Genomic DNA, 58,577 nt, shown 5'->3' on the forward strand with positions numbered 1-58,577 from the left:
CTTCTGCTCTTCCTAGAATGTAGAGGTGTGTCCTAAAACACATGCCATACTGTTGGCATACTATACTCAAATGAGACTTGGACATTAAAGTCGCACCCTGATGCAAAAAAAACAAATTATTCAGCAGTGACTACATAAGGAAGCAGTATAGTACAGGTATGTACACCTGTAATGTGTTTCTGCATTACCTGTTTGACCCACAAACTGGAACTATTCAAACAGGAAGAACTTCAGGCTTGCATGCTTCAAAAAATATATTTCAGTACTGCTACCATTGTGGACTCTTTGCAGCAAGTTCAGTCAAATAAGTGTTGCTCTTGAATGAGCCACCTTGCCAGTGTCTTACATGATTTTACACAAGTATGGCATTAATTGGAAGGAAACAAGATTCTGATTCTAACATGGGTGGGTGAACAAAAAGGCTTTTGTTGGCGGCCTTAGCATCACAGCAAAAAGAGAAGCCATTGTGCATTAGAAAGGGTCCTTATGGGTCAGGTCCTCGTCCTGTAATGGATCCATTGCCTCAGCTGAAAAGTGTACACATTCAGATCATAACTGTGCCACAGCTTACCAAGTGTATTTGTTGTTGGTGAAAAGCTTCCCCATCTGTACCACAATGAAGCATTTACTTTAAAGAAAGAAAGATTACACTTCAGGGTGAGTTTAGGTTTTGTTTGTTTTTTATTACGTGAAAATACATGCCTCCATCCCTGAAAAATAAAGACTTACTTTTGATGTAGGAGACAGAAAATCTTGAGAGCACAACGTTCTCACTTTTTTGTGCATCGGTTTTGTTTTAGGCACTTGGAATTACAATAAACATTCCCTTCTTCACAAAAATAAAATGTCTTTGGTCCTTTAAACAACTGAAAGAGGAAAACAGAGGCTGATTGAAACCACAGTCAGGCAAAAGGGAAAAGAAATGTATAACTTGTTGCCTCAAAAATGCAGCCTTTTTGTTAAAAAAAAAAAGTCCCATAGTCTTTTTAGGTTTAAAGCATTGTATACATGGTATATGGACAGAAAAAATGCTGCAAATCCAAGCCGTAATAACTGCTACATTTGAAGACCCACATCCACAGCAAAACACATCTGAGACTGCAATAGAATATGCATTAGAATTGGCTCATACAGCAGTAAATGATTAGTCCACCTCAGAGTCACTTGTTTTCCCTTCTGTTTTTAATTGAATTTGTTTTTCATAGTGGAGACTGAAACCACTGGGCTTTTCACTGTGCCTGCATATCACCTCTCAGGAAGGTGGGTGGGATGGACACAAAAGGTTCTCTCTTTTGGATGCAAGGTCTGTGGGTCAGTTACAGGGCAGCCAAGTCTGGTAGGAGTTACTGCAGGTATGGATCAGTGGCTGCACATGTGCTATGTAGTAGTTATTGAAATTAATATCCCGGACGTAAGGGGCAGGCTGGTAGTAGCATGTGACGTTGGTGACAGTGGGGATGGCGTTTTGCTCAGCCAGCACCCGCAGCGCAAGCATGGAAATGAGATTTAACGTCTGACGCCTCTCATGTCCCATCAGGCACACCGTACTCTCGTTGACCACATGGTACAGTGTTACTAGACAGTCATAGCGCTTGTGTTCCATGCCTGCAAAGTGGTTCTGGAGGTAGGCCTCCAGCTTCCTCTGCTGCTCACTGATGTCAGAAAAGTCAATGAAAAACCGTGAGCACATGTAGCGCTGGAGCGATTTCATCTCAGTCTCTGACCTGGGCTGGAAACCTCGAACCAGAAGGTGACAGTACTTTAAAAGGCCGCCTCCCCGGATCTCCTCAGGGCTGCGTGTGGCGATAATTTTTTCACAAAGATGGCTGAGAGCCTCCTCAAAGTCTCCATAAACACTTTCCCCCAAAACAGTGGGGTGGAAGCTCTCAGACATTGGTGTCTCTGAACAGCGGTCAAAGAGCAGCAGCGAGTCCAAGCCTATCTGAAAAGAGTCCACGCTGAACTCAAACTGCCGCCTCAGAGAGTCCACAAACTTAAGTTCCACGTTCTTGCCGGTGTTGTTGGAGAGGGAGATGAGGCTCCAGCGGTCAGTGTCATTGCAAACCTTCACCAATTTCTGCACGTAAGCCTCTTTCAGAGTAAGTGCTGTGATTCGTTCTTTACTGACCCCTTCAGGGAGGAAGTCAAGAAGACTATCCAGAACTACGTCCTTAACCAAATGAAAGGCCTGGTCATCAGACAGCGAAACTCCAAAGATCAGGTCCAAGTCCTTGTAGCCAAGTCCTGTGTCCTGGTGCAGAACATGACTGGCAGCAGAGCCGTTCAGCCTTACGTCTCTTACAGTAACTCCTCGCTCCTCAAGCCGTGCTCGTACAACCTAGAACGACAACAAACATTAATGTTCAACAATAAAATTAAGTAATCAATAAATACTCACATATACAAAATAAGACAGGAAATACTCCAAACAGCTTGCTAACAAGCCTGTGGACTAAACATTTTTTTTTTTAAATGCGTAAAGCTGGCCTTACTGACTTTACTAAGCTAATCAAATGTGACTAGAAATGGCACAACACAACTTATTTCTTTCCAGATACTGATACTAATATTGAAACCTTGATTACCAGTGAACAGCAATCGGATATTTTTCTTTAAAAACTGCAAAGCTTTAAAATGAGCTATTTTAATTGAAGTGCTTCACTTATGTTTAGTATCTAAGTGCCTGTTTACACCTTGTATTTGTGTCCAGATCACATCTGACTGGATTCTGTTTATAACTGCACTAAGGGTGCAGTTTAGTGACCAGATGGGCTCTAATTTTGCTTTCCCCAGATTAAAAGCATATCAACACATTTTGTTGCCATTTTACTTTTGTTTACTTTTTAAGAGTTGAAAAGCTTGACTGGGACTTTTTCCTTGGCCCAGAGTGCAAGAAGGTTTTTTGTTTGGAGAACTCTGGTCTCATGTATCCTCCATCTTTTGTTCAAACTCTCACCTGTTAATCAGCACTTGGTAGGCAGTTTTCCACAAATTTAACTGTATACAGATATTAAAACTCATTTACACTTGGGTAAAATGTAATCAAGATCTGTCTCTAACCTCCAAATGTGGTTTGAGTGATCCAATCGTAATCCAATCACACCACATTCTGGGTGGGTTTACACCTGACTTTTTATGCACTCAAATGAAATCAAAATATGATCGCTGAAAACACATGCATGCAAGGTGTAATCAGGCCCCTAAAACTAGGTTGACATGCTTAAACTACCCAAACATTTTTCAAGAGCACTTTACAAGACATATACAGTTAATAACAGCAATTTTGAAAACAGGCTTCTTTCAGGTTTGGATCTAATGCATCTTTTTCTTCCTCCAATATCATATCAACAATACAACATTGTCTGCTTCTGTCTGCCCGATACCAATCGATACCGGTATGCCATCTGACCCATTTTGCGACACTGACAAGTTAACTACTCCATCAAATTACCATGACCTCAATGTCCACATCAACATACTAGATCCATCTTTATGAGAGCTCCTGTGCTCATTCACATGGACACTACAACTGAGCAAGATTCTCCATGTTCCCAATACAGCCTACGCATGTAAAAGAGGTACATTACTGGTAAAACTTTCCCTGGATCAACAAGTTCACTTACAAACACTCCCACACACCGAGACCTTTAGCAAGCAAACATGACCCAGAATACCTTTAGCAAGCAGCCCGAGGTCATCAAAAAGAATGGCCACTGTTTGTTTCCATCAATAACACATGTGTTTAAGTGAAGAGCTCAACACAAAAAGAGCACACTTAACAGAATCTTTGAAAAGAAAAGGATGACTTGCTGTGAGATACTGAGTCAGAAGGTCATGGGTTAATATGAGCTAAATCTGTCTATGATCAAGAGGAATTAAGATCATCACAGGCAGCCTGTATTCCCTTCCTCATACTGAGAGGCACTCTGAGCCAGCAGGAAGAAAATTAGAGGGCAGCAGCACATTGCTGTGGTCCTACTGCCCTGACTGATGCTGGGCGGTTTGTGCTCCCTCCCAAATGCAGTGTTGGCTGTTTGACAGGCTGACTAAGTACAGAAAGGTTAAAGACATGGCAGAAAAATAGAGCAGGCAGGAAAAAGGTCAGAGAGAAAGAAATCCTAGATTTGATCTACAGAAGCACTGCATGAGTGTATCTTACTCAGCATATCTTATATTCTTATTACCAATGATACCAGACTATTTGTGCCCTGAAAGCTGTTTCAATGAAACACATTAATGATGTATAAGCCTTATGCCTCATCCATGGCCCTGTCACATTAGCATCAGCCAGACGGAAAAACGTCTCACAGTCAGATCATTGGTTTGCTATTTTTACATGTTAGGCCAAGCTGTGACTGTGGAAAAAATGCAAAGGGTGAACCCACAATAAATGGCATGTCTTAGCCTGAAGCACTATAATCATATTTCAAAGAGCAGGTATAGTAGGTTTTCTTTATTGTCAGCAACTGCTGCTGTTTGCGGCTGCATCAAAGATTAGACCTTTTTAAAAACACGCCTGCAGGTACTTCATTACATGATCATTTAAACACCTGAGCAATGTTAATATGAATCTGTTTTACTTTCATTTCACAGTGTGCAGTGTGCTCTTCTGTGAAACTAGCGTACATGATTTTGTACTAAGATTACGCACAGGGTATGGCAGAGCAGGGAAATGGTGTTTGCTGTATTATTATCAAAATAAAACCTAATTCAATATCTCAGCTCAGTAATGCATGGCTGTAACAAATTGAACATATCCTTAAGTAAGTAAGTATATAAATAAATACTCCCACTCACATTAAAAATATGTTTCCTAAATAGATCTTTGCTTGGACATTCCATTTTAGCTGAAAAACATAAGTATTTATACTTTGTGAAGGTTCTTTAACATTTAAAATATTCTTCCCACTTGCACATCTCATTTGCCTAAACTGTCTATTTAAATAACAATATATTAAAAGCTAATTTTAAGGAAGTAAAAGTGGTTCTTTTATGGCACAGATGATAACTGTGGGCAGGGGTACTGCAAAGTTTGGAGATTTCTCTACTAAACCTAGCAATTACCCGCTGAGTTGAGCCAGGTGAGTTTGAGCAGGAAAACACCAAACTGTATGAACTAAAGCCCTCCAGGACCAAAAGGCCTCATCCCTGTCCTTATGGCATCACTTCAAGGTGCCTTTTTTTTGGCACTTCTATTTTTAGAAGTGCAGTACATTGCAGAATGTATATGGCCGCTGCCAGAACAAAACCTTATATCGCCATTTTTGTTACTTTCAATTCTTTACCAAATTTGAAAAGACCAGGTGCCACTTACACTGTGTCAGACTTTCATGATGAACAAGCCAGTAGAAATGTTCCAAAATTACTTAGAATAAAGTATTACTGTGTTAACTCAGTGTTAAAGCTCAGAACGTCTTTCCTTCTTCTGTAAAGTTACTATTTTGGAAATTTTATTTCAACAGTGATGGTAATCTGGGCAAGTGTATGTTCTGAAGAACATTTTAAGCACATTTAAAGTTTATTTAAGTATATTTTAATCACAGTTAAGTTTACTCATGCATTCTTTGTGAAACGACAGCTCTGAAAAAAGTGTCTGTATTATCACTTCTTTTGCCACTGTTTCTTTAAAGCTAAAGGAAAAAAAGTATCAGCATTCATTTTAACCCTACCGGCTGAAAATGCACTAGAATTAACAGCAATGTTTCTACTAAATATTGTGTTATCTTCTCACTGTCTGTCTATACCTCCTTTAGGTACATGGGGTCAAAGGCCAGATAGTTACATTAACTTAGGAAACTGTTGAAGCTGTCCAAAGGGCATATTCACATGCTGAGTAATCCAACATCACAGAGTTTTACAGTCACTGAAATGTCGTAACTCAACACTAATTAAGGAGCAGGGCATATTTTTCCCACAAAAAAGTCTAATCTGATTAGACATTAACCGTACTGTTAATGGAATAATGATTTTTGACTGCTTGAAAGCAATGGTCCATCAGCTTTCATTTTATCATATGTGTAATTAAAGGTTGTATTTGTGAGTTACTTCTTTCGGTTCAAAGCACAGATCACTGTCTGAAACTCAGTCTGCGCTGGCAGATGGGGTGTTCTGAAACAGACTGACAGAAAATGAATCATAAGACTGTTTATTCCAGGGCCTGATTTACTCAGCACAATCAAAGCATGTTTCCTTTCTTGACTGCATCTCCCAAAGCTAGTTATAGACAACTGACACTGTTGTAGATCTCTAAAAGACCACGAGCGCACTAACCTGGTGTGTGTGTTTGGGGGGGGGGGGGTTGATTAGCAAGAAGAGCACATAGTATCATCACTGGGTATCAATATTGGCAAAATATGAACCATGCCATTCTTTGCTCCATGTAAAGTATTATTAAATGTACTCTGATGGAGTGAATGAGGGAAATGGCAAACTGGGGAACTGAAAGTCGGCGCTGATCTTTTAAAGATTAAACCAGTACAGGCCAGTAGGTAGAGAGAGAAGAAAAACATCTTTGAGTTTCGTGTTTCATTTTCTAGGCTGAGGAGGAGCTAAGATCTACAAGATACTTGTTTCTAAAAAACAAGTACACAGATGACTTGCATATAGAAATGACATGGGGGGCTACGCTGGATGCAGGGGAACTCGCCCGCTCGCCATGATAGTTACCAGGAGCCTTACGATGCTGAGCCAAAGGAACCTTCAGGGAATCATGCCCGAGATAATGGCCAAGAGGCCAAGACCAGTTTAGCAGTAGCAGGAACGTCTGAGTCATTAGCATAGCACTTAAAACTAGCTATGCATGGCGCATTCCAGGCTAAAAATCGTTTACCTAATCCTAGAAACGCGAAACAGTTTTTTCCTTCTATTTTTCTGCGCACTGGCTGTACTGTAGCCTAACTTAGACGGACTTTAATGATAATCTCTATTACTGGGGGCGGCTCAGAAGAGAGCAGGACCGAGTCTGCAGCTGAGGGGAATTACATTAGAAATGAAACAGCAGCGTTAGGTACACCATATAAACAGGGTTTCGAAAGACTAGCTTTGAGAATCAGCCATATTTAACGCAGTTTAAAAATAGTGACAATACATCAAAAGGCGAGAAACCGCCAGAAGCACCTGCATCCAGCCATATAATAAACAGCGGCGGAGCTCTAATGGAACTACGTCTCATATTCAGGCTAATGGCGCTCACATGTTACCTGCACGATTTGTCGAGGTTGCACAGAAAGCGTTGGGAAGTTTCCTCGTCCGTGAATGGGAACCGTCTCGCCAAGAATAGAGTCCAAACGCTGCACCTGCTCCCAGGATAACACACAAAACCTCCGACTCTGCTCCGAGGCATCACCCGGGGACATGGCGATGGGCGAAAGAGGCGGTGAGGAGAAATAAAATCAGCAGCGCTGCTCTGCTTCCTGCGCAGTGTCGCCGTCTTTATTCCCACCTCTCAACTGGATAACAGTTGCACTGTCAGTTCAGCTGCGGGTCAGAAGCTGAGCGTTCTTTCTTTAGTCTTTTTTTATTTTACTTTTTTAATCTCGCTGAGCTTCTTCTGACGCGCTAATATCGTACACACACAAACTGCAGCAGCCTGAGTAAAAGCCCTCTCCCCCTCATTCACAACTTTTCTAGAACGGTCACTTGGCTAGCAGCACTATTTATACCAACCTCATTTACATGTCGGCGCTGATTGGTCGGATTATCGTGAATTATTCATATGTTACCTCGTTTGGTCCGGTGTGAAAGGCGTGCTGGATACGCCCACGTGGAGGAGCTACCACTCAACACCGATTCTCAGCACCGAGGGCTCTGCGCTCGCCTTAAGACAGCTCGGAAAGTCTTACAGTGCGCCTGAAAAGCGAAGCAGCTCTCTTCTCTCCTTTTCTTTCCAATACAGATTTTGCTCTATAGCTGAAGTGCTGAGGAGGAAATTCACTCAATATGAAAGAAAACAAGGAAAAAATGTTTTACTGAGTCACAATTGCGAAGCAAATTTCTAGCTACTGCTTTCTGAATGCACGAGTCTGTTTGGCCTCTTAACACACTGCAAACGTAATTTAAAAGGAAAATATGAGTGATTAGTTTAGGCTATTTGAAAGGTGGCCAGTCTTTCTTTCGCCTTATGTAACTGTAGCACTCAGTCAACTGAGCAATCCTATGTGGGGGGAGGGTGGCTAAAAGTGGTTGATTTGAGGTATAGATAGCTTAGTGAAGTAGGATTTTACTACGTTGACTTATACATTAGTATAGATTCTATTTTTGTATTCTCACTGCTATATATATATATATATATATATATATATATATATATACATATATACTGTGTGTGTGTGTGTGTGTGTGTGTGTGTGTGTGTGTGTGTGTGTGTTTGTATGCGTACAAAAGTTTGGTCCAGAAATAAAATCAGTTTTTATTTGATTTGGTTAAGTTTAACAGTGTGATAAGAATTGACTAGCTTATCACTCAAGATACATTAGCTGTGGCTTTTTCCACTCATGATACATTATCATGTGTGTGTTTCCATTAGGAATTTCTCATGTGCTCATGTAATCAACCTTTACGTTGCAGAGCACTCTGCAAATCCTACATTGCTGCAGCATGTTTAAACAGTGTGATGGTTTTTGGATATGAGATGGAAAATAACAGAAATCAGAGGTTAGAAAAGAATAAGGCATTTTAGCGAAACACAGTGCCTACGTGGACATGTTTTTATTGAGGTTCAGACTCCAGAACAATTCTTACATCAAACGACTGCTATGTAAGTGTATTTTTATATTTCTCTTCGGAGACTGGGACTGTAAATCACTCCATCCTAACTATGACTACATAATTAAATGAGCTGCTGAGCTTTGTGGCAAGGACCGTATGTTTGGTAGAGGCAAGACCAGCCTTGGGCAGACTACAGCTGAGAATCTGCTGTTTGGAATGACATCCCAAATAAAAAAAACAAAATGAGAGAAAATGATGGCCCTAGGCAAACTGCTGTGAAGTTAACAGAATCCAGCAGAACACAGCTGTGCATGTCTAAAACACTGAAATTCTCAGGAAATAGAAAAAGCTGCTCTTCTGCAACAGTGCTGCCATACTTTATCCAGGCATGGACTGGATCATAATAAAATGTGTACAGTTTGTTTGAAATGTCAATGGACAGAGGAATTCACTCTACATATTGTTAGATAAAATGAAATATTATATGTGACATTCTATTTACACATTTGGCAGACAAACATTTTATATTACAAAGGTAGTCAAATATAGCCTACCTCAGAGGACTTGCCCAAGGACTCTTATTGGGGTAGTGTGCTGTGCTTGCCTGGGTGGAGAATCAAAACCCAGTCTGCTTACGTGGAGGATACAACCAACCATATTTGTGCAGAGGTGAGTAGAGAAGCCTAAACCCATGCACAAGTAAAGTGAAGTACAATGACAAAAAACTGTACCTGATTACATGTACAATCTCAGAAAAATGGCATTAAATGGGCACTGGGGTGGTACCCTCAAGGCTACATGTTTAGTACCTTTAGGTAGAGAAAATAAGTGTCATACCATTAGTATATGCACCTTTTCTACAGAAACAAAAACTTATATAATGTACACAACTGGGCCTTTAAATCATTGTTTGTACCTTGATTAATGAAAAATGTACCTGCACAGTACCTTTTTTTCTGACAGTGTAACTGAGTAAATTTAACTGTAGTTACTACCTATATCTATAAGTGAGAGAGAGAGAGCGAGCAGGAGAGAGAGAGATTAAACAGATAATTTAAGAATTGACTACTATTTATTGCACTTGTTTGATGTGAATTTGGGGGATCCCTTTCACATTCCATGGTGTTAACCAGTTTCAGCTGCAACAGCACCCTTTGGTTAAGCAGTGTGGAAAACGTGGCCCCCACTAAGGGGATGAACAGGTGGCAATATGCAGCACCTTCGTCACCGGCCTATAAAAAACCTGGCATGAGGCAAGCAGATTGTGTCGGAGATGACCCTGGCCTGGTCTGAATTAGAACACATTTGAAAGGGAGTAAAACAAATGGCACTCAGCACTCATAACCTCATCATAAACACAGGTGCTGCTCAGTAAAGATATGACACTGACTGAAGTGAGTGATTACTAAGTGATCAAATGCTACTACAAAATACACTTTTCAGTTTAAAAATGCTTATGAGAGCACTTCATAACATCTCTAAATCATAAGAAGTTTCAGGGTGTATGTTATTGATTATTTGTTTGTTAATAATCCATTGATAGAGCAGGTGTTGAACCTGTGTGTACTAGAGGAGCAGGAGCTATGAGTCTTTTGGGTGGGGATAGATTTTCCTTTATTTGATCACACCTTAAGTATTCAAAGCCCATACAGCTCAAACAGACCAAGCACTCAGCATAGTTGCCTGAATTTGTCTTTAGTCTACATGGCTTCCTGAATTAAAAATGACAACCTATGCATGATTGTATGCATGATTGTAGTCCTGCTTACGTTTCACAGATTCAATTAGTAAGAGCCTTGAAGGCTGAATCAGTCTTTTATTGTGTTTGGAAGTGTTTTCTGAGTCTAATAAACCTAACAGTGGGTATTCTGCCAAAGTGTCTTGTCATATTTAATGATCTGTAAGGCAGACATTTCAATGTGAGTATGCAGTGAGGTGCATGTATGTATGAATGTATGTATATATGTATGTATGAATTTATTTATTCATTTATTTATTGTTATACTCTCATCAGTTAGGAAGAGTTGTGGGCCACTGGTAAGAATCCACATCTGTCTTGACGGAATGACAACAGAGCAGGAGAATGTCACAAGATTGACATCACGGTGCAAAGTAAAGCTGTAAATAGCCATGACTAAACAGAACTGGATGTAATGTCACTGAGTACTCTGCTTTACACTCATCCTCGAGTGGTGTTTAATTAGAGTTTGAGGTTATTGTGTCATGCATCTTGAATTGCGAGAGATAAAGGCCTAGCTTTTCATGGGCTTCAACGCATAATTCAGTCTCTAGTCAATAATAGAGAATAAGCTGAGGACCCATTGCATGTCAAATCCCCCTTTTCACAAAGAAGAAGTTCCTTATTCCCCTCTTAAATTTGCTCTACCATCACATGTGTGAGGTTGCTATGACTCAGGAACTCACTGCTTCCATGGGATTTCAAAGAGGGAAAACAGCAACTCCACAGATCTCACACACACAAGCTTACAGGAGAAGCTCTTTTGTTTGTTACTTTATATGTCTTTGACATGAAATGATATGAAACCCACAACATTCATTATCTACCAGTATATGTTGTCTTTACAATGTTCTGTTTATAGCATAGGCATTAAGAATCTTATACAATTGTTCTAAAAAGTGCAGAATGAATTCATACAGAGGCATTGATATTTGAGGCGCCCTCCATATAAATAAAGAAAAAATCAGTATAGTATCAGCAAGTTTCAGAAGCAATGGACTTTTCATACTTTCCATGGTAACCCCACTGCTTGTGTGATGTTAGTAGGCCAATATTTCCTTATTGTAGGTCATACATCAGGCTGTTCTAGTTGATAAGATGCAGGAGCACATATTTGCAGTCTGACTGCAGCAGCTCAACCACTGGAACAAAGTTACGCAAGTAGAGACCTACCTGTGACGCAAAAGCAGGTCCTAATTGACTACTCACTGAGAAGTCTTTAGGGCTGCATGCAAACAATGGAAAGTGAACAGCCCTCTTGACAGTGAAGTACTACAGTAATGTCAGTAGCGAAACTTCTCTCTAAATTCACACGGCTAATTGTAACACAGCCCAAATACAACTGTTCACATGTGTGCCTTTTGAAACAAGAGGACGACAGGCATTTTTTTTGTGACAGTGTACTATCTGAATGTATTTTAAGGACAAAATATTGTCACTGTCCTATCTACACCTTTGTGTATGTGTCTGATTTCACCTATACTCAAGTACAAGCATTTTTACTTGGGTGAAACTATCATTCAAACAGAAGAAAAAGTACCTTTCCAAAACAACTTGAGTGAAAAATCTTGATACACTAATGTACATTTCCCTTTCTTTCAATGCCAAGAAGTACTTCTAAGTATTTCTAGACATTACAGAACAGAGAAAAACAAAAAAGTGATTTCAGCTCACACACAACCTAAAACACACCTGAAGACATTCGCACAAAGGAGAGGCCCAATTCTCAAATAAACCACAGGTCTAGTCCTCCTCTGTCTCTTTCTATTTCTCTCTCAGTCACTAAGCTACTTTGTTTTGCAGTGTTTGTTTTCTGCCTGCGTCATAGAAAGGTGTGTCCAGCTGAGCATATTTTACTCAATTATGTCAGTTTTACAGATGATTACAAGTAGTTTGTATACATAGATGCATGACATGTATGAATAATTATAGGTTATGTCACATCTAGCAAAGCTAGGGGTTGAAACAGGTGTAAAGAAAGACTCAAGTTTGGTCTTTTAACCAACCAAGTCATGGGGAGATGAAAACTGAAACAAAGATGCAGGCAGCAAACACAAAAATAGATGTCACAATTCAAAGCTTATTTTAACTTAAAGGCAGGTTAAAAGGAAGAACAACAGGATGACAGTATGACGTACTCAGGTATAATTCTTGAGCTTCAAGCAAGAAAATGTAAATTTAAGTAATACTAGAAACTTTAAATGCTGAATATTTAATGTTTCATATGGGTGCATATTAGGCTAAACAACTAATTTTTCTGAATAATTTTACGATAAATTTGAGGCTTGAACATGCCAAACTAGTATTTCCCAAGCTCTGTGTTATTAGGTGAAGCTGTTTATAAATTGTCAAGACAGCGATGAATAATGTAACATTTAACTCAAACCGCAGCTCTTGTGAAATGAAAATTCTATCGTAAATTATTTTCAAATAAAAACAATTAATCGTTCAGCCCTAACTGCATCTAAAAACAACTGCAGTTTTAAGAGTTCAGTTACTACTAGGTATTTAATGTGTTAGTGGTGATGTATACATTTGGAATTTTAGTATTCATGCCTTAACGCAGTATGAATATTATTTGAAACAACTGAGGCAACAGCTTTTAACCCTGAGGTGTGTGCATTCAAAGTAACTGGTTCATCTGATATTCTTTACAAAAGCATTTTACAGCACAGTTTGTGAGCCGGAGAGAGAAGTAGAGAGTGAACTAAATGAGGCCAACCCTTCAAATGGAACCTTAAAAGAGACCTTCTGAACTGTTACTTAACAACAGTCCAATATTATATATTCCCTCCACATCTGTCTGCCTCATTGGGAAGGTCACTAAATGCTAGGAACATGAAACCTTTCCCCCTCGTCATCAGAGGAAGCCTTATGCTTGGCAAAACCTCTGCCAATAGTCGGCACTCAAATTCTAAACACAGAAACTTATTATTTAAAAAATGAATACAAGTGTAGCGTTTTTAAACTTTTGAGGCCTAAAACTGGGTTACACAAGCGCATTAATTCAGGAATGTGTTGGGAAACGTAGTCTGCATTGCAAGCACTTCTAATTCTGGAAGCCAAGTACTTCTCTGCCAGAGACAAAAATATATTCTTGTCTACCATGAAGTTCAGTGAGCATTGCTTCCAGACTTTTCCAAGGAAAGGCAGTGGCGTTGTAAGGTAATAAAATCCTGCTCATCAGCATAGTAGCTGTCATTAAGACATTATGAGACATTCTTGCTACATATTGGCTTAAGGCTAATAACTTGCTTGCATGCAAAACTATTTAAGTGTAGCCAAACCCTTCTTCATCCCACTGAGGCGATTTATACAGCTGTCAGTTAGGTACGTGGAAATAAAGCCCAGTTACAGCTTCTACAGAAATTCTAGGTTCAACACCCACAGTTCCTCCTGCCTGTACATTCACAGGAACAGTGGACAACTGCTTGGAATACTGTGGGAGGCTAAAAGGAACACATTGGAAAGCCATTCTTGGATCCGTTGGGAGTCGCTAAACCCCTGAATTGCAGGCAAATACACAGAGTTTCCATTCAATGTCAACACTCAATTTTTCTCTGGAGACAGTGAAGCATATAGTATGTTGTAAAAATGACAAATGAGTTGCTTCCAAATGCATTTTTGCGTTCTTAGTACTTGCTACCATTCCAGTTTTGAGTCTGGTTAATTTTTTATGAGCTACAGAAAAGTACAAACACCATTCTTCTTTGCTAATCTGTACATTTGCTCATGAGAATGTTTATGGCCACATGCTTATCAGCACTCTTTTTATTGTTATTGCTCGAAAAAAAGGTGCCATGACCGACTGACTGCCCCACGCTCTATATCTATTATATAACAGTTTTCAAGCAAGTTTTCACGCTGTGTTCAGACTGAGCAAAAAGGTTTTTTTGCTTAAAGTACTTGACATAAAAGCCCTGTTATAAAGACCTTGTTGTCTGTGCATGCTATATGTAAGTGTGCTGCAAGCCAAAACTAAAGAAAGAGGCTATAAGGCAAGTCACATAATGGTAACACAAAGGTGGATGTGTGTGGTGAATTGTCCTCTGAGATAGTTACAATGATTTGAACATGATCTCCATTAATATTTTACAAATTTCTTAGATGTCTAAATTTTTATGTCTAAGTTTCTTAAGATGTCAAAGTTTTTCCCCACAATACAATGAATAAGACCCAAAAGACACTTTCCAGGTAGCACTTTTAGAATAGTGATGGAGGAGGAGGAGATCATTAAGTACTGTTACTGAAAGTGGAGTTGTTCTTTTCATGCAAATTCACGAAAGTTATGGTAAAAAGCACATGAGATATTTCCATCAAACTCCAAAAGTACTCACACATTCCACAGAGAATTTAACACCTCCCTAAACTAGCGACAGGAGGAAGGAAAAAAAAACAAAAATTCCAACCAAACACGAGAGTCTGTTAGCTTTTCAGATAGGGTGTTTACATATTAAAACATGTAAGAATACAGAAAGATTACAGCACTGTGATAAACTCTGGCCTCTAAGTGAGTTTTCCATTCCATGCATTTATATCTCCAGAGTGCTCTTTACACTGCTGAACAAAGTCATGTTTTAAAAACTGTCTTCAAAAAGTTTTATAACTTAATCACAAGGTTCTATTGTAACAACTGCAATAAAAAAAGGGCTACGCACACTCTAATTACCTAGTATAGCAGTATGAGTTATATATATGTATGATAGCCACACTTAATCTTTTTAAACCTTAATCTCTAACTTGTGAATGCTAATTGTATTCCTTGGATTAGAATACTTTTTACGTTTATACTACTATGTTTATATAAAGCTGACAGGTATCATTTTACTAAGCCGACATGTTTCTGTTCATGAAATCATACAGTAAAAAGAACATCTCAAATCTAACAATCAGACATGCAATAAAACAAGATTAAGAAACTGAATAGAGAGCAAACAGTTCTGCTGTACTACAAAACCTTTTAGAAAGGGCTCAAATTAGGCCTGACTGCAGACTTCATCACTAGAGCAATTATTTGTGTTAATACCAGACTGAAACTTTCACCTTTGGACAGCATGTTGCAGAATGTGTGGGTGATCTTCACTTCACTGACCTGATCAGAAATTAACTTGCTGAGTGGCCTCAGCAAAATGACATATGTATGTATATGTATATGTATATATATATATATATATATATATATATATATATATATATATATATATATATATTCAAAAATGCACTGTTTATAAATGGTATTTCTTAATATCATAGCATTTAAGCTATGTTGTGTGAATGTAAAAAAATCACTGAATCTTTACTGGTGCTGTGCATAGGTCACTAGTGTGGCTAAACAACATGGCTATCACGTTTAGTGTTTTTATAGGCAATATTTGTACTGCCCATGGCAGTAGTATTGTACCTACATAATACAAAATCAGTCTGTCTGATTAGGATTGAGGACTTGTTAGATATCTCTACCCATTTATCTGTGAATTTTACTGAGCCATACAGTGGCTACTACTACATGTCATTCCTTTGTAATGTATATGGAGGCCTATGTAGGAAGAGAACGCAAGTCAGTAGATAACTATTACCTTCAGCTTTGTCTAATCCCATATCTGCCAGGCTTCAGATCCAATTACAATTGAACGGCGATTTAGGTGAGGCAAGTCTAATACATGTAAAGCCCTCTGCACTGTAGCTTAACTTTGTTCCACATCCTGCCTCATTCATTGGCTGTGGTCATCTGATTGAAAGAGGACCAACTCTTCTAATCATACACATTGTAATATTTTTAAAAGATTACATGCATGCTAGTGTTATAACTGAAAATCATAGCTTTGGTGTGTTGTCATTATTTGCAGATATAGCTAATCCATGTACATATGTCTGTGAAATACTGAATATCAGCTTTTGTAATATTAACCAGGTGTCCACCTTAAGGGACTATACTGGCAAAAGAATATGTCCACATATATGCACTGCTCTTGAAAGGTGATACAGGAACATAGCAAAATGTTATGTTGCCCTGCTTACATTTACATTTGCAGCATTTAGCAGACGCTCTTGTCCAAAGCAACTTATAAGAAGTGCTTTGTCTATCTAGAGAAAGTATCTTTGCTAGTTTCCCAGCCAATGCACAGTGCATCCTTTGGGGGCAGTCGTGGGCTGGAGGTTAGGGATCTGGCCCTGTAACCGGAAGGTTGCCGGTTCGATCCCCAGGGCCGACAGTCCATGACTGAGGTGTCCTTGAGCAAGACACCTAACCCCCAACTGCTCCCCGGGCGCCGTGGATAGGGCTGCCCACCGCTCTGGGCAAGTGTGCTCACTGCCCCCTAGTGTGCGTGCGTGCGTGCGTGCGTGCGTGCGTGCGTGCGTGCGTGCGTGCGTGTTCGTGTTCGTGTTCACTAGTGTGTTTGTGGTGTCTCACTTCACGGATGGGTTAAATGCGGAGGTGGAATTTCCCCGGTTGTGGGATCAAAAAAGTATCACTTAATCACTTACCAATAGCTTAGAGGAAAAAGACAGTCTTGAACTCAGATACTGCTAGAAACAAAAAGTCACTGTAGATACCCAGAGAAAAGGAACAGAGTTGAACACAGAACTCTGTGCCATTCAATGGAATAAAATACAATACACTACAATACAATACAATAAACTACAATACACCATGCAATACAATAAAATATAATATATAAGTGCAGCTTATAATTCAATGCTCATTTAAGTGTTGTGTAAAGAGATGTGTCTTCAGTCTGCGTTTGAAGACAGCCAGAGACTCTGCTGTACAGACAGCCAGTGGAAGTTCATTCCACCACCTGGGTGCCAGCACAGAGAACATTCTCGACGCTTGTCTTCCATGGCGGGTCAAGCCAAGCTGTACTCGAAGCTCGAAGGGCTCGTGGTACAGTTCGAGATTTCACCATTGCCATCAAGTAGGTAGGGGCTGATCCATTTTTGGCTTTGTAGGCAAGCATTAGGGTTTTAAATCTGATGTGTGCAGCTACAGGAAGCCAGTGAAGGGAACGCAGCAGTGGGGTGACAAGGCTAAACTTGGGCAGACTGAAGATGAGCCGTGCTGCCGCATTCTGGATGAGTTGCAGAGGCTTGATGGCCTGCATGTGAAGACCAGCCAAGAGTGAGTTGAAGTAGTCAAGCCTTGAGATGACAAGAGACTGCACTAGCACCTGGGCGGCCTCTCGGGTGAGGAAGGGTCTACTTCATGTTTACATTTGTAATAAGGTCAGCCAGTGCCAGCCAGCCTTGACCCTTAGACCTCAGTGGATTTGTCTTCCACTTTGTAAACTCTGTGTAGACCTACCATACGCATTATATGCTGAAAAAAGTATTCAGACACCCCTGATGCTGAAGCGATTTTAAGCTGGATAAACCACTTTACCCATTGCTGACACAGGTGTTCAGATGCATACAGAGAGTTTGTGCAACCCATAAACTCTCCAAGGAAAAGCATTGCCAATAGAATGGGATGTTCTGGGGTATGAAGTCACCATGTTCAATGCGTCAACTAGAAGAGTATAAAGCTCCCTACTGGAGCAGTGGACCTGAATTCTCTGGAATGATTGTGCTCCATAAACCATCATTGTGAAGAGCTGGAGCAGCATTTGTGATCCAGAACTAAACATTTCAACATCAGTACCTGACCTCACAAAAGCAACATTATGTGACTGATCACTTTTATCCTATGATGAAACGTTTCTATCCTGAAGTGGTCTCTTCCAAGATTACAGTGCCTCCATCACTGAAAACTGTGAAAATGATGTTTTTTCACATTTTCACATTATTTTCACAGTTTTCAGTGATGGAGGCACTGTAATCTTGGAAGAGACCACTTCAGGATAGAAACGTTTCATCATAGGATAAAAGTGATCAGTCACAAGGACTTTGTATGTATTTACAGTGACCTTTCCCCCTAAGGGGACAAGTGGATCCAAACGGTGCCAGCAACCCAACCCCCCTCCTCTTGAATATACATTTCTTACCAGCCCTATTTACTAAAGAAGTCACTTTAGCTCATACATTCTGTGCCCCAAATAATAAACCTCCTCTCAAAGTCACTTAGATCTTTTTCTTTTGCCATCTTGATCCAAATTGCACATCAGCTGGGCCTGCTTGGCATTTTCATACATGCCACAGAGCATGACAAGATGTTAATCGTACTGTATTATACCGTACATCAGTCTAAAGGAATCTATACTAATTTTTTCAGGTTTTTTCTTTGTCACTCATCTGCATATGAAGCATCAACAGCATAGCTGTTAACAGTGAGTCATGCTTGTTCTGCAGTCTCCTCATACTGCTCACAGAAGTAACAGGAAAAAGGCTCATGTAATTTGAGGAAATTAGAAAAAAAACAAATTCTTCAAATAAAGGTGCTAGAGAAGGATCTGCCATTCTGCAAAAATGATTTTTAAAGTTTAAAAGAACTTTCACACAATGTAAAGTTTAAATATCAATTAAGTAGTTTCCTAGAGTCACGCCTCCAAACCAAAAACCATTTGGGAACTTTTATTTTTTTTAGAATGCACCCCTGGGGAAGATGGTTAAAGGTCAGCTATTACGTGTGATTTATACTACAGGAAGAAAGATGAAAATAAAAACTCTAGAGTAATGGCATTTCAACAAGCTCAGATGTATTCGCAAGAGTTACAGAGAATACATGACCTATGGCCAAGTCAGAATAACACTTATGCCTCTCGTGACAAAAGCAGACTGAAATGGTGTCAATAATAACCCAGGCATTCAAAGATTTCCTCTGCCTTACTTTTTGCCAAAATTGAAATTTTTGGATCTACTGTCTCTGCCTACACTATCAGTGTGGACAAAATCACATAAGGTCCTCCTCTGGGGTATCTGCTAACATACCTATTAGCTGGACATAAATAGATTTTTGATACAGACTCCAATACTGATACCTAGATTTCAATTCTTGAATGATATCTTCTTATAAATACACTATGCGGCAATTAGTATATGGACACCTGACCAGAACACCAACGTGAGCTTGTAGGACATCCCATTCCAAAACCATCAGCATTAACATAGATTTGCTCACCACTTTTCAGCTGTAACAGCCTTCACTCTTCTGGGAAGGCTCTCCACACGGTTTTGGAGAGTGTCTGCACGAATTTGTCCCCATACAGTCAGAAGACTTGTGTCAGTGTATTTGTGAGGTCATACAATGATGCTGGACAGCAAGGCCTAGCTTGCAATCGATGTTTCAATTTACCCAAAAGGAGTTTAGTGGAGTTGAGATCAGAGCTCATTTCTTTATGGGCATTGCTTTGTGCACAGTGGCAGTCATGCTGGAACAGGAAAGGGTCTTCCCCAAACTGTTGCCACAAAGTCGGAAGCTTATAATTATTTAAAATATCTTTGTATGTTTTAGTATTAACATTAGTCTCCACTGGAGCCAAAAAACAGCCCCAGACCATTATCCTTCTTCCACCAAACTTTACTGTTGGCTCTATGTGATAATAACAGAGAATGTGTGACCTATGGCCAAGTTAGAATAACACAACCAGCGCTTTTGTGTTCATGCATTTGCACTATGCTCTCCAGGTAAGGTCCGTTCTACATTCATCAGCAGAACCCAGATTTGTCCATCAGACTGACAGATAATGAAAAGAGATTCATTACTCCAGAGAACATACTTCCAGAGTCCAGTGGCAGTGTGTGCTACACCACTCTAGCTACAGCACTCTTGCTTGGAACTGTGCATAAACAGTCTTAGAATCTTACATGAAGCTCCTGATGCACAGTCACTCCTATGGATTTTACCTTTCACTCAAAAATGTTAACGTTTGTTCTTCAGTTAGTTCTATTAATTACCACATGAGCTTCCCTCCCAATATCAGATTTTTGATGTCAAATCCAACCGCAGACATTATCATCCTGCCAACACCCTCCTTAGGAAGGCTTGAAAAGCTTAGCATTTTCTGACACCAGTATGTGAAATGTACAACTGACTGTCATGCTTGACTGAATGCAAAAGATAAGGGAGTGTGGCTTCTTCAGTCCTTGATAAACTTTTTGCCACCTTAGCTCTGTGTTTTAGATCTGTGTTGCGGGTGTCTGGATGCATTTCCTTTAAACAGATAGCTGCGATATTTCTGAAGTCCGTAGTCTTTTAAATATACAAACATGGTATTCTTTAAAGGTGTGCTCAAGCCAAAATCAAAAACATAACCATTAATAATTCTGTTGTAAACAACACCCTTTACAGTTGTGACGCAGCAGTCTTTGGAGCAATGTTTCCTGGTTTGTGTACTGGGAATACCCCTCTCTGATGACATGTATCTTGAAGAAAGAAATTTTGAAGACTACAATTGCTTTGGGGCAGATACTTATTCATATAGCTGATTGACTAGCTAATGCCATTGGGCACATGCAGAAAGAAGCCAGACTGTGAAAGTTATGAAGCCAAATTATTTAAGCAATAAATCACTCATGAGATGAAAATGACAGGCAGAGTGCAAGAAGTTTGTCATTCATGTTGAATAAAGATGGAATTTTTTTTTGCATTTGGTCTTGGTGGATATCCAATAAACTTGCCGTTCATCTTGCTCATAGCCTTCTGGTTTAAAAGGTTGATTGCACACTTCAGAATAAGCATGTAAGCATAAGAATCTAATGCACTAACATACATCAACATACTTATTTTAATTGTTCAGCTAACTTGAAATGGGATGAGAGATATTTTTATTATTGTTATGGCTATTCAGAATTGTGAATCTGTTACTTTCCATTATTGTGTGAAAATTTTGCATATAATTTTCTGCTAAGCATGGGAGTCTGTTATACATTATCTCACATTGTTTTTTGGAAACAACTAGGACGCAATTCCTAGTTGCCTCCTACTGGGTATGTACTGTATGAGACAGATTGCACCTCTCCAGTAACATTAATAATAGATCATTTATCCAAAAACTTTCACCCATGTAAATTGTGAGGACTTATTTTTGTTTAAACCTGCTTGGAAATGTTGGGGAAAAAATAAGTTATGGCTAAAGACAGAACTGGGCTGTCACCCTCACCGTTAACTTAATCAAAAAAAAAAAAAAAATAACACAACAACTGGCATAGCAGCTACTCATAAAATGAAGGATACTAGTATATTTACCAGTAAACCTGGCATAAACCTAGCATTATTACACATCATTACAGCATTAAACTTATTACATTATATACACCAGCATTATTTCCTCAGAATATCTGAGGAACGGTGACCCGTGTTTGTTTTGAGTTTCTTGTGCTTACTGGAAATTGTGCTAGCTCCACACATTTTCCCTTATTTGGTTGAAGTACAGTTAGAAAAGATAGCCATTACAAGGTAACTTCCTAGAGAGCATTTTTTTTGATGAGTATAAGCCAAAAAAGCATGAATCAGGAGCGGATGAGATACAATGATCGTTTGACCACATCCCACCACACCAAGAGGATGTGGTCAACATTTCATCCTTCTTTTATGACACTGCAATGTCAGGGACATTTTGCCACTAATTAGCATAGTAGTTTAGATTATACCTAGTTCATTTTCCATGTCACTAGCCAAATCAATGTCTTTTTGGGCTGTTAATTAAAGTGGATATATCTGAAAATTAAGTGCTGGCTTTTTTAATATATAAAAGCAGACTATGCCATAGCACTTTAATTATTAGTAATTTTAGGAATATCTTCATCCACAGTGGCATATCCGTAAGCAGCCCTGGGTACTGCAGCAATTCTGATGGTTTAAACACTTTGGGGATATCTTTAAATTGCCAGCATGAAGCACGGACACTGAAAAGGCTGTGCCTTGCACTGGGTGGATCAAACATATCGCTGTTGTCGGAACAAAACCTTTTATCTCCATTGTTGTCTTTTTTCAGGTTTTGACATGACTTGAAAGTACCTGTGGTCCTATATATTGTGTGTAAATTTCATGATGAATGGAGCAACAGAAATGATCTAAAATTACTTGGAAAAAGTGTCTTGTTCCATTCACCTACATTAACACTAGAGTAAGTTTTTACCTTCTCCTTTAAAAAGGTTTTGATCCGACAACAGCAATATTCTTCCTTCTATTCAAGTAATACTAACTCCATAATACTAACAAGACAGATTTCTCCACTCTTGACCTTCCTATGCTCCTTTTTGGAAACAAGATGACCAAGGTTTTACATTAACCTTAAAATCCCAGGCTTGTTATACGGTCTTATTATTCAGTACCACAGGGACTTCAGTGCAAACTGGTTAAGTTTTCGTAGGTGTTAGAAGTATGTAACAAAACGTCCATAACCTTTATGGGGTTAAACAGAGATCCAAGTGGATCCAGAGACAACAGTGTATATATCTACACACACACACACACACACACACACACACACACCCACACACACATGGGCAAAACTTTGTGGGTTCAGCTGTTTCAGCCATTCAGCCAAATTCACTGCTAAAAGCCATACAATCTCCACAGACAAACACTGGCAATGCAAAAAGGTCATACTGAAGAGCTCAGTGACTTTCAAAGTGGCTCCGTCATGAGATTCTAAGTTTCCAACAAGTCAGTTTGTCAAATCTTTGCTCTGAAATAGCTCCTAACTGCCTTTGGAAGCAACATCAGCACAAAAACTTTGTCAGGGGCTTCATGAATTGGGTGTCCATGGCCGAGCAGATGTTCGTAAGCCTAAGCTCTCCATACACAATGCCAAGCATTGGCTGAAGTGGTGTAAACCACAGGGCCACTGAAACAGTGGAAACACACTCTCTGGAGCAATCAATCACACTTCATTGTCTGGCAGTCTGAAGGACTGATCCAAGACTGGCGAATGTTAGGAGAGCGCTACCTCCCCGAATGTTTGCTGCCAACTGTTCAGTATGTTGGAGAACGAATAATGCACCCCATTAGGCCCATTAAGAAATGGTTGGCCAAGTTAAGTGTGGAAGAACTTGACCGGCTTGCAGAGCCCTGACCACTTCTAATTAATGATTTCAGCAACTTCAAGGTGCACCCACTTCTGACACAGCTTGTATAATGACCAAGAGAACGGGATGCTCTGGAGCAGCAAAACATTTATCTATAGTCTCCATGAACAACCTAAAGTGTTGACTAGAATGGTATAAATCTCCCCAGCATTGGGCTGTGCAGCAGAACTGCATTCACTGGAGTGATAGAGCATCATCAAATACCACTGTGAAGAGCTGGAATGACATTTGTGATACAGAATTAATACATCAGTACCTGACATTATTAATGCTTTTCTGACTGAATACAATCAAATCCTCACAACAATGTTCCAACACTAAGTGTAAAGCCTTCCTAGAAGAGCAGAGGGTACTGCAGCAAAGGATAAATGTGCCATCTAGTGTTGAAGACAATGGCTTGCAGTCAAGGCTCAGGTCAAAACGTGGTACAAATGATGACGGATATCAGGGCTGTACTTGTAAAGTATCTCAGAGTAATAGTGCTCATTGCAACTGGTAGTTCTACTTATTTTATAAAGAATTTGGTCACAATATCTGGCCACTGTGAGATGCTTTGTGAAGGTGTACTTTTCCAATTTCATCCTTGAAGAAATGAAGATCTATCAAACATTTTACCCACCATAGGGCACAGTGAATGCATAGAAATTTCTTTATGAGAATACGACATCTTGTGAACATGTTATATAGAACAGACAGTGTACACTTGCCTACAGAACACAAATTCACCATGTTCACCTTTTTCACGTATATCAAAATAAGGCAAACAAGAGCTTCTCAATACTGTTTCAAATGTAAAATATATGATGTTGGCAGTGTTGAATTTACTTTCAATTAAAGGTGTAGGTCAACGTACAACACTTTGTTGTGTCCTTGTGTAAGCATATGGTTAAAAAAATAAATAACTGCAACATAGAACCTAAAGCTTAGCTATGCTATACAGTCACTCAGACGTACAGTTAATGGATAAAGTAATGAAAATAACACATAAAAGGGGCTATTTGAACCCCTACAACCAACATGAAAAAGCAATAACTACATGACATTCTCACTGATTATAACAGAAATCCAAATAAAGCAGTGAACCCATATAGCTTCCCCTGAATATTCATCATCTGAATCTGTTTTAAGGACAAGTCAGCTTAACTCAACTTATATCCATATATTACCTTGTGTTATATACCATGACTCTATATACCCCCTGTAAGTCACCAGCTTATCATATTTTTAAAAAAGTTAAACAAACTAGCTTAATGTCTGAATGTAACACTTCTTGTCAGTAAACTCTAATAATTACTGACCACTCTAGACATACAAAAAATACAAGAATCTTTCTAGTTCACATAAAAGTTATCTAGACAGTGGTTCTCAAACTTGGGTCAACAAGCTTAAAGATAAACAACACATACATAAATGTATATTAAAAAACAATAGGCCTCATTCACCAATATCTTGTTCTGTTCTTGAAAAAGGTTCTAAGAAAAAGTCGTCAGACTCATGATGTGTTCTTAAACTGCAGAAATGTTCGCTCCTTTGTTCTCAAGTGTGTGTAGATTCTGTTCGTACCTAAGAACAAATCCAAAGCAAACACTGGTGAATGTCAAAATGTTCATGTAAAACTGCATAATTTCTCCTTAAGAACAGTTGGTGAATAAGGACCATTGTTTTGATCTGTAAAACAAATAGTCCACATTAGTAAAGTTCTGCAGCTTGAGTGTTGGTCTGCAAGCTGAAGATCACTCTTGTTCAGCTCAACCACATCCCACAAAGCTTTTCATCTAACTAAGTACACCTCTCTAATCAAGCAAGTACACTGAGGTTCATATTTGCTTGTGTAAATCATTTTAACTCTGAAATTAAAGTTTGAGGACCACTGCCCTTGACATAAAATCTTAAAGGAGGTCCAGTGATGATATTCCTGACTAGCAAATACACTTTAATACTCCTAATAAACATACACAATCATCATCATCATATCCTAAACTTGACCATTCATTTACAAACTCAAAAACAAAGTCCATAATCTCTTTCACCGTGTCATATTCACCCCTGACCCTTTACCCCCAAATGGTTACATGGCAGATGTCTGTCGTATGGCTGTACATGTGAAGTAAGACTTCCCTAATCAAAGTCCGGTCTTTAAATCAAAATTATTGCTATGATTGCAAGCAAATGGACAAAGGCTTTAACATGGCTCAAGGCTTAGTGGAACACCAAATGTTGGTTAGGGCTGGGTATCATAAAAATATTTTCGCTATAGGCATCAATTCAGATACCGTAATTTTGACATTGATTCCTAAACGATACTTTTTCAGTACATTCTTTCAAATTACAATGAAAGTGGATGTGGCGTAAAGTACAAATTATTGTGATGTGGGTATATTTACTGACAGTAATCAATCACAGACTAATCAAGTGCTTCCATTAATAGTACTACTAATGATAATAAGACTACTTAGGTACTGAAATTCAGTACTGAATGACAAAGAATACTTTGATACAATATTTTAGTAATTCTGTCATAAAAGTATTGTATTTTGATACCTTTTTGATACCCTAGCTGTGATCACTGTGAACAAAGCAGGAAACATCATTTGTCATGAAACATGTATTGTGCTTCTCTTTACTCAGTTTAAGCAGATGAAAGAGGCAGTTGTACTTGTTCCTCAGATCTGTTTGCCGTTTCACAAAATTGTTCATTAAAAGTAATAAGTCAAGAGGTTATTCTCTAGTATTCCAAAACGGCATGTCTCCTGAGAAAATCCTGAGTTTTATAAAAAAAAAAAAGAAAAGAAAAAAAGCTTTCTTCTTAGCCACCCGGTAACAGTACATGTGAATGAACTGTGCCATGTCTGCCAGGGGTGGTTTAGTTATCCTCAAGTCAGTGAGATAAAGCCAATGTCAGGAGCATCACTGAGAATGAGAGGGCTTTGGCTGAATGAGTATGGTGGACTGGGCAGACGGAAGCTGGCTTTATGTGTGGGGAGGGAGGCCCGTTTGCTCCCTCTCTGAGGGCATGACTTGTCCATGGGGCGGCGAGCCTGTCTTCCTGAGCAGCCAGTAGGCGGAGGCCTACTAGATGCTGACAGAGTGCTGGAGACAGTACTGAGGAGACTCTCCTGGGTCACCGGGGCAGTCTTAGGTGCTGCTGGGGTGCAGGTGCCCCGGATCAGTGAAGAGTGAGCAACTGACTCCAGAAGTTCCTTAGTTCCCTGTGTGCACTGCATACAATGAGGGAGCAAAGGAGGAAGGGTGAGAAGGGAAGAAAGTTAAAAAAAAAAGTTTGCAAACACTGAAACCAGCCTGTTAAAGGACAAAGACACATGGCAATGACATATGACATACTTAAGAAAGCACAATAAAACATGCACTGAAAACTGGAAAGACAACATGGTAAGGGTGAGGCAGCATGTTTTATCATTAAGAATATCAGCACAAAGAATGGCACAAACAAGCAGTCTCTCCAAGAATCACCACATGAAGAAGAGGCAGTACTGTGCAAGGTAAATGGTTTCCCCAAAACCACTAGGGGTGAAAAGATGGGCTGGTTTACATTAGGAAAAGCATCCAGCATTTAGATACATGTATGATGACTACTATGCTAAAGCTTCAAGCTGTGAAACCCAAGAGCCCGGCAAACTGAGCCCTCTGGAATGTCTGAAAGTCAAGAAGTGGATGAGCAATGTAAGTATGCATTTACTTGAAAACTGTTACACAGGACATGCTTGTAAGGGTCTGACATGAAGTACAAGCAGGATTTGGAGTTGGGGTGGGGGGAAAACTTGACTCTTGGATGCCTCGCGATACGGATGTGGACGACTCTGAATCGATTCACAAATGTCAAAAATCAATTTTCTATACTTTAATTGATAACGTAATGTTGACGGAGTGCAAAAGGCAGAACTTGGAAGTGCGGAAGTGCAGCGCCCGGACAATCTGTGACAGCACATAACAAAAACAGCGAGAAATCCAAACGGTAGCTGTTACCCTATGCATTAAAAGCCAGATTAGGTCATGAGTTGACAACCAAAAAGTTGTGCTTTCAACAAAAATCAAACCACCTTGAGAGCCACAACATTTCATGTCCAATATGTCTCAGGATGTGCTAATGTCCTAGTATAGGCTAAACATTATAAATGAAAACGCAGACTTGCTTCATTTTGCTTTACGATTTAGCTATAGCTGATTTCCTCCCCTTTCCAACAGGAAACTTTTCCTCAAGCGTTGAAAAGTTTCTTGTAAATTAAGTCGCTAAAGTCGCGTCTCTTTCTCCAGCTTCTTGTTCGTATTTACGCATTACGGAACATAGGTTAAACGCAGCACCATTTAAGGTAGACTGGGAAAATTTGAAAGAGAAGCTAACACTTTTTACAACTTTTTAGTGTTTGACAGTTTCTCATTGCAGATGTAACGTATCAGGAAACCAACTCCAGTGCTTATAAATGCGATTAAGTCAATTCGTCTCCAAATGTTCAAGCAAGCGATGTTGATGCTTCCACCCAAACCGGAAGTGAATTATAAACTCTGTCCCAACTTTTATTGCCAAGGATTAGGGTCTGTTCAGTGTCCTTGAGAACCACGGTTTTCACTCTATGCTGCCAAGATATAGTGTCTAGTATCGAGCATATTTTACTGACACAGCGATCCCGCCACTCTCTACAATGAGACCAAAACTAATAAATCACTGAATTAAATGGGTAGAATAACTGTAATCTGCTGCGTGGACATCCATTAACACAGGATCTTATTTCACCCTAACTGCACATTTTTATCGCAGATGAGTGGCAGCCTGTGTCTCATGTGCTCCAAACAAGAGCAGCGAATGAGAGCCTTCCAGGTTACTTGCTAAACCACTTTCATTTGTTTTATTAATACTCCATATTGGAAGTAAATTCATAATTGACTATTAGAAATACATTGCTTTAAAAGTACAAAGTTATCACACAGTGAAAAAAATAACTCCTGCATAGAAATAAAGATGCATCGAAAATCGTTTTATAATCATAATAATAACCGTAATTGAATCGAATACTGAGATGTCTAGAGATTCCTACCACTAGTTTGGAATATATAAACAGACCATAAGAAATGGATAAACAAGGCCAGCCTAAGTCTGATTGCAATCAATTTTAAAAGTGTATTTGACTATTAGTTTTTTTTCTTCTCTTACTAGAATAAATAACCTAAATAATATCTAGAACATGAAAAAATAGCTTTAGCAATGTCATCAGCAGAAGTGTATTACATGGCTAACAGTGTTGAACACAAATATTTTAGTACTTCCCTGAAAAGTTCACAGCAACAAGAAAAATGTAAATACATACGATCACACTACATATTAAAGCTAGACATTCAGAGTGTTAGTAAAAGTCACACAGCAAGGAATGTAGAAGAAGCTGTAACAGAGAAGGCAGGAAATGAATGTACACTGAGCTAATATGCAGTAAATGGTGGTTACGTCATGAGAGAAGCAGAAGGTGGCAGAGTTGCATGCAAAACGCCCAGTAATACATTCTTACCATCCATACTCAGACAGCTGCCAGAGCGTTCAGGCAGTACAGGAAACAGCAAAGTCCTGACAGTTGTCCTCCTGTTAAAATCAGCTAATGTCATGTTACACACTGCACTGTTGCATTGTTGCAATCATTGCATTGGTAATCAGGAATCCCTGCAACTGGCAGGCTCATATTCAGTATAAAAGTTTTTATAAAATTAACCATTGTTATCAATGCATACATGAAATTTGGTAAAGTTGCAGCAATTTAATAAAAAACACTAGTGAGGGGGATGGAGTTATTTAACCTGGGCATTAGCAAATAAATCTCCATGTACTGAACAACATCAGCCCCGTAGCAAGATAGATCCAAGAGTTTGTATTGTGTATGCTTATCAAATTCCTGTTTGATTATGATTATTAAGTTCTGGTTCACAGGTTTTTTGCACACATTGCTACTATGTCATTGTGAAATCCCCATGAAAGCACTTTGACATATCATACATTCAGCATAACTTATTTTAGTGTTCAGGTGTGAACATGCATCAAGTAAATCTTAAATCTAAAAGTAAGAAGGTGTTTCTCGGGTTATAAATATTCTTATATTGGCTTGGGACTTTTTAGTAACACTCATAAGTGCTGCATATGGCCTCAGATACATTAAGCTATGATATCAGCTGTTAGATCAACTCTCCTGCTCCTCTAAATAAGTTTATGATTATATGCAAGGGAAAAACTCACCTTAAATCAAGACTCTTTTGACAAGTCTGGTACACAAGACCCCAAAAGTTTAATGGCCCTCTTTTATTTAGATTTATTTGTCTCAACCCAACAGATGAAAATGCATCAAATTGACATGTACAGTATATGTAAGCCTTGTAGCTCCATCATTAAACTAAAAAAGCAAAATATGGACAACATGCTGATTGACTATGTTTGCTGACTGACTACCTTTGGGATAAGTGGAAAATTGTGTACATTTGATTTTTTTTCAGTTATGACAGCTCTAAAAGGAGTCTAATCAGCATGGAACTGACATTCTTACCATGTTGGTGTCATTCTTGGACATGAAAGGATGAAGATCAGTATCAGAGTTGACAGTTTGAGGGATCACATCCGGAGGTAAAAAGCCTCTTCTGTCAATCAAACTGAAGCACAACAAAAATCATTTGAAGTCATTATAACTGTGTAAAGTGACTGAGGCAGAATTCTCTAATACTATATTGAAAACAAAAATCAGTTGTTTTTACTGCAATAATTTGCTATTATAATAGTTTTCCTACCTAAACACCTTTACTAATCATTCATGACATGACATTGTCATACATCCTTATCTACACTACTGACCTGGGAGCCATAGGTCCACACAGCACCACACAACAGTTAGTGAAGATACTGTTGTAGGTGTAAGGGTTCCCTGAATCTTCTGCTCCCCTTTTACTTGACCAAGAGCCTTTTATCTGAGAAAGATAAAGAGTTCAATGACATATAACTTTCAATTTGAATTTCAATAGGTACCTCTGTGATATACACTTCCAACTTCAGAGACTGATTTAATAAATAGACACAGGAAACGTCATTTGGAGCAATCTTCCAGCATCTGTGCTTATAGCAAGTGACTGTATAGCAATACTTACATCTTCATTGGTTGTGAGGTTGGAGGCTACCAAGTATGTATGGAAGCCAGAGAGGCCCAGAATAGACCAGATGGAGAAGAAACAAACAACCAGCTCGACAACAGTGACAACAGAGTTAAGGTATAATGCAGATATGGGTTGATCAAATCATCTTCTGTAATGCTCCTCATTTCAAGCATGATCATATTTAAGTGAATCTGCTATGTTCCTTACTGTGGAACTACAAACATTATGTAAGCATAATTATTAGACAGTACTTGCATGTATATATATAAAAAACACTCTGCTAAACCATACGGACAAATAGGACACTTTCCACCTGCTACGTCAAACCACACAAACACACAAGCCATGCTGCATAGCCAGTGACATCATTCTGTTTTCTTTTAGGAGACTGGACACCTGCTTGGCAGTCAGTCTTCAGACGTAGCAGCTACATGTGATCAAGATTGTAAAGGAATGACTGAGCCGATTAGGGATGAATGGGATTAGGAGTGGAAGAAGCAGCAGGCTGTGGTCTGGGAAACAGACAGCCAAACTCCCTCAGTCTGCCCACAGGGTGAATATGTGGGACATGAATGAATCATCAATGCCAGGTAGCAAGGCAGTGAGATAGTAGCTATGGACAGAAAGGATATCTGGCTGGGCTCTCCTGTAAGGCTTGAATAAAACCTCTTCCACCTTGTGATCCTGTTTGTAATAGAAATGATTATTCAGTAAACAATCAAGATCAGGAAATATCAGAAAATAAACAAACTATAAATAAACTACAAATGTCATTAACAATCATCACCATCATAACTAAGCTACTATTTTAGTGCTGAGCTCCTTCAGCACTGCTCAGATCCAGCTAAAAGAAAGCACCTAATTGTATCTAGGCATATAAGCATCCAGCTAAAAGAAAGCACCTAATTGTATATAGGCATATAAGCATGTGTTAGGTTTCATGAATAGATACTGCTTTCATCACCCGCTGAAACACAATGAATACTCATAGACGTATAATTGTGTACTCTTTGTAAGCATTTGACCATTTAAATCTGGGTGCCTGCTGCCAGAGTAAATTAAGGAACACTAGCACCTGTTACTCTTAGTGCAGATTTAGAGGTACTAAGCCAAACATTCAAAACTACAAAGTTAAATAAAAAAAATTAAGCAGCATTACAAGTACAACTGTTGAGGTGACTGTATGATTAAAGCATGAATCCCAGTGTTAATCCATGAACAGCTCTTTCTTAAAGTGCTTGAGAGACTAACAGTGAACGTGTGGTGACAGTGCAACAAGAACATGTATGTACGTATATGTAAAAATGTGTGTGTGTGTGTGTGTGTGTGTGTGTGTGTGTGTGTGTGTGTGTGTGCATGTGTGTGTGTACATTTGTTATGCATGAGTCATAACATGGTGGCTGGAGATGACTTACGTAAAGTGAGATGTGTTATCACACATCCAAAAATGAAGGAGGTGAGAAAGGATAATGAGACTATAAAAGTATAGAAAAAGCGATAGTTGCGCTTCCCAACACAATTCCCCACCCATGGGCAGTGGTGGTCAAAACGCTCTGTATGGGGAACAAACAAGCATAAGTAATTATATTAGAATTTACTTGTGCCGTAAATCAGTGTTTCCCAACACCGGTCCTGGAGACCCATTCCTTTGCAAATTGTAGTGTTTTCCCTGCTGCCAATATAACTAATCTATCTTAACAAGGTCATTAACAAAGCACTGAAGTGGGTGTGTAAAGCAGGAAAAGCACTAAAATGTGCAGAGCAGTGGGCCTCCAGGACCAAAGCTGCGAAACACAGCCATAAATACACTTATTATTAATTCAATGTTCTATTTGTTTTTTTTTAGACAAAAATAAAAACACTTGGGTCTATTCTTAATACAAACATTTCATTCTTTTTTAGTTTGATTTCAGTTGTTTGAGTAAGGTCTTACCTACACAGTTGTCACAAAGACTACAGTGAGAAGTGCGTGGTGGGCGGAACATCTTGCACGTGAAGCAATATTTGAGTTTGACCACTTGTCCGTTAATAAGGATTTCCTTAGTCCGTGGTGGTGGCCGGTATGTGCCTGATCCGGAGTTATCTAGGAATATGAAATACACCTTGTATAAGTATCCACACATATAAAGAATACAGAAGTCAATCCCATATAAACCCGGTTAACATTTCAAACTAATCATATCATAACCCATATATGAACATTACCAAACAGCAGCTACAATCACATAGTCAACCTACACATCACAGTTTACTCAAGACTTACCGATTTGACGCTCTATGTCAGCAGCCTCTTCTGGTAAAGCCCTTGGTAAGATCCCTGGGTCTGTAAAACTGGTCTGAAGAAGATTGATGACCACAAACAAAAACAGCACACCGGCAATCACCGGGATGCAGACGGTGAGGTGAGCCACCAGAAAGGGGCAACTGTTGGGAAGAGATGTCAGAATGTAAGTATTTCCGGAAACTGCTGAATGGCTATCATTCCACCACATGTCAAAACATGCATGATTTCCTTGCAAGTAAGCATAATTACTATTACTAACCTCAACATTACTTAAAACATGAAGCAAATGCATAATATACTCCCTCGTTATTGTTATATTAGTATAACAAACTACCAGGAATGACACAGGGCCTCACGGGACTCACTCAAACACGAAGAATAAGCCACTGGTGAAGAGAATAAGGCCGAGTGTCAGAGGCAGCACACCGCACTGCCGGGCAACGATGATGCGTCCATCACAGTAGAAACGATTTCTGCCTGGGAAAACTTCCCATTTTCGTCGCGGACGATGAGAGCTTTTCTTCGCACATGGCAGAGTGGAACTGGGCGTTGAGGCTGGTGTTCCGAGAGTTCGGGGGTCGATTTGCTGATATTCGCAGTTTTTCATTATAAGCGACTGGGACCAACAAAGAGTTCAACAGAGGTAGCTAGCTAGTTAGCTAGATGGCTAAGCTACCCAACTTGTCAAAACTGACAATGCTATCCTAGTTTTACAAATAAAGATTTTCCTCTCAACGAAAATGCTTAACTGTTTCTGAATGTTAATAAAGCAGAGTAACCTGTATGCCTAAACACGTCTCGCAAAATTCCGCAACATAAAAGCATTGACAAGTTTCACCAGCGAAGCTAATTAACTTTAGCTACGGAAGCTACACCGTAACTCAGACTAAAACGGCAGACTTTTCTGCCTCAAGTCAGATACATGTATGTCCCTAAATGTCTTTCCAGCCACTTAAATACTCTATTCAGTCTTTCATATACACCGTAACATTACATTAGGCAAGGTAAGTTAATACGACGCGGTATTAAACACGAGCTGGCTAGGTTAGGCTAGCAGCAGTAGCGGTAGCCAGTAAAGAATACTGGTTGGCCCATTAAATTTTTAAGACACGGTTCGGCTTTGACTTGGGATGTAATACTACAGCTCGTTAAATTTTGACATTTCACAATGACTGCTACATTCAGTACATGCTACTGAGTCAGCTTAACTGTTGGTTAGTTAGCTGAAACAGCTCGGCTCCAGCCCCCACTGTCTGTCCGCCCGACTCATCTGACCCCGGACTCCATTCGGACTCCTCCGCTTCTGCTCAGCCACAGTGTCGGCTCACTCCGCTCATCACTCCACTAATCGCCCACCTCCAAACATCACCCTCTGCGCTCAGGGAAACGGTGTGTATCGTAGCTACGGGTGATTTGAACAAGCTTCCAGTGATCGGCCTTTATAGGTATCGATTAAGTTTTTAGTTTTCCAGCAGGCGCTAGCAAACCGCTTGTTGTTGACAATCGCGTCACTTCCCTATCAGGAGGAGATTTACCTGAAGTGACTGATGAGCCAGAAGCCGAAGGAAATGATGCACATTTTTCTTCCACATCCGACGCTATCATAAAGCATTTAACCATGCAAAAAGCTACCTATGGAGATGCTTTAAAAGTATTCATATTTAAGTAGAAAACACTATCTATCTATCTATCTATCTATCTATCTATCTATCTATCTATCTATCTATCTATTTAAGGTATAAACTGTCCAATCATCGGTAACGTCGCCAGTCTATTTCCGTGAATAGTGCTGCTTAACACATTACGGATGTTTCAATATTTCCTCCGGGTTCTCCGGTTTCCTCACACAGTCCAAAGACAGGTCAATTGGACATGCTAAATTGCCCCTGGGTGTGAGTGACTGTCTGTGTCTGTCTGCCCTGCGATGGACTGGCTACATGTCCAAGGTGCATCCTGCCCGAAGACTGCTGGGATAGGCTCCAGCAACACACGCGACCCTGACGGAGAACCGGCTTAGAACATGGATGGATGGATGTTTCAATAAATTATAGGTGTTAAATTGTTAAAACAACCAAATATTAGGCCTATCGCTATATGCCCATATAGCGCCTGCATGTGTATTATGCTCCTGCCCCTGCTATGTAGTGGTCTGTTGTAGTGCTTGTAGTTCTTTCTCCAGAAACACCGCTGCTCCACCAGTAACATTAACATTCACTCTAAATTGCTCTGGATAATAAATGTACGTAAGGCCATTCATGTACCTATAGACAATATAAACCTGATGGAAGGAGGTAGATATGACCCACCGACTGGACCTAACAGACCCGAACAGGGCCGGCCCTTCCATTAGGCGATATAGGCAAATGCAAGGGGCGCCGTCTGTCCAGGGGGGCGCTCGCGTGCATGTTTTTTTTTTTGCAAATTAACAATTAATAAATATGAAAACAAGCAAAGTCCACATAATCATAACTTCATTGTTTAATAATATTAGTCAAATTAATAATTATTATAATAACAACACACAACACCTATCACCCCCCCCCCCCGCCGCCCCCGCGCGCTCTGCACACCTCGTTACTGTTTCTCTGTGAGGAAAAAGACAACACCACAGAGTGAGTGACATCTCCCCGTAAAGATGTCTAAAAGGAAGTCCTCTGGTGCCCAGGGCAGAAAAAGGAGAATAGAGGAGGAAGACAAGTGGCAAAAAACAGAGGTAATATAATATGGTGAATTAACCATGTGTATGTTGTACAGTAAAATTTCCCTTCAGAAAAATAGTTACTAGCTAGTAAGTGATAGCGTCAGTTACCCCCTTCCCCAAACTCATTAAAGACATTTGAAATGACCCCCCCCCCCCCCCATTTTCACTAAATAAGCACTTAATCTTCGTTAATTAGAGACTCTCTACAATACGCAGAAAGTTGTTCTCTGCACTACTTTATGTAAAAGTTTGAAAATATTTTTTGTGCAACACCTTTATATTTATTTATTGTTATATGGTTATATTTATAATTAATTTACTTTTTATTTGTTTCTTTAATACTGATTTTACTGTTTTACTGTTGTTTTCGTTCTAAAATAAAAAAACAAAACTCAAAAACATAAAGCTTTTTGTCTGTGTGAGTGTATAAACCCGATGATTGATGATGCAGGGGGCACCAACCAAAATCTCGCCTAGGGCACCACATTGGTCAGGGCCGGCTCTGGACCAGAGCAGCAGCTGGAGTCCTGGTAGGGTAGGTTTCCTCCAGAAGATCCCCACAGTCTGAACATCTGCCCTCCCCTCTCGTTGCAATACCGGTTTTAACAAGCCCTCGTCCACATGCTCTGGTCATTTCCCATTCAGAGGAAGGATAGCACATATACATCTCAGAGACGTCTTTTGGATGTAACACAGTTCGTCTGGAATACGTATTTAATAGAGCGTGTGCTCATCGGCAATACGTCTCTGATACGTCTCTGGTGGATCGTGAAAGACCTTCAGCTGCTGCATTCCAGACCTATCTGGCTGCGTCATAATCACGCCTGCGTCTCGGAGACGCTTCTGAGATCTCTCCTAGACCATTTACTAGAGCGTTTATTCATCTGCAGTACATCTTTTAAACATCGGGCTTGGATGCCAAAATGACGTTCATACGCTGCATTGCAGACTGATATGTACAGTCTACCTAAAATGCAGCATCTGAGCGTAACTGAATGTGTGACATTTAGAATCAAACCTTCTTACATAAATTACACTCAAAGCTAGATTTTATATTCTTCTTCCTCCCTGAGTTAAAGATATAAAATATACAAGCAGAGAGATCGTATGAGCCATTAAGAAGCCTAAAGACTCAAACAGAAATCTACACTGGAAAAATGATGTATAGAAATTATGCTATATTATTTTATGTGATTAATTTATATTATTATTAATATTATTACCCCAAAACAAAATTAAGTGAAAGGGAATTTTCCTTTAACATGTTTATTTAACAGAAAATCAACAATAGAATAAAGAATGGAACAAACATGTGGAATTAACAAAATAAAAGTTTAGCGTCCTGCTGGTGCCAGGCGGAGGTAATCCTTTAGGCATTTTTCAGCTTCTGCTTCCGTGGGAGCTGGTAGCGCTGGGTTCTTCACTGCGGCAGCTGTGTGTCAAAATGTAGAATATTATTACTATTCTTATTAAAGAGGCATAAGGACTATACATTTATCAGCTGTATTACACTGAATAAATGGAACTGCCTGTAAGAAATAAGTAATCTAACGTATCTGTTATTAGGCCAGGTTTTTAAGGTATTACGCTACAGGCATAGTAATTAATTGGAGGGGGACTAGTATTTTCCAATATATACAAAGGTGTTGTTATTTAGCGTCATTTCGTCGAAAACTGTCCTAATTAAAGTAAGAATGGCAATATCTGTACTTTAAAAACACGTGAAAACCACATGAGCAATAAGCGTCCAGTATGGATGACGAGGGGCGCACGTGATAGATGAACGTCTCTGACCTAATTTAGAAGAAGCGCTCAAGAAGAAAGCAGCTTTCCGAAGGTCCGTCGGAGAAAGGTAAGTTCAAGTTCACATACTAAATTAACTAGGTTATCAGTGATGTATGTGTTTATCCTGTTATAGGTACTAGATTTGTGGCATATTTAAAGTTAAAGTTCACAGGTGCATCGAGGTAACTTATTTTGTCAAATAACTTAAGCTAGTGAACTTGGCTATCATTACCACGTGCTAGCCATTCCTGAGGTGGCTGCTGCATTTGCACTAGCTTATGTCATTTCTCGAAGCAGTGTGGCTGTTTGGGTAAGTTGAGGTAAAGTTGAGGTTCTTAATAGTTATTTTCCTCATTGAAAGACAAGTCATAAACCAGCATGTTGCACTGTCTAACCCCTGGCCTCCTCAGTTTGACCGAGCTAAACACTGTAGATCAGGGGTGCCCAAAATTTTTTCAAAGGGGGCCAGATTGGACAATATCAAAACACCTAAGGACCGGTCTCCTTTCCAAAAGTATTATTCATACATTATATAACATTGTATTCAAAATATTTAAACACAAATGTACAGAATAATTAACAATTATTTAACTAATTAAATAAATTTGACTGTAATTACAGCAAAAATTGCAACAATAATGTATTCTTACGATACAGCGGCCAATAAAAATCTGTCTGCGGGCCACACTTTGGACACCCCTGCTGTAGATCTATCATAAGGTATATGTAATTTAGTACATAATGGTGTAGTATTTCATTTGATAATGGCCTCATTTAAATTCTGATTAATTTGGGCGTGGTTTTGTTGCATGACACCTATTCTTTATGTTACAGCAAATAATGTAACATGTAAGTGGTTCTAATATACTCACCAATAATAAGCTGTCCACAGGCTGTCTGCTTTAAACCTCGCTTGTCTCCCCTGCCACACCAGTTAAGGCTTTTTGCCAGGTTGGGGGTGAAGACCTTGCTGGCAATCCGCCATATTGTCTTTTTCATTGTGTGGCCTCCACTTAGTGAGAGTGTGTTGGTCTGAAATAATACACAATAAGAACAGAAATGGATAAACAGCAGTCTCACTGTACCAACTGCACCTTCATAACGTGTCCTAGGAAATGTACATTCTGTTTTGATTTTGTAATTACGGTTCTTGTTTTAAATAGTTCATATCTTATTTATTGTATTGACCTAAAGTAATTGATTAGAAAGTTTTTGACTAATAATATAAAGCTGTATACAGTCATGGCTAAAATAATTGCACTTCTTTTAAGAAAATTTTTAGATGCAATATTCACAGATTGGTGAACCTCTGCCCATCTTTGCAGAGATATAGGTAGGTAGATAGATAAGGGAATAAGGGTTATGGATGGATGGATGGATGGATAGATAAGGGTTATAGATATGCATAGAGAGATAGCTCGAGAGATAGAGAGTTGGTGGTAGCTAGATTTGATTTAATGGGAAATCTATAAATGAACTTACCATCCTCTGCTTCAGTCCATTGTTCAACAGCCTCTTCTCTAAATCTTCTAGGGTCTCCATTGAATTTAGTAGGAAAATATTCATTTCCTCCTCATCTTGGACCTGTTGTGGGGGCAAAATTCGGCGGCCACCCACAAAAGACTCAACAAGTGATGTGAGGTAAGTAATCTTCAGGTCCATCTCTCTCAGTGCCTCTAACACTGTTCTGTCTACAGCTGCAAAAATAAGATAGAAGTTATCCTTTTATTCATTGTAAGCAATTTTTTAAACTACTTTGTCTTAAAGACCAAACTTACGTGTGCACTGATTATTGATGAACCGCCTTGAAGGTCCCTGTTGTGCAGTGGGTGCTGTTTACAGTACAAAATTTAAATAAACATGTTCATTTTAGTGATCTAAGAAGTGATTGTAAATATGAGTGTTTATTTATACATACTGACAAATGTCTATACACCCAACAGCCACTTCATTAGGTACATCTCCTTGCAACTACACTCATTGTCTGTTATTCAGCTCCATTTGCCATTTGGAAAAACTTTGTAGTTCTACAATTACAGACTGTAGTCCATCTGTTTTTATGTATACTTTATTGCCCTGTTCATTAATTGTCAGGATCTCCACAGGGCCACCACAGAGCAGGTATTATTTGGGCAGTGGATCATTCTCAGCACTGCAGTGACACTAACCTGGTGGTGATGGTGTGTTATATGTGCTGTGCTGGTGTCAGTTGATCAGACACAGAGGTGGTGCTGGAGTTTAAAACCCAAGTATCACTGCTGGACTGAGAATCGTCCACCAACCAAAACTATCCAGACAACAGCATCCTGTGGGCACCATCTTCTGACTGCTGATGAAGAACTAGAGGATGACCAACACAAACTGTGCAGCGACAGATGAGTTATCCTCTCTAACTTTACATCTACAAGGTAGGACTGTCCAATAGAGTGGACAGTGAGACACAGTGTTTAAAAACTCAAAAGCACTGCTGTGTATCATCTGCACATACCAGCACAACACACTAACACACCACCACCACGGCACAAACTACAGCGTGCTCCAAAATGGAGCTGATAAAATAGACAATAAGTATAGTTACAAGGAGGTGCATGGGTGTAAATGGCTTGTAAGGTTTAAGGTAAACTCACCATTTGTATGAGAAAGAACATCCTGGCCTTGTCTTGTATCCTGAGATGGCCATGTATACGTATTGGGCATGTTCCACCCTGTTTGCCATTGTTGTGGTGTAGGTGCTGTTAACACGGAAATTTAAAGGAAAAGTCACTGCCTAGAAAACAGGACTTTGCTCTGTGTATTCTTAGCTTGTAAGAAATGAACTGACTATGGATAACATCGTTTCGACCAGAGGAATGACCTACACAGCACATGGAGTGGTCTTCCCCACAATGAAAGCCCCCTCACACTTTCCACTGATAATGTACAGTCTGTACTGAGCAGGGTGCATGCACGCAAAGCTGCTGGTCCAGATGGCATTCCTGGACGTGTCCTCAGAGCGTGCGCTGGACAGTTAGCCAAGGTCTTCACCGATATCTTCAACCTATCACTGGCCCAGGCTGCTGTTCCGGCATGCTGGAAGACATCCACCATCATACCGGTGCCAAAGTGCTCATCTGCTGCATGTCCTAATGACTTCCGCCCAGTCGCACTCACCCCCATTGTGATGAAGTGCTTTGAGAAACTGGTCCTCAACCACCTAAAGACAGTGCTCCCACCATCCCTGGACTCCCACCAGTTTGCATACCGTGCAAACAGGTCGACTGAGGATGCAATTTCCACTGCTCTTCACTCTGCCCTCACCCATCTGGATGAAAGGAACACCTACATCCGCATGCTGTTCATCGACCTCAGCTCTGCTTTTAACACGGTCATCCCAAGTAGGCTGGTCACCAAGCTCAGCGACCTGGGAATCAGCACCCCCATGTGTAACTGGGTTTTGGAATTCCTGACAGACCGACCCCAGTCTGTGAGATTGGGCAGTCATATGTCTACCACCATCACCCTGAACACTGGTGTGCCGCAATGCTGTGTGCTGAGCCCTCTGCTCTTCTCCCTGTTCACCCACGATTGTGTTCCTCTGCACACATCTAACATTTTCATCAAGTTTGCAGACGACACCACAGTGGTTGGCCACATCAGGAACAACGATGAATCGGCCTACAGGGAGGAGATCCAGCACCTGACTTCCTGGTGCACCACCAACAACCTCATCCTGAACACAGGCAAAACCAAAGAACTCATCGTGGACTATCGGAAAACCAAGGGCTGCACACACTCTCCTGTCTACATCAACGGAGCAGAGGTAGAACGTGTGTCCAGCTTTAGGTTCCTGGGAATCCACATCTCGGCAGACCTTTCATGGTCCTTCAACACCTCCCATCTCATCAAGAAGGCACAGCAGCGTCTTTACTTCCTGAGGAGACTAAAACAAGACCGGCTGTCTCCTCAGATCCTCACAAATTTTTACAGATGCACCATCGAGAGCATACTGACCAACTGTGTGACCGTGTGTATGCCATGTAAATAACACATCGCAACAGTTCTACACACCTATAATCTATTTTTTTGCATATCTATAAGTAATTTATTCTATATACTGTAATGTTGCACTATGCCTATTTATTGCACACTTGCACACTCTCTTTTTGCACTATTTGCTACTATTTGCACTTCTGGTAGATGCTAACTGCATTTCGTTGCCATGTACTTGTACTGAGTAATGACAAAGTTGAATCTATCTATCTATCTATCTATCATCTGTAAATGTTTTGGATAGTATACTTTTTTTTTTGTTATATTTTGACTGTTTTGTGTTCTATGTTCTAGACTGTTTTACAGTAATGTGAAAAATTAGGACACCCTATGAAAACCATTGTCTTGTTAACTGAAAGGACCGGCCGTTTTTGGTCCGTTTATGAAGAGGAACCAGAGAGTGGATCACCTGTCCTGTGGAAAGTCTCAGCGAGCGCGCTCGGTGCAGGAAGACAGAACCACTCTCGTAATCAATCAAAGAGTTTATTAAGTCTTCTGCACAAAGAAAGAAGGGCACTCCTTCCTTTACAAGCAAAACCGTACAAGCAAACAGGGTGGACCCAAATAAGTTGTCTAACAGTCATGAAATGCTAAGCTGACACTCACGGACCACCGGAACTGCCCAAAGGAGGGGGGCTTCTGCTCTGTGTACGACAATCTTACCTACAAAAGAGAACAAATGGTTCTGGACAGAATGTTGTCCCGATAAGAGGAGCAAGTTGTTTGTGCAAACTGCCAAGGACAGCAGCTATGCTTGCTGCAAAATCTGCTTAGAGCAGAGTTGGAGCAGAGTTAACCCTTTCATTCCCCTCTTTTATGCCTCACCAACTGGTGGGGCATAACAGGGCAAGTTACTGTGGTGTGTGTGAGAGCACACATACATATTGTTGGTGCTGGAGATGAGAGGCTGGTATACGGGCCGCAGGGGTTGCATCGCGGAGGCCAGCGCGTAGACCCTTTCCATGAGGCATCTGAAAAAACAAGGACCCAAACACAGAAACAGCAAAACCATACAGATAAAAGAGACAGCCATGGCAAAATAAGGAGTAAGTAGTTAATAAGGAGTTAGTAAGGAGTTAGTAAGGACATATTTAAGAATGTACTGCAAACATGTAGCAAGATCTGTAGTGTTGCGAAGTTTAGAACAAAAATCCTGTGATAAAGAAAGAGAATAATTAATGTGAGGGTAATCATAATGAGTAATATTCAAACAGTCAGGAGACAGACAGGTGTGTGCTACAGCCTGCAGAGTAGCAGAGAGCTACTCTGCATCAGGTGACACGTAGCAGGAGTCATTGGTGTACTGCTTGGCTGTCCAGTTAGCATACTGCCAGAAAACGTTATCCATGGGGGATCCGCCAGCACGTTCCACCAGGCACAGGATTAATATTAGCTGCAACATACTTCTGTAACACAGGACAGGTTAGAGATAGGAAACAAAAATATTTAGACGTCTATCATGTATATACATCACTGCGGGGCTGACTGACATCTGGAGGCATGAATCCACTGTAGAAAAAGATCGGTTAATACCCCCGTGCGTGTGACAGCGAGTACAGGAGTGGGTTCAGAGAAAGGGGAGTCTGAAAAACCCTTTCTCTCAAATTTCTTGACCAATACCTGATCGCCCGGCTTAAAAGCATGAGTTGGGACCTTGGGAGGGTCTGTGATAGTTTGGTTGACCCTCTCCCAGTATTCATTCAGAACAGTTAACAACCCTGCGGTGTACTCGCTGCGACGCACATCCAAGTCCGCCGTACACTCGTCCCATGACAATTTCATACGGCGACAGACCACCCAGAGTGTCTGTGCGCGCCATCCGCAGTTTGGCCAAAACTACAGGTAAAACCTTCACCCAATTGGTGACATTCTGCGTCTGCATGGCTTTTCGTAACCGCCCTTTTAAAGTCCGATTAACCCTTTCGACCATACCAGAGGATTGAGGGTGATAGGGGATGTGGAAAGCCCAGTCTATGCTCAGGTGCTTCGCGAGCATCTGTGTGACTTTGGAGGTGAACGGTGTGCCTTTGTCAGAGTCTATTCCTAAGGGGACACCGTAACGCGGTATGATTTCTTGGCATAGTTTTGTCACAACTGTATTTGCATTTTCTTTATTGCATGGGAACGCCTCTGTCCAACGAAAAATTTATCTACTAAGACCAGTAAATATTTGTACGGCCCTACAGTCGTCATGTGTGTGAAATCGATTTGCCATTCTTGGAAAGGTGTTTCCGGTTTAGGAAGAACTTGGTGCGGTCTGGCCAGTTTTGGGTTATTCTGTAAGACACATATAAGACAACGGTCTAATATGCGATCAACAGCAGAGTTCAAATTGTGAATGCAATTTGTAAGCAATTGTTTTTGCTTAATATCTGAAATAGTTATATATACTGGAAATTAACTCTTAAAATATGTTTGTGTTTACATTAAACCTGTTATACGTATCATGTATGGCGTTCTAGAGGTGAAAAAATTTATGGCCCCACACAGGCTATGTTAGTATGTGTCTGCTCTATTTTTCACGGTCACTGCCAAATGCACAGTGAATGACTGTGGGATGAGCAACATTCTTCCACATGAAGGAATTTCTCTTCACCTGGTTATATAAGCACATAAGACATGTAACTATTAACCCATAGAGGCCTACTCTGGTGGAAAAAATGCTCCCTCCTTCCTACTGCTCATCATAAGAGAATGATAAAGTCTAACCACACTATCTTTAAACATGGTATATACTATAGTTTATGTGCACAAAATTGTTGGGATGTGTTTTTAATTACTAATGAGAGCAATCAAAAATTGCTTGCACTCTGGAAAGGATGCCTAGCACCAAGCCAGGGTGCAAACAGCTGCTGTCCCTTTAAGAGCTGAGAGCATGACCTGTGTATTGTGATCTCACAGACACATCTCGGTGGAATATCCACAGCCTTCAGTTGCTAATAAAATGTTTTCCAAGGTCTCTGAAACTGCAGAGAGGGAACAGACTCTGTCTTGCTTGTGGGTTTTCTTTGCACTTTTTTTTAAGAGCATGTTAGTTCTTGCTGGATATCCCTTTTGCAGCCAGGCTTGTAAGTACTGCAGCTATGATATGCTTAAGAACAAATTGTGAATGCAAAACAATTCGGACATGTCATGCCTTACCCCTCTTCGTTCCCGATGCGAAATACCATGAAAATCGGGAACGAGCGTTTCGCGGCAGAGTCGGCGGTATTGTTACCAACAGAGTCGGGGTCGAACTTTAACAACGGCCAGTCGGGAGGGCAGGAAGCTAGCCCTGATCAGGTCCTCGATAAGCGACGCATGGGAAATGGGTTTGTTATCAGTAGTAACGAAACCGCGTTGATGCCAGATTCCCCCAAAATCATGAACTACGGCGAAAGCGTAACGGCTGTCCGTGTATATAGTGACATCTTGGTCTTGAGCCATCCGATGATGGCTTGGAACCTGATCCATCAACATAAAATGCTAGGCCAGAAGGCAACAGGGTGGAAGACACGTCAGGGCGAATAGAAGTTTCACCGGCCAGACGGGTCTCGCGGTCATGCACGTCTTAGAGTGGGACTGGAGGTGTCGTGTGGTAACAGAAGTAAACGCATTAAAGCGGAAGAGACAGTATCTAGTGAGGAGTGCGGACGCACAGTGAGGTTTTCGGTGTTCAACAAAATGTTCTCATAGCCTGCACGCCGCTGAGCAGACATGTGCTGTGTAGAACAGTTATTTAGGAGCTGACAGACCTGATGAGAGGTGTGTAAGGTCAAGTCATGACCTAAAACGATTTTTTCAGCATCCTGTACCATTAGCGCGCACGCCGCGACCGCTCGGAGACAGGACAGAAGGCCTCGGGCCGTAACGTCCAATGTTTTAGAATAATATGTAATTGAGTTTTTTTCAGCCGAAGGGCGAAAAATACAATACAATCTAAAAAAAAAAGTAAAATACAAATGACAACTGAAATTGGACACAGTATTAGAACTTTGCTTTTTTTGTTGAGTCATTTTACTGCTGTCTAGGTGTGAGAGTTTTGCCACTGAGGACGTGTAAAAAGATTTTTACTGTCGTCCCCGATTAAAAAAAAAATCAAATCTGAACAGGGCTTTAATAAACGTGTCCCTGAACATTTGTACACATTACAAACCTGAAACCCATTGCTATTATTAAATGTCTTAATTGAACTCACCGTGAATGTATATCTCACATTGGACTTACCATGAGGTAGAACCTGTTGGCTTTGTCTTGTATCCTGAAAGCTATCTGCAAGGAAATTTCAGAATCAAATGCAGAAACAAACTTGATTTCACATATTTGATTATAATCATTGTTCAGGGCTGCTCAGTAAAGTAATCAAACTTACATGGGGTCTGGTTAGATATTGACCACTCTGAAGACTCTTGTTGTATGGCAGGGGCTGTTGGAACAAAATTGCTGTTACTACTAATCATACATTCTAGAAATCTGACAAGAATTGCCATTAAAATTATTTTCATAATAGGCCCTTTTTTACCACAATTCCAGCCTACGTCTTTCAATCTCTTAAGTGGATGTAGAATGCGGCTGATTTGTTTGTGATTGTGTTTAAACTAGATGTGCATATAAATAAAAAAGTCAAAGTTAAAGATTACTTAGACAGGACACAATGGTTATAGATAGAGAGATAGGTAGTGATGTAGGTAGATGAATAGTTAGATAAGTTAGAGTTACAGATATGTAGGTAGATAGTTAGGGAATAAGGGTTATAGCTAGAGCTGTAGATAGAGATTTATAGATAGGTCGTTAGGTAGATAGGGAATAAGGGTTATAGATAGAGGGCTGTAGGTAGATGGATAGGTAGATAGATAGTTATAGATGGGTAGGTAGGTAGTTAGGGAATAAGGGTTATAGCTAGAGCTGTAGGTAGATGGAGTTAGAGATAGGTCGGTCGGTCGGTCGGTCGGTAGGTAGACAGATAAAAAGGGAATAAGGGTTATAGATAGAGAGAGAGAGAGAACATGAAATGGAAAGGAACAATGACAACAACTTTTGAAACACATTTAGACAAAGGCAGTTCCTTTGTAACATTTTATGAAACTTACTCTGTGACATATGATGGCCTGAGTGTTCCCATGGAGAAAATGGCCTTCCTAAATATAATTTTAAAATATATTGTTAGTAATATTTTTGTGACTACACTCCATACAGATACAGATTAATATTGATGATCTCAGTCTTTTTATATTACTTAATGAGTGGTATTACCTTGCATTTTTGACAGATCTGTATAAATATTGTCTCCCTGCTGGTTGTCCTGGGCTAAAGATGAAACAAGTCAAGGTAAGTTAACTGCCATACTATAAATTGCCATTGTTTGAGAATATTAGTTGTTTAAAGAGGCATACATTGTATTACTGTTGGGCTACTAAGTAGTAACGTTCGAAGTAGTTTTTATCTGCTTTCCTGTACTTTCTTTTAATAACTTGATTATCCAAGGATTGTACTTGGATTTAATAAATGCTTTTTTATAATTACAGGAAATCGTTTAAATTTTTGTTCATGGCAATTGGCAGTGTGCTACAGATGCAAGACCGAGATCAGAATGCTATAGTATTCATTTATCCACCCCTTGGAAATGTTTCAGGCATTATACCTTGAACATCTGATGGTTTGTTGCACCACTCTTGCTCTGCTCTTGCTCCCGACTGGAAGCTGCTGGACAATGCTGAGAATGCAAAAAAATAAGTAAGGAATAGGTATCATATGGGACAATATTATTAAGGGACATTACGCTGGTTTAACTATTGTAGCATAATACACTCTTTATATTTGTGGCTTTACACTTAAATATTTCACAGAGATAGAGAGACCATTTTTTTGCAAGTTCTTGATTTTTCAGATATTTCAGCATATCCTTTATTCAGGATATTAAGAGTCCTTAACGTCTTTGAATGTCATTGGGATGTCTTGGATAGTGAGAAGCAGAAAATGCTCCAACTTCAAAGACTGAACTTTGTAGTTATGGAAAACCTCTCTGCAGATCTCTGCAGAAAAACTGAAAAGAATTACAGCTGTAACAAAGGTAAGGGTGGAAAACTTGCACTTAATGTTATGATAAATAAAATGTGATCTCTGACTTTAGCACAGTACTGCAAACGTATAGTAATAAACCATTATGGTAGCATCCTTATTGTGAAGTTAAATGCAATACCATTATGTGTTCCAGGTCCAGGCTGTCTACAAGTCTGTGGTGGGGCTGGGGGTCTTGGGGCAGTGGGAATTTTTTTTTTTCACCGGTGGTGATTCATCTTCCTCCGATGAAGAGTATACTTTTCTTCTACAAGTAAAAGTATGTTAATAAAGGGTTCTATCACAGAATTGTTCTAAAACACTAATTGTACAGAATGCACAGCTTACTTGCTGACTCTCTTTCTTAGAATCTCTGTGTCAGAGTTCAGATCTGACGTGTAGCATGACTTTTTCCATTTAGAAACAACGTTATCAAATGATTCTGGGGGGAAAGAATGACGGCCATGAAAAAGAACCATCGATCATGCTATGGTGAGGACATAATAATACTTTGTTCTGTACTATGTTAAAATATGCATGTCTTTATTACCTGATTCATAAAGGATTCGCACACTGTGCTTTTTCCACCCTTTATCTGGATGGGGGACCTCAGCTTTTTTAACACTTTTTAAAAGCCGGCTTTGATCTTTATAGGGAGGCCACCAGGAGAACCCATGTACCAGGACTTTGCCACTGGTCCAGTTTGCCCCTCGTTGACAAACTCCACTATGAGGTACATTGTGAGCTGTATTGTGAAACCAGACCCCAGACCCCCAAAATTAAATGTGTTCTGTCAGAAACATTTTGTTATTTAATGCCTAAATAAATAATTTTCCATCTGGACAGCCATTTCAAAACTTGAAATCAATGTTTTCATAAAAACAATTTCATTGTAGGAAAAAATTATTAAATCAATAAAATTATCATAGAAATAATTGTACATGTAGATTGTTTGGTGAAAAGAAAACTGTATCAAGAACAATGATGATGATGATTATCTATAACATCCATTTTTCATTAAGATCTTGCAGCATAAAATCAATCAAATCAATAAGAAAATTAGATTTATGATCTAGTAAATTCTTGTTAATCACAAAATACTAAAAGTATTGAACATATCAGTACCTTTTGATGTATAACTTGCAGTACATCTACATCTACAAATAACTTTAAAAATATATATAACACATGATTCCAAGTTCTGAATGGTGATTTACTGCTGTTTTGTGTGCAAAAGTGGAATTGACACAAATTTGTCTTTGTATGGAATAACAAAGGCCTTCCCCTCTATTTGGTTTACTTTGCAGTAGTTTATCGTTCTTGTAAGTCCGTGGACCAAATGTATGCCAATTGTCGATGATGACAGTGGATATTGAAAGAATGGTTCATGCTGCTCAAATGTACTGTATGCAACATATACTTCATTCCTGTAAGACACAATATTTTTAACCTTGACAACTTTCCCCCCCAAATAAAGATGACTGTTGGCTTGGTCAAGTTTGACAGTGAAGAGTGAGGTTGCCAGCTCTTTGTACTGTGTTGCAGCACAGAAAGGTGGTGAAAGAGGACCAGAAGTATGTTCTTTTGACACACTTGTCTTTTCCTCCATGCTGTCACTCCATGGCTTCTCTGATAGTCTCTTTACAATCTGACTCAGAGGGCAGCTAGGTTTCCTAATGAGCTTTTTAATTTTGTTCAGGTGGTTTTCATATTGGAAAGCACTGAAGCTGTCGAGAGCACCATGGTTTTTTACATCTTGTGCAAGATGCACTAAATTGTGAACATTGTAGGAGACAAATTTAGGGCCATACAGCTCTCCAAAATGAGACACAAAAAGACCCAATATGTCATTGGCATAGCCCAGGTAGTCCTCAATCACGCTATTATTGCTGAGTATGAAAATTCCCACAAACAAAAGCAGAAAATTTTCATACACTGCGGTGTGCAGTACATCTTTGAGCAGGACAGGGCCCGTGTACAATAAAAATTGCCTAAATTCTGTGGCTTTCCATCTGTCAATTTCTCTGAGAGACCTTGGTTTACGTGCAAACTCCACAGGCACGCAGCTCTGAGCACCCAGCAGTCGCACTGTTAATAGATTTTGCTGAAACCCAGGCAGCCTACAACTGAGAGGACCTAATTTCAGCCACAGGTGAAGAAGTCGCCACATGACACCTAGGCACACAAGGTGCATATAATCAAGAGGGAACCCAGAGACCATTCCCGAAGATGTTCTTTCTAAAGGTGAAATGCCAAGGTGGTGATCTGAATCTGTCTTATTTTTGAAACTTTCTGAGTGGCATGTCCGTTCTTGGATATGTCATTCTGTTGTCCATGTAAACTCCGTCCTGTGTGAATTTCTCACATCCATGGTACCCTGTGTGACCTTTTACACACTTAACAAAAGCACGTGCCGGTGCATCGCAAACCACAGAGGAGACCTTTAAACGTAGCCTGATTCCCTCAAAGTCAAAACCATTTTCCAGCTCAACTATCTCTGATACGAGGTCATCAAGAAACTCACTTGCTGAATCAGGCTTTCTTGCACCACAGAACAGTCCAATTGTGACGGGCTCATGGTGTGGTAAGTTTACAACAGTTCCAAGAATAGGCCATAGTTGTGTTGGTGAACTTTTGAAAAGTGGCAGCCCATCAATGTTGATTTGAAGTTTCAAATGTTTGTTACTGATTAATAAACTCTTGTTTTTTTGTAGAATGTGCATTATTGAGTGAAGCACACCAAAGTAGCAGTACTGACCACCGGCTTTCTCCTGAATTGCAAATTCACTTGACCTCACTGTACCTAACAGTGTCCTAGCATCTCTAGGTAAAGTTGGGTGATGCTTGCCAAGGACAGCTAGCAGGGCATTTACGGCATTGTGCGTAATGTGGTGCTCAGCCGCCCATTTCGCAAGTTCATCCTGTAAAGAGTTGCACTCTGTTTCAGTCAGATCCAGAATTAAATTCAGGCAAATCATTAGTACAGGAACCAAAGTCACTGTCACACACAGTACTTTGGCAGTCCATGAATTCTATGTTGTCATCATCGCCATCTTCACCTATTGTATTGTTTTCTTTTTCTAAATTTGGGCTCTGCCCCCACCCTGTTGCCTGAATTGACTCTATGTCTCTATCAACCCATTCTTTTGCTCTTCGTTTAATTGTCCAATAAGATGGTTTTCTGCAAGACATACTACACAATAAAACAGAACATACAAAACATTGTCATATTCAATCTGTTTTGTCAAAGCCATTTAAAGGAACTTTTGTATCTTCAATTCATACCTTTTTTTTGGATGAAGGTGGCACCTGTCTTGCAAGTCAACCTGCACAAAAAGAGACAATTATTGAGTGTTAGATAAAAGTAATTTGGGACTTGTAGTTAATCATCTTTCCATGTTAGACTTGGTGATTACTTTAACTTTGAAAAAAGAAACTTAAGTTTTATGCATCTTGATCTTCATCCTGAACACTGTTAGTCACTATACCATGAAATGTTTGGAGTCACTTGTCATATGCTAGTTGTGATAAGCTTGTTTATAGCTTTATTTTGAGAGGGATCCAGAATATGTATGGGAGAGATAGAAGTATATGATCAAACAGTTTATGTCATATCAGTTTGTCTGCCTCAAGATTTAATGTCATTCTAGTTAATGAACCATTATATATTTAATCTTTATACAACTTTCTGAATTGTTTTAGGTCATCTGCATTGCTGCTAATTATTGTGGATACATGAGCAGCAATGCAGATGAAGTTGTGATTAAATATTAAATATTAAGAATAAATATATAATAGTTCATTAACTATAATTGAATAATAGTTCATTAAACCGCCACTAGTTATTCGAAACCTGTGCAGAACTGATGCATTTAGAAAAAAAAATGTAAATTTGTTGCAGTGTAAGTGAATATTTTGTTGCCAACATGAACCAAAAGTGGTTCTTCTGTTGCATCACTCAGAGAACACTTGAAAATTTTCCATAATATGTATCCTGCTTGTTGAAATGTCAGTTTACAAATTTCCTGACTTTGTCTATGAAGCACACTGTTTACATTCAGTAAAGGTAAATATATATTTCACTCAGTTTATCTGTTATCTCAGATGTGAGAAAAGTGTAGGTTTGATTATTTTTGTTTGTTTAATAAGAAACCTCTTAATGAGATAATGTTACCTATCCACTGAGTGTCCAACTTTACCATACTTTTTAATATATAGTTTTTTCATAGTGGAAAGAGCCTGCATATTTTTATTCAGGGCTGTCCAAATTTAATCACAACAGGCCAGGTTTCCTGCTGAATTTCATTCCAGACAAGCCAGAGAACACCAGATTAACTGTTTGAAAACTGACGCCACTGATTACCCTTTGATGTTTGAGCATTTGGACTCTTCTCTTTTTGACATTTTAACAAAGCATAAACATTTATCCAGAGAATATGATTTATTTGTATTTATTGGTTAATAAAGGAATTTGTTCATGCTTGCATTTTTTTCAGTAACCTGTTAAAAACATTTTTAACACATTCACATTTTTAAAATTTGGAAAATGAGCACAGAGCAATATCAAAATGTCAACAACCATTGTGAGTGTAATGGTAGTAATACAAAACTAGCATTTTAAATTACAAAACTAATACTTTCAAATTACATGCCATCAAAAACATGTTTTCTAAAATATTACATTATAAGATTTTGTTTAAAAGATAATGCAAATAATGACGAAACCAGGTCATTTTAGACCCATTTATGTATCCAAGGGCTAAACAAGTAAAGCCAGATGTGCTCAGGCTGCTTTAGAATGAAAACCTGCAACCACCTTCGTCGGCCACCGCCCTCTTTTATTTAACTGGGCGAAGTAAACGTCTCTCACACGCGTTACGTGAGGAGGTGTGACTTCCCACACAGAAATAAACGCGAGTGTGGTTCAGCTGCAGCCGGTGAGAAATGGATGGAATTCACGTAAGTCGTTAAAATTTGATAATAATATAGCATGAGACTGACGTAGTGCTAAATTAATAACAGAATTGTATTTGCTAACATGACTTGACACGTTTCTAGGTATGAATATAAAAAACTGCTCCTAAAAAACGAAGCTACCTCAGGAAAGGTGGCCACTCATAGTAAATGTTAGCCAGTTAGCAAAGTTACTTTAGTAAACGGCGAACAGGAGTACTCAAGTAAAATGTATTGGAAATTAAAAATGTCTCAAAAATGACTACTTACAAACACAAGAAGCAACAACTATATACAATAAATTGGCTTGAAAAAAGGTAGTGGAAGAGCGGGGTCATCGGCTATAGCTCACAAAACCGTTGAGCGTCCGTTAAGTGGTTAGCTCGCGCTAGCTTTTTAAATTCGCCTCGAAGATCCCAACAGTCTCGCGCACATTAGTGTTTCGCGCTTAAACGCACTATCAGATTACTCTAAGACTGTTTAATAGGTAAGTGTTGACATAAAACACAGGAAAGCGTAAAATATGGGGGCTGTGAGTGTCACAGGACTGGGACAGTAACTACTGGGCTCCATTGGGTAATACATTACCTATATAGACCTATTATCATTTCACTTTTTAGTGCAACTTGAAGAATCCAACGAGGAATAGACTTTGCCTTTATATGCTATATGTTGCCAACAATGATGAGGTAAGATAATCTTTTTTCAGTCCCACGGGGAAATTCAGTGTTACAGCAGCAAAGGGATAGCAAGGCACTCAGTACAAAAAATAGATAGATTAACAGGACAATGTAAAATAATAAAGTAAATGTCAAACTTTTGACTTTTTCACTCTTAAATATATTTACAGATAATTGCAAGTTCTTTACAGATAATTGCAACTCTTAATTGCACATGGGGAAATGGGAAAATATTGCACATTATGTTACATTGAAGAAACTTTCCACTAAATGTGTAGAGTTTAAGTGTGTGTGTGTGTGTGGTCCGCTGGGAGCAGTGCTGGTTGTAGAGTCTAACAGCAGGAAGGAAGGACCTGTGATGCCGTTCCTTCACACACTTGGGGTGAAGCAGCCTGTCGCTAAAGGAGCAGCCCAGTGCTGCCAGAGTCTTATGCATGGGGTGGGAGTCATTCTCCAGCATGGATGCTAGCTTGGCTATGCTGTGCACTGAACTGATCTAAAACAGACCAACCTTAAACAAATCTAAATTTTTTTGGTAGTTTTGGCAGTAGTGGTGTTATATAATACTGTTAAAGTTTAATAATGAAAAAATATAGCTAGTTTTCCTGATTAAAGCCTTTTTCAGGTCTGTTCATCTTCCTGAGCGACTTCTTGTCTTCACTTTATAGCGTCATGTTTGTGTTCATGTAAAGTGGTGTCAACAGCTCACTTATGTGATTAGCAGATGTCATGTTTTCTAATGCTTGAACAATCATGTGTGCAATTTCTCCTTTCTGTTTACAGAACTTGGTTATGGTTGTGGAGATTAAGATATTCAGTCTCTTTCAGAAGTTGCTTGTGAGGTCTTTCTGTCAGTAAATACAATCATCCTTCAAATGAAAGGAGCTCACTTCAGCAGAAGAGAAAAGTCGGTTCATGACTTCTGGGCACATGTATGCAAGGTGCGTCTATACATATACACGCCTATCTGAGCACAAATCTACTGTTTTAGATCAGTCAAAAATGGCAAAAAAGTGGCTATTTGCCAGAAATAGAAGGATCAATTGGCTATGTATGAGCATCATTTGATCACGTCTTTGCACTGGAAATCAGCAGATACTGATACATAGGCGATTGATTTTTCGTTCTCTACCAAAAACTCAATTTGTCATTTGTTTTGATTGATTTAAATCAATAGAATTTGATATTTTGGTTGCTTATTCTACCTGTAGATGGAAATACAGATTGCTTGATTGCAGAAACAACTGTGTTCGATTTTGCTGGGCGTTCTGGAAGAAAACATGTTGTCAATGTCTGGCTTTTACAATGTTTTATTTATTTGTTTATGTTATTTGTTTCATTTCTTTTAATACTGTCTGACTCGAATGCAAATATTTCTAAAATGTGAGATATGATAAAAACTGCCAGATTAATGATGTTTTCTATCAGCACAGCTGGCAAAATCAACATTGATGTCTGCACCTGTGCACAAGGTCTGTATAGGTTGTTTGCAAATGACATGATGTAACTGTGTTGCTGTGGTGTGAATTGAGGATGGGGGGCAGGAAGTGATTTTCCACATAGGGCGCTCTATCTCACTTTCTCAAAATGACTGACGTTTACGTTGTGTGCAGTCATTTAAAGTCAGTTTAATGGAGAAACTATAAGAGACTTTTATCAAGCACCAGGTGTTGTTGCTGATGAGGGGGGAAACGATGTCACTATCTGTAACATCTTCTCATTAAGTTATTTTAAATGGGCGTAAACAACTTCTGTTCCATACAACAAATCAAACAAATCAGAAGCGATATCAATTCAGTGGCATGCCATTTTGCTGCAGCAGTATACACTCTGCACAGTTCAATAAGGAGGCTTCTAATACTTATAGTAGAACATCATTTCTACAATTAACTTTTTTTTGTTGTTTTGTTTCTGTTTATAGGTGACTGCAGACATCATACATGTTGCCCATAGCAGCCATGCCGGGAGTTGGTGTCATCTTGAAGGTTCCTGACGTGACTGGAATTGGAGCTTTTAACCTAATTTTGATCTGTACCTGTGCTCCATGTGCTATTATTACAGGCAATTTTACATGGTAGTACAAAAAAACTGCTAGTGCTCTACTTTAATGCACACCTTGTTTACAGCTTGGTCCAGTGTTGTCTGATTACTTTGATTGTTGCTGAACTTTAAATGTTTGTGCATTTCTGAAGACACTTAGAACACATGAGCAAAGAAGGGTACAACCTATCTGGAGACATTCAACTATGCTGCTTCTGTTACTATTTGCAATTAAATAAATATGCTTACCTTGAAAGTTCTTGTTTCATTTTCATTCCGTGGTGTTGAACATTGGTCCATCAGGTCTTCAGACACCAGGTACAGTCTTCTTTTTTTGCTGGCTTATCCATGTGTTTGTTGTGATTTTTGTAATAACTAATTGTATATGTAAATAATGACGTTTTTGCTAATTGCCTATTTCTAGGGCTTGGAACTTCAGTGTATGACCCCATGTATAATTAGGCAAGGACAACAGCCATGGACTTTGCTTGGTTAAGTCCTGTTGCCTCCAGGATTTACTATCTTGAGCAGATTAAATATTTAAATTCTGTCCAGTTATGTGAAGACTTCTTAGCAGAGGTAAAACCTGCTTAATATTTTTAGTGTTAACATGAAATAAATCTGTATTGTTGTATGTGCTCAATTCTACAGACAGCTTTATTTAGCTGGTGCTGTTTAGATATGCTTGAGAATGGAGAATGTCTGCATATGGTCATATCTATGTATAATTAAGTTTGGCTTTTGCAAAAACTACAGCCTATATGTGTGTTTCTGACTCAACAATGTAGGCAACGTAACGTAATTTCTGTTTAATGAACAGTTATGTCGTCATTGCTAAGTGTTTCATACTTCCCTGATGTCACTTGTATGAACTGGTGATACTGGACAGGGCACTGTGGCTCTGTCTGAAGTGAGAGTTAATGAAGGGTTTATAGTATTAACTGCCTTCCGTCGTGGTGTTTCGCTGCTGCAATACGAAACTCGCTGGCCACTTCTTGCGTGGCGCGATCATATGAACGTTAGTCACTAAATCTGAGCTGTCAAATTGCAGATCAGGTGCAGACGTAAAAAAAACACTGTATATGCGCAGACATCTGCAGCACGATGATAATAAGACCAATGTAAGATCAATCCAAATGGAACAGACGCATTTAAGATGTTACGACCTTTTCCAGACGTATTGGAGATGTATGTGTGCTATCAGGTACCTCAAGTGAAGTGTTATATCTTTCGAGGGGCGAGGAATCGAGCAAACACCAGGATCGACTTCAGCAGCAAACTGTTTCTTAGCTATAGCAATAAACTATTTTAAATATTTAACGTTTTAAAAATGTGACATATTTGCTGGGCTTTAAGTTACAAACTGCTCCATCTGTTATGCATGACTGCCAATCCAGATCCATTACTTTCCCCTGCTAGCTGGCTATTAACCTAGCATGCTTAGGGCTACACGGCTAACAAGACCAAAAAGAAAGGTTTTACATACAGTTCTGAATCAATTATAGCCAGACAGGGCGATTACTGACTTCCTTTAAAACATATTGCACTGCAGAGTTTGCATGGCGTGTTTAACTATAAAGCCACTGAGGCGAACCTGCGGAGGGAGGGTGCTTGTTTGAGTAATTCGCTCCTCACGGTCCCTCTTCCGGTTTGTAACGTATGTGTAACGCACACCCAAGTTTAAACGGATGAGGTCAAGTTGGAAAAAATCATTGAAATGTGGCACTGGGTCATGTAGACTACTGTACTCAAGGAGCACCGTATAGGTTAAGAGAAAGGCAACATCCATCTAAGCAATCAGATATCAATAGAGCAAATTCAGGTAGACTACAGGAGATAAAATAGTAATACTCCTACTAGTAGTAGCAATAATAATAATAATAATAATAATAATAATAATCCAATAACAGAAATAATAGTTATTATTGTTATTATTATTATTATTATTATTATTATTATTATTATTATTATTATTATCATCCAATGGAAGTAAAGGACTCAGCCAATCAGCTGGCAGGACTGAAGTACTTTGACATTGCTAGCCAATGGGATTAAAAGTAAATTAATCTAATTGAATAATAATCAAAAGCAGAATCATCAAATACTACACAAATCGCTTTTCCACTGCATTGTACCAGCCACTAGGCAAGTCTTAGTACTGGTATGTGGAACTGGTTACTATTTTTGGCCTCACCTCCGATGAGGTTCCAAGCGAGCTGAGCCGATTCCTACAGGTGACATAAAAACACTGAACAGAGAGAATCGCTGAACACATATGCTAACACTAGCTATCAAGTTAGCATACACTCTTGCATCTTTGAGCAACCAGAATCGTCTTGTTGTCTGAGCTCTATTTCCCAAACTCTCCTGTTTTTTTTTTCTTCTCAGCAGTATTTTATCTTGCTGCCTGTCCCCTCTTCTGAACAAAAACCTGTCTTCTTCATGTCTGGGCAGTTTCATGCAGCGTCGCTTTGACGACCAGCTACGATGATCTGCAGTGGAAAACGGTGTAGCTGATACCACAGTAAGTAGAGTTGAGTCAAGTAAAACTGGACCATGCAGTGGATACACCAAGGATATTTTGTGAACTACAGGCCTCTGACAAAAAGTGCTTGTCTCTGTAAGTTTTAGTGCCACTCTTAGCAAAACCGTTTTTTTGGTCCTATATAGGGAGTTTTTTAACGACTCTTTAAGGAACCATATAGAAGATTGCTTCCATAAAGACGAACCATTTAATCACGCAAAGAACCAGTTGAATGTTCAAATATTTCTTTTAGTGTTTATGGTTGTACATACACTATATTGCCAAAAGTATTCACTCACCCATCCAAATCGTTGAATTCAGGTGTTCCAGTCACTTCCATGGCCACAGGTGTATAAAACCAAGCACCTAGGCCTGCAGCCTGCATCTACAAACATTTGTGAAAGAATGGGTCGCTCTCAGAAGCTCAGTGAGTTCCAGTGTGGTACCGTGATAGGATGCCACCTGTGCAAGAAGTTCAGTCATGAAATTTCCTCACTACTAAATATTCCACAGTCAATTGTCAGTGGTATTAGAACAAAACGGAAGCGATTGGGAACGACAGGAATGACAGAGTGGGGTCAGCAGATGCTGAGGCGCATAGTGCGCAGAGGTCGCCAACTTTCTGCAGAGTCAATTGCTACAGACCTCCAAACTTCATGTGACCTTCAGATTAGCTCAAGAACAGCATAGAGAGCTTCATGGAATGGGTTTCCATGGCCGAGCAGCTGCATTCATGCTTTACATCACCAAGCGCAATGCAAAGCGTCGAATGCAGTTGAGTAAAGCACCCCCACTGGCCTCCAGAACAGTGGAGACATGTTCTCTGGAGTGACAAATCACACTTCTCCATCTGACAATCCGATGGACGAGCTGGCAATTGCCAGGAGAACGGTACTTGTCTGACTGCATTGTGCAAAGTGTGAAGTTTGGTGGAGGGGGGATTATGGTGTGGTGTGGTCTTCAGGTGTTAGGCTCGGCCCCTTAGTTTCAGTGAAAGGAAC

At 39.6% G+C, this 58,577-nt stretch overlaps 3 protein-coding genes across 4 annotated transcripts; all 3 read right to left on the minus strand.

Annotated features, from left to right (window-relative positions):
* Window positions 1-658: 658 nt before the first annotated feature.
* tent5ba (terminal nucleotidyltransferase 5ba) lies at window positions 659-7,609 on the minus strand. The gene is made up of 2 exons (XM_017724097.2): window positions 7,200-7,609; window positions 659-2,338 (listed from the first exon to the last, which is right to left on the minus strand). The coding sequence occupies exons 1-2, from the start codon at window positions 7,353-7,355 to the stop codon at window positions 1,313-1,315; spliced, it is 1,182 nt and encodes a 393-aa protein (XP_017579586.1). The 5' UTR covers window positions 7,356-7,609; the 3' UTR covers window positions 659-1,312.
* Window positions 7,610-24,019: 16,410 nt separating this feature from the next.
* Window positions 24,020-34,357, minus strand: zdhhc18a (zinc finger DHHC-type palmitoyltransferase 18a). 2 transcript variants are annotated; one of them, XM_037537233.1, is made up of 10 exons: window positions 33,194-34,357; window positions 32,808-32,968; window positions 32,478-32,627; window positions 31,960-32,097; window positions 31,177-31,228; window positions 30,539-30,641; window positions 30,249-30,361; window positions 29,947-30,049; window positions 28,927-28,997; window positions 26,500-26,628 (listed from the first exon to the last, which is right to left on the minus strand). In XM_037537233.1, exons 1-9 carry the CDS (start codon window positions 33,433-33,435, stop codon window positions 28,956-28,958), a joined length of 1,104 nt encoding a protein of 367 aa, XP_037393130.1. In that variant the 5' UTR covers window positions 33,436-34,357; the 3' UTR covers window positions 26,500-26,628; window positions 28,927-28,955. The 2 variants fall into 2 exon arrangements, with proteins under 2 accessions (XP_017579587.2, XP_037393130.1); XM_017724098.2 differs by lacking the exon at window positions 28,927-28,997 and having other exon boundaries at window positions 24,020-26,628.
* A 2,506-nt stretch (window positions 34,358-36,863) lies between these two features.
* LOC108416265 lies at window positions 36,864-47,024 on the minus strand. The gene is made up of 9 exons (XM_037536928.1): window positions 46,964-47,024; window positions 46,413-46,460; window positions 45,695-45,748; window positions 45,550-45,594; window positions 39,942-40,046; window positions 39,093-39,146; window positions 38,797-39,011; window positions 38,187-38,346; window positions 36,864-36,961 (listed from the first exon to the last, which is right to left on the minus strand). The coding sequence occupies exons 2-9, from the start codon at window positions 46,420-46,422 to the stop codon at window positions 36,864-36,866; spliced, it is 741 nt and encodes a 246-aa protein (XP_037392825.1). The 5' UTR covers window positions 46,423-46,460; window positions 46,964-47,024.
* Between the last annotated feature and the right edge of the window lie 11,553 nt (window positions 47,025-58,577).

This window comes from Pygocentrus nattereri, chromosome 3 (assembly GCF_015220715.1).
Source record: "Pygocentrus nattereri isolate fPygNat1 chromosome 3, fPygNat1.pri, whole genome shotgun sequence".
Classification (NCBI taxonomy): Eukaryota; Metazoa; Chordata; class Actinopteri; order Characiformes; family Serrasalmidae; genus Pygocentrus; species Pygocentrus nattereri.

Coding starts and splice junctions, on each gene's coding strand:
- zdhhc18a (XM_017724098.2), bottom strand. CDS start 33,435: ATGAAAAACTGCGAATATCAGCAAATCGACCCCCGAACTCTCGGAACA. Junction 32,628..32,807: donor TGACATAGAGCGTCAAATCG/GTAAGTCTTGAG, acceptor TCATATTCCTAG/ATAACTCCGGATCAGGCACA. Junction 31,229..31,959: donor GATAACACATCTCACTTTAC/GTAAGTCATCTC, acceptor TATTACAAACAG/GATCACAAGGTGGAAGAGGT.
- tent5ba (XM_017724097.2), bottom strand. CDS start 7,355: ATGTCCCCGGGTGATGCCTCGGAGCAGAGTCGGAGGTTTTGTGTGTTA. Junction 2,339..7,199: donor AACCTCGACAAATCGTGCAG/GTAACATGTGAG, acceptor TTGTCGTTCTAG/GTTGTACGAGCACGGCTTGA.
- LOC108416265 (XM_037536928.1), bottom strand. Junction 45,595..45,694: donor AATATCTAACCAGACCCCAT/GTAAGTTTGATT, acceptor ATTTCCTTGCAG/ATAGCTTTCAGGATACAAGA. Junction 39,147..39,941: donor TGTTCTTTCTCATACAAATG/GTGAGTTTACCT, acceptor TACTGTAAACAG/CACCCACTGCACAACAGGGA.